At 39.8% G+C, this 72089-nt stretch overlaps 1 protein-coding gene across 1 annotated transcript; it reads right to left on the bottom strand.

The window, feature by feature from the left end:
• Nucleotides 1-36102: 36102 nt before the first annotated feature.
• LOC115432827 (adapter molecule crk-like) lies at nt 36103-69010 on the bottom strand. Its single transcript, XM_030153838.1, has 3 exons — nt 68460-69010; nt 47751-48355; nt 36103-38655 (listed from the first exon to the last, which is right to left on the bottom strand). The coding sequence occupies exons 1-3, from the start codon at nt 68677-68679 to the stop codon at nt 38521-38523; spliced, it is 960 nt and encodes a 319-aa protein (XP_030009698.1). The 5' UTR covers nt 68680-69010; the 3' UTR covers nt 36103-38520.
• Nucleotides 69011-72089: the final 3079 nt, after the last annotated feature.

Raw genomic sequence — 72089 nt, 5'->3', positions numbered from 1 at the left:
GCTTTCTGGTTTGATAAATCTCTTTGCATGTGGTAAATTAAAATACATACATTTTCTTCACCCACCACATGCACAACTGCGTGTAAACGCCCCATATTGCATATTCATTATGGTAAATGTACTAACTGGATACAGACGTGCTATTTTGCACCTTTGAAAGATGCAACCCTTAGTGCGCACTGTCAGTTTGTACATTTTTTTTTGCGTGTGTAATGAGTTTGCACAAGGTTTTAACACACGCAAACCTTTAGTAAAACACCCTTCTTCTGATTGAATGACATAACCTATATACAGCAGTACCATACCTGCCTACTACACGTCCAACTTGGCCTTCGAGGATGGATTGTCCACAACTGTATATTCACCGCTGGCTATCTTTCTCTTTATATCATCCATTTTGATGCTCTGGCTCTGAGCTGCAACCTCTTCAGTGCTTTTATTTTTCACCTCCAGCGCAGGCTACCTGTCTGCGCTGCTCAATGACATCATTAGCCGGATGTAAATAGAGGTGAAGTTCACTTCAAATAAACAAACCAGATCAGATGATTGTCATCATTAAATGTCCTGCACATTTGTTTTCATCCATGAATCTTCTTTTATTTTTTCACTTCTTTCTTCTTTTCACTTTGCTACCCACCCGCATTTCATGTAATTTTACCCGTGCCCATACCCACGAAAATTCTTCCTATTTTTTTCACCCGCCCCCGCATGATTTTGTGGGTTACCCGTCGGGTATTCGCAGGTACCAGACCCAGTGCAGGACTGTGATACATACACACATTTTTTTTTTTTTTTCACGATCAGGCGGCAGAAAAGACCTGGCCTGGGCTCCGGAGTGGAAAATAGCCGGTGAAAATCACCGGCAGCTGGAGGTTATTGAAACCTCTGTGCCAGTCACTATTCAGATGAAACAAATTAGACACGGGTCATGTAATAAATTACATACACACAACCAGAGGTCGCATTAACCAATAATATTCTGTCGTTGGCAATTTTTTTTTTTCTTTCAAGATGAAGGGAAAATTCTCTAGGCCATCCATCATTTTGACAAATTAAAATACTGAGGGGAATCTACTAATAGTTTTCACACAACAGAGTGAACAGAACCTGCTTGCAAGAACACTGGTCCGTCTCCATCTTGACAAGGCATCCAACAGTCCATAACAGTATCCTACTTGTATATAACCCTACAGTGCCTATATATAACCCCCTACAGCACCACTGTTCACAACTAAGCTGACTATAACACTGTTGCTTCTTTCAAATGACTCACCGTTGGTTCACCTGTAGCAGACCCCCTGTCCAGCTGGTGCCAACTGTGCATATTAATCAGTCATTGTCAAGTCTTGTCTCATTGTTTAGCTGACTATAGCCAAAATTATATGCTACTTTCCTAGCGCAAAATGTCAAGAGCTGAGTCTCCTTAGTTGTTTAAAAAAATCCAGTAAATGTGATGGCATTGACAAACACAATGAAAAAAACAGGGACTGATGTGGTGGAGGATGAAGGACAAGCAAGTAATACCCTAGTTCTTATGGCATTTGGCATGCTATACATATGAATTTTCTACTTTTTGTGTGGTCTTCAATGCCATTTGATGGCGTGTCAATTTACACCAACTCTAACCATAACCCTCATTGTGTGGTATTTGACGCAGCATGAACATACATTAAGAAAGCTTATAATGCCCACAGATAACACCAATTGAAAGTGGTGTGCATATTTATGCGAGTCATGATATCATGTTGGTTTATCAGCCAGCTGGCGCCAGATGCATTTGCTGCATCGAGATGTTTCTTGAACATTAAATACTACTAATGATGTCTCATTATCATTACAAAATTTAATTTGAAATTAAAGCTGCAAGCAGCATTGAGCGGGACCTCGCACCGGGCGTTCCGCCTCCCCCGCAATCCGCCTCCCGTGACCATTGACACCTCAGCTCCACTCACACCTCTCCGTAACGATACCAGTTCCCACCCTTTAGTGTCTGTCCTCCTTACATCTCTACAGAACACCAGCGACCCTCTGCTGAAACCACCATCACCTTTAAATGAGACTTTATTTTGGAAACCCTACTGTGTGTATGTGCATTTGTTTTATATGTGAGAGAAAGAATCAGCTTGAAAAACGAATTGAAATTGTATGAATAGTTGAGCATAAAAGTGATGATTTATCATATTTAAGGCTATTATTTTGGAAAAACCCTATTGTGTGAGCATGTGTGTCTGTGAGAAAGAGTACTTTTGAATGAAGAAACATTGTACAAACAGTTGAGCGTTTGGTCATAAAATGAAAGAAGTTATGTAATAGACATTATGTATTACTTTTGATAAGGGTTTTATTTTGAAAAAATGTACTCCATGTAGTTTGTAATGTGTGAAAAATTTCCAGTATCAACAATACAAGGCAGCAAAACGTGTTTTAAAATGTGAGGGGGGGGGGGAGACCAAAAAAAAAAATTCCTTGGAAAGCCTGGGATTTGAACCAGGGTCCTCATGCTCAATAGGCAGCAAGTGTAACCACTGCACTATACAGAAACACTGTCAAACCTGCACCAGTAAGACTTTCATAGGGATTTTGTCATTGTGAAAAGTGAAACTAAACATAGTCTTCAAAAAAAAAATCGCCATTATTCCATAACCGTAGGTCGTATCTGAAAAATTCTTTCACTTTTGGATTCTGCAGACTTGTGGGAATTTAATGAGTTATAACTTTTGTGTCAAAAGCCTGACATGAATAAGCAGTAATTGCAGAAACGTAGAGTAACTTTCAAAGGCAGATTGCTAACTTCCTGTTGGAGTTAGCTCATGAGTGTCAGTGTATAATTTGTCGGGCTCAATCAGACCAACATTTTGGCATTTGTTTCATGTTTCTGTGACATTCCTACTGGCCGCTAGGGCAGATTTTGTGTGTTTTTAGTACATAGGTGGCGTTACAGAGTCCATTGTGGCACCCAAGGGGTAAATTTTGATATTGAATCAAAGTGTTCACCAGCCATGACATACATGGCAAATTTGGTGAGTTTTGGAGCATGTTAAGGGGGTCAAATGGCAGTCTAAAGTGGAAAAAGTATGAAAATAAACAAATTGCTATAAATCAATAACTGTACGTCCAATCTCAAAATTTTTTGCATGTGAGCATTGTGCTGAGTCCCCTGAACACGTAGATATGTCACATGTGGGGAAAAACTCCAAAGTGAAAAATGAGTTCCAAACGTCGCAAGTTTGCGGGCTTCTAAAAAAAAAAACTAAGACAGTTATGGAAAAAGTGCCACGTAACTTTTTTGAGGGGGGTTCACTCTATCTTTTGGTGCTATTTAGAAGTCAATACAACAAACGGTTGTAATCGGAGTTAGTTTTAAAAATTTTATTTTCAAAGGCATATTGCGAACTTCCTATTGGAGATAGCTCATAGGTTGTCAGCATGTGATTTGTTGGGCTCAATTAAACGAAGGTTTTGGCGTTGGTTTCGTGTGTCTACAACATTCCTACTGGAAGTTTGCAATTGAGCATTTTATTTTGAAAGGCAAATTCTGAACTTCCTGTTGGAGTTAGGTCATGAGTGTCAGCACGTGATTTGTCGGGCTCAATAAGACGAAAATTTGGGCGTTTGTTTCATGTTTCTACGACACTCCTACTGGCCGTAGGGCCAATTTTGTGTTTCTAGGGGGCGCTAGAGAGCTCATTTTGGCACCCCTGGGGTAAATTTTTACATTTGATCAAATTTTCGCCAGGCCTGACATGTGTGCCAATTTGGTGAGTTTTCGAGCATGTTTAGGGGGTCAAAATCCAGGTCAAGTGGTGTGTTGAATAATAATATAAAAACGCAACGAAAAACAATAGGGCCTTGCTTGCAGGCAAGGCCTCTCACTGTGTGAGAGGGCCTTACCTTTCGGCTCGGTCCCTAATGACGGATAATAATGCATAATGACGGACTTTCTGCCACCTTGCCTGTCAAAATGACAGACAATAAAAATGTCTAGCGCAACCTCTGCTCACAACAACTAGATTCAACTGACAAAATTCTGTGGCTAGCAGTAAAAATGCACTCCTGAGGCAGACAAAGGGTGATCTAGTAAACTAAACAAACATACAACTACGTGACACAAACACTGATTACTAGTATGTTAACATCTCCACTAGCAAGCAAGCATCCGGGCATCGTTTCATAAAAGGAGTTCATAAACGACTTAACACCGTTACAACCACTAGCAATCATCAAGAGCATGCAAATACACTGAAAGAAATAGAGTATAGAGAATTTATCTAACCAATACTTGCAATAACAACAACACAAGTCTGCATCTGTTTAACATGCTGGTTTTTCTTTCAGCATCTGCAAAAGTTCGACTAAGGCAGACTCTTGTCTTGTTCCTTTCTGGTCACTCACCTCTTTTCTTCTTCCTAGCATCTTCTGACAACAGCCACCTCTTCCTTTTTTCTGCAATGGAAAATGCCTATGAAATGAAGACATGGCTAGCTTGTATTTACAGCTAGCCAGTGGTACCTGGCGTGTTTGTGTCGTAGTGCAATAAACGATGCCGTTTTTCACAACAGACAAGATCTGGGCCACCAGGACAGTGACAGAGAAGTTACAAGTCGGCATTTTCGGCCCTTGAGACCCTAGTGGGAAGGGGGAGGGCTTCCATTCTCCTCTTAACAAGCCATTAACCATCACAATTACTTTGAAGCTGTTTAAGGTAAAAAAAAAAAAAAAGTTACATATACCCCTTTTCCACCAAACTGGTTCCAGGGCTGGTTCAGAGCCAGTGCCTGACTTAGCACCAGTTTTTTGTGTTTTCCACCACCCAAGCACTAGCCAAACCGGTTCCAAAGTAGGTCCAAATAGGTTCCAGGCAGGCACCAACTTTGAGCTGGGCTAACTGGGGCCAGACTAAGTGGGCGGGGATTACAGACCCAAGCGGAAACAGCGAAAGCTAACCAGCATTTTAAAAACTAAAACCAGCTGGTTTTTAGTTTGGTTTTTTAGAGAAAGAGTTTATAGACAACAAAAACAAGCAGCAGTGGACAGAGGAGGAGACCCAGTGCTTTCTGGCACTGCGGGATTCATCCAAAGTCCAAGATAACTTGCAGGGAACCTCTCGAACAAAGCCAGTGTTCGAACAAATATGAAGAGAGATGGCTACGACTGGACCCTGGACCAGCTTCTAAACAAACTAAAGAAGTTAAAGATGGATTACAGGGACCAGAAGAGACAGCTTGGATGCAGCAGCCGGCTGAAAGAATCTGACATTTTGGACCTGCTGGACTCCGTTTTAGGGGACAGGCCAACTACCGGTGCACTGAACTGGATACAGCAGACACGGACTGATGGCTTTTGATTGTGGACTAGTCTGTTGTTCAAACAGCAGTACACAATACTGGTAAGTTTTGTTCTCAAACACATGGTTAACGGCTCACAAAAAGTCAACTTTAGAGATTAAAGTGAGCTACAAACGTTACGGACATTAAAATGCTAGACAATGGTATGCTAACAACAAGCATTTCTGTGTTGCCTCCGAAATGCTGTTCCCTTGGTGGGTTGATAAAAGGCAGAACTGAACCGAGTAGTTAACTGAACTATGTTCCAGTAGACAGCGTTATTGTCCACATTGGGGAGAACATGTCAAATTAAAGCATGTATCTTTGTTTTGTTCTTTACAGTTGTTGCCCATGGACAAGGAGGCAGACTCACACAGCAACAGCGCCTGGATTTTTCGTCCCTTTGAAAAGTTTGTAAAGCATTTTTTTTTTATTTGAGCCTATTTATTTTTTTACTTCGGTGTGAAAAAACCCATCTGAAATGCATTAAGTTCATTTTGTCCGTGTTTTCCTATGCTTCACATAAACTTGGGGAACAATACTGCCCTGCTGACCTCACTAATTATCTGTTTACAGACTATCCTTGCATTACGTTTCCACATATGTCATACAGAACCCCACATATTTATGTTTTGACACATGCCGCAGCGTGAATATTTGTGTTTTTTCACCTGTGGATTGCAAGATAGGCTTGTAAACACAAGAGCACCACTTGCTTCTGGGCGAGTGTCTCCCGCACCAGACTCAGTAATGTGATCATGTTTTACGTTGACGTAATGACACGGCTCTGACTTGGCTCGCTTGGCTCTTAGCCTATGGAGAAGCAAACCAGTTCTTTGGAGGCACCAGGTTGGAACCAGTTACGCACTGGCTCTAGCACCAGCACCAAACTAGCACCAGGTTCTTTTTGGTGGAAAAGGGGTAATAGTTCCATTTTAAGGTGTGTATTCACTGTGCTGCCTCAGTTTAAAGTCTTTAAGGCAGCATGTATTGACCCATCTCTCCTTTACTAGCTGTTGTTGAGTATGTGATGCAAGGTGATGATGTCACTGACCAGGGACGGGTAACTCGATCCTTTTTATTTCAGAGCCAATAGCCATTTCTCAATACACATTCTTGTCTGTTCTTCTGTTCTCACTATCTTGTGAAACATGATCAGTCGGGGCCCAAGTACTGTTCCATTTAAAAGTTCACACAAACCAAGAATGCATGGAATGCATGCACGGGACTGAACGCATGGGGTTCGAGTAGGTCCAGGAAAACTGTGCCTAAAACTGCAATAAATAAAAGATCCAAGAATCATATTCGATGGACGTAAGGAGAGAAAGGTGAATCAAAGCCAAGTCCGCAAAATAAAAACCCTGAGACCACACACTTTGTGAGAAGCGTAAAACAAACAAATTGACCATGCCACCGAAAGCCACCAAAGACAACAAGAGCAAGATGAGGTGAAGGAAAGTGTTCAATTAAATGATATTCAGCAAACATCAGGAAAATACTTTTGATGCTGACTCTAGGGGACCAGAGAATGAAATCTGTTGAAACCAAAGTGAATCAGTTGACAAGAAAATTTAATCCATTATCTCAGACGAATATGATCAAGGTGTGCATATCGACACACAAGAAAAGAGAACCGGCTCTGGAAAAGCAGCTGGAAACTTTGGAGGATGACTTGGATGCTCAAGAAAATAGATTGAGAAGAAATAACATTCGTATCTTCAATCTACCAGAAGAGGAAGAAGGCGATAACTTAATAGATTATCTGGTTAATCTGATGTCAGAGGATTTGGGAGTGGGAATAACATCAGAGGATGTGGAGCGGTGCCACAGGATCGGGATAAAGCAGAAGAAAGCCAAATATCCATGCGTGATAATCATTAAGCTATGGAAACATCAGTGTAAAGTCAACATACTAAAGGCACAAGGTGACAAAGAAATTAAGATCAGAAACCAGATGACTTGCTTCGTTCAAGACCTGCCTGTGAAATTTAGAAGGCGTAAGTATTATCTTCCGATCAGGCAAGAATTGGAAAAAAGTGGTATGAAATCTCAGCTACGCTATCCGGCAATGTTGTGGGTATGGAAAGGGAGACAGAAGTTGCAATTTACAACCACAGAAGAAGCCCGAGATGCGCTGAAAATAAACTCTCCAAGTGAGGCCTCCAGTTCTCGTGTATAAAGGGCAGCGTCATGGTGAATGTGGACAGCAGATCACTGACGAGATGAACTGGTAAGCGCAATGCAGTGAGCACAAGACTTACGGATATGCATACACCATTTGTGCTGAATTTAAGAACTATTTCTCCCCTGGACTGACATAAAAAGAACTTACTGTTATCATGGATGTGTTGGAAGCCACATAACTAATATGGACGGATTAATCCATCACCACAGTCTAAATTTGGCATTAAATTTTGTGAAATTTCATGTTTTCATTTAGTAATTTTATATACATTATACATTAGTGTATAGATAGTGTGTGTGTGTGTGTGTGTGTGTGTGTGTGTGTGTGTGTGTGTGTGAGATAGGAGAGATAAATGCAGATGGGAAGAGAGCAGAATAAAAGAATTTCTAAGCTGGTATGAAAGATGAACGCAAGACTTCTCTGGCATGTTACAAATCAAAATTGGATCCAGGAAAGGAGGTGCCCCCATTGTTGAAAATGACCTGATCCCTTTTTTCCTTTTCTATATTTTATTTATAAACCCTTTTCCATTTTTTTTCCCCCTTATCCCTTTTCTTGTTTTCTACACATGACAATTCTATTTTCGAGGAGAATATAAATATATTTATGTATGAATTTAATTAAAAAGGATTTGTGGCAAAATTTTCTATTATTTTTTAATTTTAGTTTTTGTTTCAATTTTTTTCCCCCATTTCATTATGATGGTAATGTTAATTAGAAATGGTTGCTATTAGTGGTATTGCAATAGCCATCATTACCATTTATTTATTTTCATGTACTTCTTATTAATTACTGGGGAGACGTTGGAAGACAGAAGATAAGAATAGATAGGGATACCGCTTCAATAAAAAGGGTAAATAGAAATAATTTTTTTTTCTTTTAGGATTTGCAGGATAGGGCACAATGGTGAAGTGGTGGAGCTTAAAGACCCTAAAAAGACTGCGCACCTTAAAGTAATTATACTTTGTTTTTTTTGCCTGTCATCTGTTAAATATTCGCTCAACACCTTCATTCTTGTCTGTAAACATGTGTACATAATACATATGGATTATGTTGAGACACCTATGGCACTTAAAGTGCAGTCTATTGCTACTATTAGACTAGCATTAGATTTTTACTTGCTTTAAGATATGGTAATACATTTAGATTCTTTACCTATACTAATAAAATCCAGTGCACAACATGGAATGTCCATAATTTACATAATGGTATAAAAAAAAAAAAACACAAGGTCTTAGCACACTTAAAAAGTCTTTCCTCTGATGTTGTCTTCTTACAAGAATTACATTTTTAAAAGGAGAAATTGAATATTTGAAGAGATTGGGTAGAAGAGGCTTATACTGTCACCTACTGTAGCAATAGTAGAGGAGTAGGAATCTTGGCTAACAAAACATACCCTTTCATTTGATATCACTGCATATAGATCAAGACAGCTGTCTTCTTATTTTAACTTGTACTTTGTATGGTGAAAGGTATACTTTTATATCGCCCATTTCCCTAGGGGCAAATCTACATTTTTTAGATATATTCTAAATATGTTAGCTAATAATCAGACAGGAACTATAGTTTTAGGTGGGGACTTTAATAACACTTTTGCTAAAATTGATAGACACCGTTTAAAAAAGGAAATTTTAAAGACCCTTGAAAAAGTTTAAAAATTTTATTCCAACAAATAATTTAGAGGACACTTGGAGATTATTATACCCAACGACAAAAGACCACACATATTTTCAGAGCAAGAAGAACTATTCAAGGATTGATTACATATTTTTTTCAAAACCTGCCCTTAATTTATTGAGTTCAAAAATTCATGAAATTGTGACATCGGATCACTCACCAGTAACCTGTCAAACTGTACCAACTGAAAAGCGAAGCGATTGAATTTAGAGAATGAATAGAGCACACTTAGAGGATGTAGAGTTTACAAAATATATCAATGACAAAATAGATGACTTTACCATTACAAATGTGGAAGGTAAACAAAAGGATAAACCAACCCCTGAAATAATCTGGGATGCATGAGGCATATATCAGAGGAATATATTAGAGGAAGGATTTATTACTTTTAAAGAAAGCCAACAATTATAGATTTAATTCAAATACAGCATTTTATTTAGGCTAATGGCAAATAAACCAGGCAAACATTCCTCTTTCAAAGTAATCGTTAGTTTGGCTTGTATTCATTTTATTAGTGCTGATAAGGATACAAATGCATTAGTCAGGAATAATAAACTTATTAACAATACACTTAAATCCTTTGATGAAAATTTATATAAATCAGAAAAAAAATCCACTATATAAAAGTTCATTTTTGGACGCGATAAAACTAAAACGGCTCTCCCAGGATAAAAAAGGACAACTAAAATCAGAAATATCTGAAGAGGAAATAGTGCAAACAATTAAAACTTTTGCACTTAAGAAAGCCCCAGGTATGTATGGCTTTCCAGTAGAATTCTATGCAACATTTTGGAGAAAATCGGTTTGATTAATTGTAATAAAATATTATCTAAACTAATAAGCAATAGACTAGTGAAGGTTTTACCTGATTTAATACATATTAACCAAACAGGCTTTGATAAAAATAGACACAAACAAATACAAGAACATGCTTCAGTGTATTTCAACATGCAAAAAAGCACAATTTAGACTTATCAATGATAGCTGTAGATGCCGAAAACGCTTTCGGCTGCCTTGACTGGTTGTTTTTGTTTAAAGTTTTAGAAAAATTTGATTTACCAGATGAAATTATAGACTTTATAAAATTATTATCCCACTGCTAAGATTTACACCAGTAACTTATTGTCAGAGAATTTTACATTAGAAAGCGGTACCAGACAAGATTGCCCACTTTCCCCACTCCTCTTTGTTCTGACAATAGAATTGCTGGTAGAGAATATCAGACCAGACCCAAAAGTTACAGGTATCACAAACAAGTAAACAACAATATAAACTTAATTATTTGCAGATGATATTTGATTTACGTAACTATTATTGAGAAATCTATACCTTCTTTGTTTGAATTTTTTCTGAATATTCAATAGCCTCAGGATATAAAATTAATCTGGAAAAAACATAAATACTGGCAATACGGAAGCACAAAAGTACCACGCAGGGTGTACAACAACCATTTAAGTGGAAACGCAGCATTAAATATTTAGAATGCATAATAAGTGATAACAAGCAACAGATATACAAAGAAAATTTGGGGGTTTTACTTAATATGAATTGTGATTTCAGCAAATGGATTAATCTTCCCATAAACTTTACTGGAAGAAACAATTTATTTAAAACGACATTGCTTCCAAAGCTTTTATTTCTCTTTTCAACAGTACCAATCACGCCACCTAAAATATTTTTTAATAGGGCATATTCCATTATTACGAACTTTATATGGAAAAATAAAAACCACAGAATTAAAAGGAAGATTTTACATCTTCCAAAGGCAGAAGGAGGCTTTGACCATCCAGATTTAGAATTATGTCACCTAGCTATCCAAACATTTTATTTACAACATATAATCAAAAATACAATAGAAGAGCAATGGATCCACATAGAAAATGCCTAAGTCTATCCACAAAACCTTTTCTTTTATACATTTTTTAAGAATAAAAACATTAGTTCCATCAATTTCACAGTAAAAATTTAGCAGCAATTTGGAGAAAAATGAAGAATGTGATGAGTGAGTCATACCCATTCCAAAAAATAACTTTCTATGGAATAACCCCTGGATAGCTCTCCAAATTCATCATTAAATTAGATATCATGGAAGGATAGAGGTCTAGCAGTAAAGTATGTATGTATGTATGTATGTATCTATCCATCTATCTAAATTTGGGCTGCCTAATGGTAAATAAAATCTTCACATACATGCAACTTAAAAGTCTAATTCAGTCATTTGATTCGCAAACATTTGGGCAGCACAGCAAATTAGAGGAAATTATATTTGATTCAGAAACAGGTAAAAAAAAAAAATCACTGAGTAAAGTTTATAGAACCTTACAAAAATCATATGCGGTAGAAGCTCTGTTGCATTCTACAATACATGTGTGGAACCAAGACTTAAATAGAAATGATACTGACTTAAGAAGGAGGTAGAGTTGGAACTTAACAAGAGATATTACAGCTAATGAAAATCTACGTTTAATCAAATTTAAAATAATATATAGAACATACTGTACAAGAAATAAAATTAATAAATATAACAAAAACACATCAGGGAGTTGTTTTAAATGTGGAATTAGAGACTCGTTAATCCATGCATTTTGGGAATGTAGTAAAATTCAAAGGATTTGGATGAATGTAGAACATTGGTTGTCCAAAGTGTCGGGTAGGGATGCAAATTATCGATTAATTCATTAATCGTTAGTTGGTTGCCCTTATCAATCGATTAACAATTAATTGATAAGCGGCAGTTTTCCTGAGAACCCGAATTTCTTTTTCAATACAATACTATAAGAATAAAATAAGATACTATAAGAATAAATGCTAAATATTGTTTATACACTCCATGATAAAACCATGTCATATTCCTTAATGATTGATTTATTGAAACAACTTGGATACAGTCAGTGTTTCCTGTGGAATTCATCTGTTGATGTGGCGGTGTGTAATGTGTGTGTGTGTGTGTGTGTGTGTGGGGGGGGGGGGGGGGGGGGGTGCACGCGCGTGCCTTTCGCCGGTGTGTGTGTGTGGGGTGCTATGGAGTAATATGGAGGTATGGTGCAGTCCATGCCCCTGCAGACGTGAAAGTGAAACTTTTCACTGACTGTAGACTACACCAACCTCCATGGAAAACACTCCGATACTGATACTGACCCCGCATTTGTGCCTCTATTTATTCGGGGGTGTACCGCTCCCACAAACAAACGGGTCGGTCTGTGTTTAGCTCCACCATGTCCATAAAGACATTCTAACTCGTCAACGCCATGATCCGCTTCAATGACCAGCTATTCCAGCCGTGGCGTCGCAGCGCGGACAAACCGGCAGCCTTCGGACAGGTATGGATGGGCGGAAAAGGGCAATTAACCGACAATTAATAATTTAATCAAGCAAATTCTTATCGACAATTAATCGTTAGTCGATTAATTGTTTACATCCCTAGTGTTGGGTGTGAAATTTAATTTTGATTCATCACTTTGTCTATTTCAAGATACATTACAAGATAGAGTGAGGTATCTACATAGGTGGATCATATTTTTTTCATCAATTGTACAGAAAAAACTGATACTTGAGCACTGGAAATCTACCTATGCGCCTTCATTGTCACACTGGAAATGAGAGTTATTATTTTTACATAGAAAAGGCAACAGCCATGGAAAAGAACAAATTAACCCAAATTGAAATTATATGGGGAAAAGTGTTAGAAAAACTGATGATGTGAAAGGAAAACAAGGCCAGGTACAAGGATGTTGAGGTTGAGCATGTTTGCGAGTGGGGATTAATTGGTGCTGTTATTGTGGAGATGTTATTGTGTTATTGTGATCTTGCCAAACAGGTGGATTGGACAGAGGGGTTTCGTTGAATCCCCTCCGTGTTCATCAGACCTCACACCACTAGACTTTTTTTTATGGCGATACCTAAAAGACAAAGTCTATGCTATGAGACCTGCAACAGTTGCTGAATTGAACGTGAATGCACGCAAATACCTAGGGATTTGTTTCATGATGTATGCGATTCCATTGTTTCGCATTGTCAGCAGTGTCTGGACCAGAACGGACGTCAGTTTGAGAACAGGCGGTGACAAAACAATAAAATGATGTTTGTAAATTCTATTACATTTTGAAAGTTAAATGAATTTTAATAAACACCTACTTTACAATTATTTAAAGTGTGTATACATTTTTTGGGACACCGTGTGGTGTGTGTGTGTATGTATGTATATATATATATATATATATATATATACACACACACACACACACACACACACACACACACACAGGGTGGGGAAGCAAAATTTACAATATTTTGAGGCAGGGATTGAAAGACAGTGTATGACCAATTAGTTTATTGAAAGTCATGAGAATTTATTTGCCACAAGAAAATTTACATAATAGAAAATGTTTTTATTCTATGTGTCCTCCTTCTTTCCCAATAACTGCCTTCACACGCTTCCTGAAACCTGCGCAAGTGTTCCTCAAATATTCGGGTGACAACTTCTCCCATTCTTCTTCAACAGTATCTTCCAGACTTTCTTGTAATAGTTTTGCTCATAGTCATTCTCTTCTTTACATTATAAACAGTCTTTATGGACACTCCAACTATTTTTGAAATCTCCTTTGGTGTGACGAGTGCCTTCAGCAAATCACACACTCTTTGACGTTTGCTTTCCTGATTACTCATATGGGCAAAAGTTTCTGAAAAGGTATGGATAATAGTGTTAGGTATGATTATGACATCAATATATGTTTGGTTTCAAAACAACTGACGTAGTGCCTGCTGAGAAAAAACAACTAAATGTTCATTGTAAATTTTGCTTCCCCACCCTGTACATACATACATATATATGTCACAGTAGAGATTGAAATCCAGTAGGATTCGTAATCCTACTAGGACAGATAGGAATTTTAGTTTGTCCTAGGACAAACTGAAATCCTACAAGAAATTAGGATCTGAAGATTGGAATTCCAATCTGTCCTAGGAGAATTTGCAATCCTACTAGGACAGATTGTAATTCTATTTGGAAGTGGGATCTGAAGATTGGAATTTCAGTCTGTCCTACGATTTCGCCATCACTATTCCAGCGGAATTATTTTCATATCTTAGATACAGTATATGGCCCTTAGGTCAATACACATTGTAACCAGGATGCCAGCCGTCCTATCTGGTCCAACCTTATTCAATGGCCGTTTGTAACTGTCATTGGTATGTAAATGAGACACATTTGTATTCAGAAATCGGTAGAATTTGAAAATAATTCAGCTGGAATAGTGATGGCGAAATTGTATGCTTACCTATGCTGAAATTGACTGGAATTTTGGCTGTGAAATGATTCAGTCTATTTTCCATACATTTTGATATAATCTGACATTCTCCTAATAGAATTCGAGATTGTCTTGACAGAATTCTTACATTTTTTGCCGTAGGACAGACTGAAATTCCAATCTTCAGATCCCACTTCCAAATACAATTACAATCTGTCCTAGTAGGATTGCAAATTCTCCTAGGACAGATTGGAATTCCAATCTTCAGATCCTAATTTCTTGTAGGACTGCAGTTTGTCCTAGGACAAACTAAAATTTCAATGTGTCCTAGTAGGATTTGTAATCCTACTAGGACAGATAGGAATTTGAGTTTGTCCTAGGACACACTAAAATTCCTATCTGTCCTAGTAGGATTACAAATCCTACTGGATTTCAATCTCTACTGTGACATATACACATATATATGTATACACATACATATATACATACACACTACTGATCGAAAGTTTTAGAACACCCCCGTTTTTCCAGTTTTGTATTGAAATTCAAGCAGTTCAAGTCCAATAAAGCTTGAAATGGTACAAAGGTAAGCGGTGAACTCCCAGAGGTAAAAAGAAAAAAAAAAAAAAAAACTAAAACACCTATTTAACCTAACTTTTTTTTTTGTTTACCTCTGGTAGTTCACCACATACCTTTGTACCATTTCAAGGTGTTCATTGGACTTGAACTGCTTGAATTTCAATACAAAACTGGAAAATTGGGGTGTTCTAAAAGTTTTGACCGGTAGAGTGTGTGTGTGTGTATATATATATACATATATATATACATATACATATATACATATATACATACATATACATATATACATATATACATACATACATATATATATACATATATACATACATATATATATACATATATACATACATACATATATATATGTATATATATATATATATATATATATGTATATGTATTGTTGTTTTTTTTAATGGGAGGGGGGGTTGTTTTGTCCTTTTTTGTTTGTTTCAAGTTGATTTTGTGATTGTTGTTTTGATTTGTTTGTACTCATTAAGAGTATATGTCTTGGATTTGTGGACTGAAAAAAGTTTAAATAAAATCATATATATTTAAAAAAAAAAAAAAAAAAACGGAATGTTGTTCTTGTCAGCTACCTTAAACCAAGGATGCACTGGTTGGTTACTCGTATAGACTTGGCTGGCAAATATTCCAAGAAGGACTTCGCGCTACTCTTGAATGCAGCACCACCTTCTGTGACAACTTCATTCAGAAATGTTTTAGAGTAGATGACCATCACCAGATGATGTGATACAATGTTGGTACATGCACGAGAAATACATCTTTATTATCATGATATGGGATTTAAAAAAATCTGTTTATCCAGTTTTGGAGAATTTACAAAATGTATAAAAATATTAAAGACATGTAAATAGTAGCATAAATGTATTGAAATCAAATTGAATCACATTTTGGTGGACTGAGGGAAATACAATAGGTAGCCAATGGCAGAAATACAGCAGAGCCAGGGACGTTCACAAGCATGCAGCTGTTCCAATTACAGACAGACTTGTGTTCTTAGAAAGTCTGTTCTCTCGGAACATTCTTACCAAGACCGTAATAGCTAACTTGATATTGAGAAACAGTTACTGGCTTGCTTTACCATCAATCAAAACAACTAGTTAAACAAATGAACCTGTAAGCATGTCAAATCTCATTCACAACCATGTAAAAGATATGCATTTACACCCAGTTGCAACTCAAGTATATATTTATTATTAATTGACGAAACTATGTGGTTTTGGTAAGACTACTTCCAGTCTGCAGCGAAGAAAAGTTGAGAGCCGAGAATGCTGTTAAGCCATCAATCACAAAACAGCAATACTGTGTGCCCCGCCTATCCCAGGAAACCATTGGTGCTGGATTCATCCATCAGTTTTAACGAGATACCACGCAGTCGCACGACGGTATATTGCTAACCGTGTGAATGTAACAGAACCGATGTAAGCCGTGTCATCTCACTCGTGGACAACGGCAACTCGTTGTAAGAGAGTCTAAACTTATTCACGTGTACCGGATAAAATAATAACTTCAGAAACGAAGACAACCGTCGTGATTTTGAAAGTTACGCCCGCTTTATATTTGGTACACACCCAACATAATGAACTTTGAGTTGCCCGTAACTTCTTTGCCTCACCGACCAAAACATTCTAGACGATTAGCATAAAAAATAAAAACCTAAGAATTGGCTGGTACGTCTAATGAGGCTTTTCTCACACGTTGCGGTATTGCTAAGTGACCAATTTAAAGTTAAGTGGTGTGTACATTTTGCTACACCGCTGTTATTTTGAATGGAGTTTGGCGTGACGCGTGCCGAGCTAAAGACGGCGTTGCAAGCTAGCTGTTAGCAGTTTAGTTTAGCTAGCTATCGCTATCTGACGCTGGCAAGGGAGTAGCTTAGCTTTTCAGACACCTGGACATGTTTCCAGCATGAACATCACTGTGGACCACGAGTATTAAGAAGTCTAATCATTCATTTAGCTGGACAATACTCAGCCATTTTGTCTCCTCACTAAGACAGCCGTCTGGGCTGCCTTACCTGCACCTCTTAGCCCCCTGCACTGGGACACAGAGAGGGGAAAGGCGTTCTGCAATGACCGATGTCTGTTTACAGTCTTACCGTCATATCTCTCCGCTTGTTCGGCAAGTTTGGCTTGGTAAACTAAATTCTCTCTGTCCGCCATCATCCGCAGTTGCTGGGACCGTTCGTGCCGTCCCGTAGGGAAGGGAAAATGATTAGCAGCTACTCAGCGATTCCTTCTGGTGGATCAGCAACAGCAGCGCTGCCCCGCTGTAACAGAAAACCCACCGGTAGCACTGGCGTAAAGATGGCGTCAACAGTCCATCCGGGAACCCTGCGCTGTAGTCCTCTGTTCATCCACACTACCCTTACCGAAGACACTGTCCTACATCTCCCATCAACCTCTGCTGTAAAAAATTAACTTAAGTGTTCGTTATTCTTACGTATCAATAAAGTATTTTTGATGAGAGAAAGCTTTTTTCCGGTTTGGTTTATGTTTAAACATACAAATGAGCCCTTAATGGAATGCTACTTTTGTTATTATTTCACACACACACCTCTTGTATTTTGTTGTGTATTTACAGTGGCAGATCCAGATAAAATGGTAGTAGTGGTGGTGGGGCGGGGGGCAGGGGGGTCCGGGGCAGGGTTGGTTCAAGGGGGCAAAGCCAAATTAACATTTTAAATGTTTCAGATCACATAAAACTGATATTTTTAATTATAATGCACTAATAAAATTTATACAATTGAACCTTTCAAATGTGACCACTTTTGGAACTAAAGCAAAGAGTTCACTTTAATGAGGTTGTGCTCAGTGGTCCTATTTCGTGTAATAATCCTTTTGTTAAGAGAATATGAAATTTTTGAGAGTCACTTTCTGATTTTTTATTCCAGGTGTCATTCAACAGAACTCCATCTAGACCAAAATGAGAAACTTGCAGTGTTTGGTGTACTCATGTGATTGCAATTGATGGATATAGTAGCAAAGTAGTGGCCCATGCAACTACGCCTGTGAAGAATAATCTCACTATTTATGAAGACGTCTACAGGTATGCCTTGGTTCCATTGCTCTTTGCATTTGTCAGTGTAATGCAATTATCTCCATGTTTTTCTTGATTTTTTAGGGGTTGTTATTTATCACAAATTAACATGGAAACCACATATTATATAAAAGGAAAGATTGCAAAATCAATGGCAATCTTGTATAAGTCCAGAAATATATTCAACCACAAAGCACTACATATAATTTACTGTTCACTTATACTCCCTTATATGTCATATTGTGTGGGAGTGTGGGGCTCGACATATAAACAACTGTAAATACTATAGTCCTCCTACAAAAACGAGCCATATGTATTATTAATAAGGCCGGTTACTATGAACATACAAATGAATTGTTTATGAAATCCCATATTATGAAATTTAATTATTTGGTTTACTATAAAATAATGCAAATAATGTATAAAGCCAAATTAAAGTTACTCCCTGTCTGTGTACAAAGGTTCTTCTCAACACGAGTCTAAATATGATTTGCGAGATGTTTGTAAATTTATTGTACAAAAAGCTAAAAAAAAAAAAAGACAAAAAGAAGATGTATATCTGGTGTTGGAGTTAAACTATGGAATGAGGTCAGCATGGATTTAAGAATGTGTAGCCCATTTTTGATATTTAAAAAAATGGTACGTAGGGCCATTTTTGAAGGATGCAATTGTTAAGCTCTAACAAGTAATAGGTAAATTATTTATTTTTGAGTCTACATTAAATTACCATTAATTTGGTGGTTAAGTTTTCTATTTTTCTGGTTTATTTTCACCTTTTTATGTTTCGCTTGTTTGTTTGCTTGGATACATTGTTTTTTCTGTTTTTTTCTTTTTCCTATATTGGATGCTGGGTAGCTGAATTTATGTAGGACAGGCATTAATATAAGCATTTTGCTTCTGCCTGTGCCTTTTCAGTCATTAATCTGTTGGTAATGTTTGAAGTGTTGTTGTAGACACTGGTTATTATGTGATGACTGAATAAAGAATTTCATCATCATCATCATGGCAGCCCTAAGTAAAATAATGAATCTGGTTATGTAAACATCACATTTTTATGGAAGCCCATTTCGGCCACTAAAAAAAAGAAAGAAAAAAAAAATCAATGAATGAATCAATCAAATTTTATTTATATAACGCAAAATCAAAGCAAAAGTTATTTTATGACACTTTACATATAGAACAGGATGAAACCAGACTCTCAAGCCAATTTACAGACCCCAACAGAATCCTTCAGAAGCAAACACTTGTGACTGGTGACAGTGGTGAGGAAAAACTTCCTTTTAACGGGCAAAAACCTTGAGCAGACCCTGACTCCTGGAGGATGGTCATCTGCTTTGACCAGTTGGGGTTAAAGAGAGAGGGTAAAGGAAGAGAAAAAGAGAGAGAGAGAGACACTGGGGAGAGGAGAAGGGGAGAAGCAGGGGGAGACACATGGATACACAGCAAACTGAACTTGAACTGCTAAAAAGTAGATCAGCTGGTGCGAGTATAATTACAAATAACTACAACAAATGTCCATAACTGTTAATACTACTACTGCAAGTGCAAGTATTAACAGTGGATATACTACTATTACAACAGTTAGTACAAATAATAGAAACTTCTGCCATCTATGGAACTATATAAGAAACACTATTACAACAGTATGGATAAGTGAGTGATGACAATAAAGGCAGGAGAGAGGCAGGACCACAGCAACAGGTCCAGAGTTGATCCATGGAAAACCTGTGATGATCCTGGGAAAACCTGTGAGGCGGTAAAGCACAGAGACTCTGGGGAAGAACTCAAGTCAGTAACAAGTATTTGCTGGGGCCTAAATAGAACACAAGATAAGGAGAGAGAAGGTCAGAGAAGAGAGGAGGTCAGAGAGAAGGAGGAGCAGAGAGGAGGAGCAGAGAGGAGGTCAGACAGGAGGAGTTGTATAGCTCAGTGTATCATGATGAGTCTCCCAGCAGTGTAAAGCCTATAGCAGTATTACTAATAGCAGCCTGAGCCACCTTAACTATAGGATTCATCAAAAAGGAAAGTTTTTAGCCTACTCTTAAAAAGAGATAGTGTCTGCCTCCCGGACCGAGGCGGGGAGGTAGTTCCACAATCGTGGAGCTTGATAACTGGAGGCTTTAGCCCCCGTTCTACTTTTGAAGATTCTAGGGACCACCAGTAAGCCTGGATGTTGAGAGCATAGTGCTCTAGACGGATTGTACAGAACTAAAAGCTCTTTCAGATAGGTAGGTGCCTGGCCATGAAGGGCTTTGTAAGTGAGGAGTATTTTAGAATCTATCCTAGCTTTTACAGGGAGCCAGTGCAGAGAAGCAAATACAGGTGAAATACGGTCTCTGATACTGGTTCTAGTCAGTACACCGGCAGCAGCATTGTGGATTAGCTGAAGTGGTCTTTAAAGACTTTTTGGGACAGCCTGAGAGAAGTGAGTTACAATAATGTAGTCTGGATGTAATAAAACCATGGACTAATTTTTCTGCAACACTCTGTGTTAAAATATGCCTAATTTTAGCAATATTACGCATATGAAAAAAGGCAGTTCTAGAAATCTGTTTTATGTGTGAGTTAAATGATAGATCCTGATCGAAAATAATGCCTAGATTCCTCACACTGGTTTTGGGATCAAGGGTAACACCATCCATGGTGACTACTTCGCTGGACACTGTATCCCTAACAGTTTTTGGGCCAAACACAATGACTTCAGTTTTGTCTGAGTTTAACAGCAGAAGGTTTTTGGTCATCCAATCTGTAATATACTCATGACTTTTTATCTCATCATTATGACTTACCATGGGCATATTTACATAATTACAAAATTATGAGATAAAATGTCAAAATTATGAGATACAAACTGCATATGGGCTGCAGACGTACACCTTGGCAAAACACCAGCACCACTGCAGCACATGTGCGTTTGCATCTCATAATTTAATTATGACACGTTGGAGAGACTATGTCTCTCGGCTGGCCTGGGAACGCCTCGGGGTTCCCCCGAAAGAGCTGGAGGTGGTGTCTGGGGAGAGGGAAGTCTGGGCATCCCTGATTAGACTGTTACCCCCGCGACCCGGCCCCAGATAAGCGGAAGAAAAAGGATGGATGGATGGAATTTAATTATGACTTTTTAATCTCATAATTTCAACATTTTATCCCACAATTATGACTTTTTATCTAATAATTTCTACTTTATCTCACAATTATGAGATGAGAAACTCATAATTATGACTTTCTTATCTCATAATTATGACTTTCCTATCTCATAATTATGACTTTATCTCATAATTGCGACTTTTTATCTTATAATTATGACTTTTTATGTCATAATTATGACTTTTTATCTCATAATTATGACTTATCATGGTTTTTTTTTTTTTTTTTCAGAGGGAAACAGGCTTCGATACATTTTACCTACATTTCATAATAACGTCAGTGGTTTTAGTGTAAAACAGCTTATAAATCAATCAACTTACGTACATGAAACAAACCTACTGCTCACTGCTATGGTATTTGACATCTTAATAAACACCCTTGTCTCTTTCATGTCTTTCCAATCCAAGGCCTGCTGTGATTAACCATGGAATGTGGGACGAGGTGCATGTTGACCATGGCAAGGAATTTTATTTGACACTCTTCATTCAGGAAATCCTTGCCCCCCATAGACATTGTCAGGACAAACCACATCAACAGAGGTCAGAAATTTCCAGGTGTGCCCTGTTTTACATACATTTAGTTATTGCGCTCATCCAAAGCAATGCACAGGTGCGAAGTAATACCAATATGTAGACAATATAGACATTAGTGTATAAATAAATATTACTTTAGAAAGAATTCTCCTTTCTTACTCTACAGATCTTTAAAATGCTTGCAATTCTTTCTCCCTTTACTATGATACATGTTAATAATAAATATTTGTTGTTGTTTATGTTCTAGAATCATAAAGTTGAGCGGATGTGGCCTGAGGTCAATAGCAGAGTTAACTATCCACTGAAAGAGGCTCTTATTCACCTCACTGACCAAGAATTTTTGGATATGGACTACAACATCACCAAACAACTATCTGCACTAGGCATGAAGAGAATAATTGATGCATGGAATGCACATAGAATCCTAGGTATGTTAAAACCAAGAAAAGCAAAATAAAACTGATTAGTTGTATTATTTTTAGTTTTATTTTAATATGCAATTACAGGAAAAGGAATACCCAATCAACTAGCAAGTGGAGGGTGTCTCAGAGGGCCTACTGCCTCATGGGCCTGAAGCAGCTGACCTTTACACTGAAGAGCTAGGAAACTGCTTAACAAGAGTCCGTTCATTTTGGAACAGACCCATTCTCAACTGAAGAAGAGAGGACCACTGCTGAACATCTTTTTTCTAAAATGTACCCAGATATGGTATATCTGTATAACAATGCAGTGAACAGACATCTTAACCCTTTTCAAGATGCATTAATCCAGCTTGTGAATTTAACAAAAAGACAGCTGACCTATAACAAAGCTTACTCCTAAGGCTGCTAGACTGTATGTCACTGTAAGAAACTTAAAAAAAAAAAAATCCAATCAATGTGTCTAACAGCTACAGTAAGATTCATTCTTAATCCACCTTTAATGTCATCCAAAGCCTGCAATGCTTCTGACAGACCAGATACAAGGGTATTTCCTGCAAAGCTTTCCCCTCTGCATTTTACACACTGGGGGGACATCTGCAGACATTGTCCAATGCAGATTTTGCATCCTACTATGGTTCTGCAGCACGTGGAGAGAACTGGTTCCTTCACTGGCCCTACAAGGCAGGCAAGAGAAGTTAAGAAATACATTTCAGAATAGCACAGCTCACTTTTCTTCCAGTGACATGCTGTGAAGACGCCAAAACGCTAACCACGCCGCTTCTTCAAAAAATCAAGCACAAAGATTGAGTTTCATATCTCCCCTAACTTAGCTCTTTGTGAAGAATTAACAACAGGCTCAGTTCAACGACATCAGAGCACTATTACGCACAGCCAACAGCATTGCTTATCCTGCCAAACTTCTGGTGACATTCAGGGAGAAAACATATTCCTTCACTAGAGAAATGAAGGCAATGGGTTTTTTGAACAGCTTTATTTATTTACAGCTTTATTTCCGGTTCTATTTTTGCCCTGTTTGTGGGTGGCTCAGAGGGTCAGGGTGGGGGGATGTGCAGGATCTTTTCTATATCTTTGTGTAGTATTGTGCTGGCATAAAATCAAGGTATATCATGTTTGTAACTCGGTCTGCTTTTTATATATTGTCTTCCCCTGAACGTTTTGGTTTGAAAACCACATGGGTAGTTTGAATATTTTTAGCTGCAACTTGAAGGGCCTTAACTGTCCTAATAAAAGAGCAGCCTGCTTAGATTTATTAGCAAGAAACAACATTGATTTAGCTATGCATCAGGAGACACATCTGCTAAGAAATTATGTTAATAGATTGGAAAACCACCTCTACAAGGTATCTGCTTCCACCTCTGCTTTAAATAAAAGGGGTCATAACATTAATACGTAAAGCTCTACAAATTACCATCATTGGCAAAGGAGGTGATGAAGATGATAGAGTTGCATTTTTTAAGTATTTATAATGAAAGGAAAGTGCCATTTATCATCATACATGTGCTTAATTCATGTGACAATGTTTTCTTTACTCAGTTGAATACTATATTGCTGAACTTTCTGACTTTGAATTGGTAATCAGCTCTGATAATGCCATATTGGATCATAAATTGGATAAATCAAGTACATCTCATTCTAATGTACAAACAACTAAAGCATTACAGCATTTACTTACTGATTTTAATCTTATGGATGTCTAGCAGCTACATCATCCCACTGCCAAGGAGTATACCTTTCTTTTAAATAGGCATAAAACTTTTACAAGGATAGACTTTATTTTCCATCTCATATCTTTGGTTCAAAACACAGAAATAAAGCATATGACCTTTACAGATCATCATGCATATGTATGTCAATTGATGATTTCTAATTTGCCCAAAAGACCCACTAGGTTGCAGTTTAATCTTACTTTGTTGCAAAATCAAGATTTCTGTGAACAATTTGAACTGGATCTTGCAGAATTTTTAGAGATTAACTGTCACTCTGTCGATGATGCTAGGTATCTCTGGGACTCAGTAAAAGGCTTCATAAGAAATTATGCCAGTTCATATTCTTCTAGACTCAACAAAGTGCAGCTCCAAAGGATTGGTGTGTTAAAAACCTCAATTTCTGAATTAGAAATATCTCATCTAATACATTACTCTGAACAAACAGAAAAGTCCTTAACCAAAACAAAAGTAAGGCTTAATTTATTATTAACACAGAGAGCTGAGTTTTTTATGTATAAAAATAGAATGAATCACTTCTTTCATGGTCATCGTCCCAATTGGCTCTTAGCCAATAAATTAAAAACAAATAAGCAATTTATAAATATAGCAGTCATTGCATCAGAAACTGGGTCTATGACATCTGACCCTGACTTGATTAATAGAAGATTCTCTAACTTCTATAAAGAGCTGTACATGTCAGATAACATTTCATCAGCATTAGAGGACAACTATCTTCAGAATTAAATTTACCATCATTATCAAAAGAAGAAGCTTCAGTATTAGGGGCCCCTTTATCACTTGATGAATTCAAACAGTTTTTAGTAAAAATGAACAAAGGTAGGTCCCCTGGAAATGATGGCATACATCCTGAGGTCTATTTAAAGTTCTGGAGCCTTTTAGGACCATCACTGCTGGAGATGTTTAACACAGCTATTCAGAAAGGATATTTTGGAAGACATGTAAATACGGCATTAATAATACTTCTTTTTAAAAAAGGACATGGACCCGACTAATTGCGCTAACTATCACCCCCTATCTTTACTGAATGCAGATATCACATTTTTTTCAAAGACATTTGCTAGTTGGTTTGAGGTGTACTTGCCTAAGCTAATTAATCAAAACCAAGGAAGATTTGTAAAAAGGCGCCTTTCAGCAGACAATCTGCGCTGGTTATTACATATTCTTGATACTAATGATAATCTATCATCAAAAGCTATATTGTTGGTTGATGCAGAAAAGGCCTTTGATCGCCTTGAGTGGCCTTTTTTATGGTCTGTATTGAATCGTATGGGTGTGAGGATTAATTTCACTGACATGGTCAAAACTATCTATACAAACCCTTCAGCTAGTGTAATCACAGGTAATATACATTCTCATCCCTTTAAATTAAGCCGGAGCAGTCGGCAGGGAGATCCAATTTCATCAATGCTGTTTAAATTATCATTAGAGCCTTTGGCACAGTCTATTAGGTTATCTCCAAATATTACACCAATAAAAATAAAATCCATTCAGCATCATATATCCTTATTTGCTGATGACATTCTTTTTTTTCTGATATTAAGCACTCTCTTCCAAACATCCTTGATATATTTGAACAGTTTGGTTATGTCTCCAGCTATAAGAAAAACTGGTCAAAATCCTCCCTGTGACCATTGAACTCTATAACCAAGAATGAGTGTATGGATTTCAATATCCTGGCAGTGTCTCACTTCAAATATTTGCAGGTAAGTGTATTCACACCTCTAGAGAAAACAATTACTAAGAATTATAATAACACACGTAGCATGATTAAAGAAGACCTGAAAAGATGGCAGAAGCTACCTATATTTTTTTCTGGTAGAATTTCAATAATTAAAATGAATGTCCTTCCTAGAGTTAATTTTTGTAGCTACATGTTACCTCCTCCAAGATACTGGGATAAAATACATAGCATTATCACTAAGTTTTTATGGAGAGGCAGACAACCCAAAACAAAGTTAGCCAATTTACAAAGAAAGAAGGAATTCGGAGGTTTATCAGTCCCAAATTTTAAACTTTATTTCCACGCTCTTACTATTCGTCCTTTGTTAAACTGGTTTAGTGAGAAATTCTCACATCCTTAGGTTAACAGAGAAGAATCTGGTGGAACCTATTTCTTTAAATGATTTTTTTGTTTACAGGTCTGTCTGTCAATAAATGTAAACTGGAGTACGGTTCAGTAATAGCCAGTGCAATTCAAAATTTCAGGAAAATAGATAGAATATATAATTGGACATCTAAATGGCATGCAAGTATTCCAATATTCTATAAAAGTTTTCTTAAGTCTAGTGGAGAGCACTTTATTTCGCCTCAGTTGTATAAATCAGGAATCCACAGTTTAGGAGATATTATGAATGATGATGGCAAGCAACAGACAGCATTACTATTTGTATTCATTTTTATTGAAATTGAAGGACTATTAACAGCTGTTGATTTGTTAAAAGAATACTTACTTTGATCTCCTTTTTCCAGTCTGCATATCAGCAAACTCTTGCTCTGGCACTGCAAGTATTTTCTTGCATTTTGTTTCCAGTAGATAGACCCTGTGGAATGGAAAGGATAAGCATTTTAGATAGATTAATAGACAGAAGGACAAGAAAAAACAGACATCACAACAGAGATTATATACAGTGGTGATATTACCTGTGTAATGGAAATGATTAAACAGTTTCTTAATTTCTTTTATCCTACAATTTCTACCTCTACTGTATATGGAGAATAATTGTCATTTCACGCCCAAGTCAACATACTAGCTCCAGAGCATAAATACACACAAAGTATGGCGAAAACTGACTTGGAGATATGCAAATACCAATTTATCATTGTAGCACTTTATGAGAAAGCATCAGGAGTTACAGGGTCATGTGGGTTCCTGGAGGCCTGAGAAATCGATTCCTGATAATTTTAAATAATTTGTAAATGTTGAGTAGTAATATGTCATATTCAACAACTTGCATCTAATTTCACTGGTGGTTAAAAAAAATCAGATGTGAACTGAGAGCCCAGGTCTGTTTTCAACTGAGAATTTCTTTGGTACCAGCCATTGGTCAAACCAAATCAGAGAATATGTAAAACAGCAATAAATTGAGATTTACATAAAAAGTGAGGTTTTTGCATGATAAATAAAAATGCTTACCTCTTGTTCCTTCAGAGTCCAGTGTTTCATTGCCCTGTCCATTGATGAGAATCAAAGGGTCACAGCTTCCCAACGCATCTTGTACTTGTGTAAGCAGGCCCTGCACATTGGCCTCACTCTCAGTGAAGCGGCTCACCATTCTGCTTGGTTGTAATTTGCCATTCACCAAGTCTGCGATGAACACTGATCTAAAGTACATTCAAAAAGATGGAGAGGTGTAAATAGACGCTCATTACTTTCATAATGATATGAAGCCAACATTATACAATGAAAAGGATATTTTTGGTAGTTTGCTATAGTAAGGTTTAAGCTGGATACTGGGTGGTTGCTGATTGAGCAGTCATGTGGTTGCCACTAGATCAGGGATTAAAGCTGTCACAACGGGGAAAAGAGAGGACTCAAATGCACGGTACTGAAAGGGAAAAAATAAGTTTATTTAACAAAAAAAAGAAAACCAAACAACGGAAAACCTAACAAAAGCTGAGACAGAGTCCATAAAAAAAAAGCACAAAACCTGGGTCAGAGTCCGTGGATGAATATGAATAAATGTCCGGGCTATGGAAAGGAGAGAGGAGTAATGGACCAGCGCTGCATGGCTGCAAACCAAAGCCTTAAATAGGCTGAAGGTAATTGGCTGCAGCCATGCAGCGCCAGCAGGTGAATCTGATGATGAAAATGAAAAGGTGGAGCTGAGGGTCGCACAGGCACAGGTCCATAACCAAAAGGGAGGAGCAAAGAGTCACAAGCACAGATCCTGACAAAAGCAAAAAATTTTCATCTGACTGAAAATTTTCTTCTGGTCAAAACCATTGGCCACTACTAAAAATGATGCAATACAATACTACTATAGCGTACAAGTTTATATAGTCAAATTTGGCAATACTGTAAAACACACTGAATGGGAGAGTGTACAGGTGGAGAAGATTGGTAACATGGATAGAAAAAATGTCATGAGTGGTATAGGTGGGGGGTCTGGGGGTCCTCCCCCAGAAAATTTTTAAAGCTTCAGGTCAATTTTGGTGCTCTCTGGTTAATTTTAAAGGGTATGAAAACCTTTGAAGCAAGTGAAAATAATAACTAGAAGAAAACCTTACTGCAAAAAATGAGTGAAAAACTTTTTATTTAACAATTTAGGAACTCCTAAAACATAACTCCAACTCCAACAGCACATGAATTTTGGGGAAAATGTCTGTGTAAATGTAACCCTAACCAACTAATCTTTTATTTTTTCTGCTTTTATATTTATATATATTTATATATTCCGTTACAGATACTCTCTGAGGGTATTTAAAATACAGTGGCTTTGCAAATACCAAGGGTGTTACTCATTCATTCAGTTTTATCTTCGTACTGTATCACACAGATAGAAATAAGATGCTAAACGGGTCAAAATAAAGCACTTATGCAGTCGGGCGCGTAACCGCATAAGGCCGCGGCGCGCACAGCTGTGCGCACGGGATGGGCACATACACACAAACACAAACACTAGTCATATACCGGCGAGAGGAAACAAGCTATTAACCCAAACATGAAGGTACCTGTAGATCAGTTCTGTCTTCTTCCCTTTTCGCTGTGGTTCTTTCATAATGAAAGCTACTTGTTAGCACTAAACTAAAGTTGGTCTGGAGGCTGAACTTCGGTAAAGCTGAACTTGTCCATGTGTTTCTGAGGCACAGAATGAGCAGCGTTTCCTTCCAAACATAAATAGTCATCAATCTCTCCTCCCGACATAAAAATAAAGAAGTCATCTTATTATCATCGCTGTTAAACCTATCAGCCCCCTGTGCGTGGCGTGCCTGTGTTAAACACCTGCAGACCCAGGACAGCAGACACAGGACAGGACTCCGTGAAACACGTGGGGAAGTTACTTCAATATGACTTTTTTCCCCCCTCAATTTTTCCATTTGACGAAAATCCGTCGTGGTGACGGAGAACTTTAATCCCTGCACTAGATCCACTATAGGTTTGCATGTACTGTTAATGAATTAAAAATAACTGTTGCAAGCCTCTTTTAATACACCTACTCCTTACTACTGCAATGGTTCATTTGTTTTCTTCACTGAAATGTAAATTGAGTCGGCTTGGTGGTACAGAGTGCAATATACAATGCAGCATCTACATGTGCACTATTCAAGCAGTGTGTTCAGAGAGGTACAGTTTGCATAACCTACACCACAGAAATAGATTGTATGGAAAATATCAGAGGTATGTTTATGCATTTGGCAGAAAGTATGGTAGGTTAATTTGAATTTATGATACAAAACAAATGAAACAGCACCTACCTCTGAAACGATTTAGCCATGGACACTCTTGGAGGTAGGCATGTGGCACCTGATGAGGTAGCAGTAGCAGCTGTGCCTGTGTGTGTGTGTGGGGGGGGGATTGGTGTTGAGTAGATGGTGATGGAAGCTGTGCAATGGTTTCAGCAGCACCATGGACTTCATATTGAGCTCTTGGCACTGGATCCATTATATTGAAAATTCCATTTGGTGACAGGAAAACCACCAGTTGAGACATCTTCCAAGTACACGCTTTGTGCTGACACCTGTGATAGACAAATAATAAGATACATGTCTAGCTGGTATATATCATGCACATTGCCTTTAAGACAGAAAAAAAAATCTTTTAAAAAAGTTTAAGGTATTCATGTTGAAGATGTCTATGTTACTTAAATTCCTTTCACGGTCTATAACATGGCTAGCTTGACAAAAATACTAATGATGTTTTTGGTAAAAATAAATAAATAAATAAATTTTAAAAAAGGCGCTAATGGAAATGTTAGCAAGTAGTTGCAAAAACCTTACAGCACTAAAAGAAATGTGTTATTACTTTAAAAACAAAAATCATATTTCAGTCTTTACCTGAAAAATTCTTCCGATATTTTCAGTCATGTCCTCTTCTCGTAAACTGACAGGTTTTTGGCCCTTAAACAAGATGTACTGGTCCATGTTTAGCCCAAAAATTTGCAAAGCTGACTAGCTCACCCATCTGATTGCAAAAGGAGGAACCTGAATGATGCAGGGATGCAGAGACCAGGGTAACTGACTTCCAGGTAAGAACCGTGAAAAAAAAAAAAAAAAAAATTGTAAAATGCTGATAAAATGAAAAAATCGCAAACCTCTCCAATTTTCTCATACTCTTTTTACAATTAAAAAAAAATGTTTCTGAAAGTTTTTTTTCATAGAAAACAGCAAACTGGCTCCCTTTTTTAAATTTGAAATTCTTCCCAAATTAGAATAATGAATAGACAAAAAAGTACACAGACCCAAGAGGAACTCTTCTGTTTTTAATTTTTAAATTTCAAAACACAAATCAGATTGCCATGACATACACGGCCCCACCTGCCCCCAGTCTCTCTCTTTCTTTAACCCTTTTTCTTTAACCCCAGCTGGTCAAGACAAACAACCATTCACCAAGAGCTGGGTTCTGCTTGAGGTTTCTGCCTGTTAAAAGGAAGTTTTTCTTTACCACTGTCACCAAGTGTTTGCTCCTGGAGGATTCTGGTGGGAGTCTGTAAATTGCCTTAAGAGTCTGGTTTAGACCAGCACTAAATGTAGTGACATGAGATAAGTTTTGTTATGGTGTGGCACTATATAAATAACATTTGACACAATCTTTTTTTCTTACATCAAACACATCACTGTGAAGAAGTGTTTTTATATGCACCATATTTTCTGAAGTCCTTAATCCCAAATTTGCAGCACTACTTTTCAGTGTAAATTAAATATTTTCACCAATCACTTTTAATGTACACAGGTTCTCTGTGCTATGGATGAAAAATGTGGGCATAGAATGTGGAGCTTTTGCATTACATGCTCAATGCTGATATTTCTGTTGAGCTTAAAATGCTACCTTGACAAAACAGTATACAGGGTTCCTACACATTTGAAATTTCAAAATTCCATATTTTTTCCAGATGTCTTAGTAAAAAAAAAATCCAACCAGCCAACCAGTCTTTATATTTGGGATTTATGAGCCAGTCATCAGAGAATTTACATCTACCCATTATAAGTTCTGCCAACAATCATACAAGGCATGTTGAATAGCTTGCTCACTCACAAACAGCTGTTTCGATGGACAGGTGATGTCCACACACTGTGAAACTTGATGACACCTGGGCTGTCTTAAAATGGTTTGGAGTAGGATAAGAGCAGAAGGCTCGGCATTCAACTTGTCAATCTGCCCAAATGTTTTCTGGGATGCGTAGTCTACTGTATGTGCTCTCACAGAAGCATTTTAGCTGCGCTAGCAAGTTCTTTAAAAAAAAAAAAACAGATCATGTATTTTTTTTAGATATTCATAACTTTATGTTTTAGAAAATGGAACAGTGGTAACAGTCTTGGAAACATGAATATTTTTCCATACATTTGTTTCCATTTTCTATACTTTTCCAGACCTGGAAATTTATAATATCAAATTCCATACTTTTACATACTTGCGTGGGAACCCTGAGTATATATGGGTCATAAATGGCCCACAAACAGGGATGAAAACATTAATAGCATTGAAGTTGTATAAAAAAAAATCATTCTGGTCCATCAGCCAGTCAACAACACAAGACACAGCATATAAATTTTACAATTTATAAAACACCGTAAACACTTCCAGACCCATAGGACCAGACGTTTCTGTCCTTTCAACAAAGTTTGTACTATATGTACATACAAAGGCACAAATATCCATGTGGGCTCTCATTCTTGTTCTAATGCACCTTTAATAAAATGTTTGCAAATCACTAACTTTACCTGCTGCAGGGTTACGGTTACAATTACAATTGAGACTGGTGAAATCTTAGGTTTCAGGCCAGTATCCTCCTATTCAGAAGTCATCTTTTCCTATAGTATCATCATCATCAGGCTCTACAACCTGCACAGGTACCATCTTTACATCAGGTTTTGTGCAACTAAGTCTGGATATTTGCTAAACTCTGAAATTCTTGGAGAGGTTTTAAGCTGTTTCCACACCTAAAGTCTCTTTGGTCTAGTTTGAACAAGTTGACCAGTTTGTAAACTTGGGTTTTTTACAGTGTGAAAAGAATCAGTTTCTTTTCACAAGTGAACCTCAAAAACCACATTTTGATGTTCATTCTGCTTTATAGCCAGACATAAGAAAGTAAATACAGGAAGATGACCTTGATCCGATGAACTAATTCAGAACACAATGCATCGACTCAAGGTCAGATCACATTCTCACCCAAACAAAACACTTTAGTGTTCATCTGAAACAGTGCCCAAACCACATCTTCCAAGTGCATTTCCACACCTGCCTTGTTTGGTCCAGATGTCAGACCGTTTTAGCTTGATTTGATCCCAATTTGCCAGGGTGGAAACTCCACCAGACCATGGTATATGCTGCATTCCAAAGTGCTAGGAGGTAGACTATATCTCATTTGGAGTTAACTATATCCCACCTCAAAGCATTCCAGACGATACATGTTGAACATAAACAACTAATATAGTGGACCACAGATCTAAGCTCCTATTTGCTTTCTTACTGAAGAAGCATTTTGACTGTTGACAGTACAGTGTTCTCATATACTGTATGCAAACAAGATGGAAGAGGAGAAATGACAAATGAGCCAATTACACATTGTGAAGTGTTTTGTCATTGCAAACTTGCACACTGTGCGCTGCCATTGTTGTGTTGACGTCACGTTGTAGTTTCCAGTGAGGTTGGGGTACTTCGATCTGGCCCCACTTTGCAACTACGACCTCCAGCTTTGACAGGCATTCCAACACATTTTACCTAGCTGGATGTTGGAAACTTCCCACTTCCGAGTACCTTGGAACACACCAATAGACCAAGCAGTCAGGTGTTGGTGGGGAAGATGGTTTGTGCATGGTTTGGACTTGTGGACTAATTACAGGAAAGTATGCAAGACTGTTGCTGCCCATAAACAAAAAAAAAAGAAAGAAAAACAAAGGTGATTTGAACTTTCAGGTGTGAAAATACACTAAGTGGTCTCAGTGCAGTTAATTGATTAAATTTATACAGGGTGTCCCATAAGTCTCCATACATAGGAGACAATACATTCCATGGTTCTAACATGTATTTCTTTACATTTCTTCTTTATAGTTCTTCAGCAGTGGAGGACACGCATTGAAATGTGTTCCCGACAAAATGGCAGTCATATAGAGCATATTATATAAATAAAAATGGTTTATGTCAAGAAACGTTTATTTTTCCTATGTATGGAGACTTATGGGACACCCTGTATAGTGCTTTTCTATTAGCACATACTCAAAGCACTTACAATGGATCCATTATTCATTCTCACTCTGGTGGTGGTAAACTATGTTTGTAGCTATACCTGCCCAGGGGCAGACTGATGGAAACGTGGCTGCCAACCACGCCAATGGTCCCACTTCAATGGCTGAAGTGTCTTGCCCAAGGATGCAATGGCTAAATTACTAGGACAGAACGAGATTCAAACCACCAACCCTTCGATTATTGGACAACCCACTCTACCTCCTGAGCCACGGCCACCCCCAGATGTCATGGTCTGCACTGGATTGGAATTAGTGAGTTCAGACCTTACAAAATAAAACATGAACTAGCATTCAATTTGAATGGATCGGTTCTAACTAATGGGGATGTTGTCGGGCGGTGGAAGGAATACTTCGAGGATCTCCTCAATCCCACTGCCACGTCTTCCATAGAAGAAGCAGAGGCTGAGGTCTCAGAGGTGGACTCGTCCATCACCCAAGCTGAAGTCACCGAGGTGGTTGGCAAGCTCCTCAGTGGCAGGGCACCGGGGGTGGATGAGATTCGCCCTGAGTACCTTAAGTCTCTGGCTGTGCAGGGACTGTCTTGGTTGACACGTCTCTGTAACATCGCGTGGCTGTCGGGGACAGTACCTCTGGATTGGCAGACCGGGGTGGTGGTTCCCCTTTTTAAGAAAGGGGACCGGAGGATATGCTCCAACTATAGGGGGATCACACTCCTCAGCCTCCCGGGGAAAGTCTATTCCAGGGTACTGGAGAGGAGGATCCGACCGATAGTCGAACCTCAGATCCAGGAGGAACAATGCGGTTTTCGTCCTGGTCGTGGAACGCTGGACCAGCTCTATACTCTCCATCGGGTGCTCGAGGGTTCATGGGAGTTCGCCCAACCAGTCCACATGTGTTTTGTGGATCTGGAGAAGGCATTCGACCGTGTCCCTCGTGGTATCTTGTGGGGGGTGCTTCGGGAGTATGGGGTCCGGGGCCCTTTGCTAGGGGCAGTCCGGTCCTTGTATGACCGAAGCAGGAGCCTGGTTCGCATTGCCGGCAGTAAGTCAGACCTGTTCCAGGTGCATGTTGGACTCCGGCAGGGCTGCCCTTTGTCACCGGTTCTGTTCATAATTTTTATGGACAGAATTTCTAGGCGCAGCCAAGGGCCGGAGGGCGTCCGGTTTGGGGACCACAGGATTTCATCTCTGCTTTTTGCAGATGATGTTGTCCTGTTGGCCTCATCGAACCTGGACCTTCAGCGTGCACTGGGGCGGTTTGCAGCCGAGTGTGAAGCGAGCGGGATGAGGATCAGGACCTCCAAATCCGAGGCCATGGATCTCGACCGGAAAAAGGTGGTTTGCCCTCTCCGGGTCGGTGGGGAGTCTTTGCTCCAAGTGGAGGAGTTTAAGTATCTCGGGGTCTTGTTCACGAGTGAGGGAAGGATGGAGCGTGAGATTGACAGATGGATCGGTGCAGCGTCTGCAGTGATGCAGTCGCTGTACCGGTCGGTTGTGGTAAAGAAGGAGCTGAGCCAAGAGGCGAAGCTCTCGATTTACCGGTCAATCTATGTTCCTACCCTCACCTATGGTCATGAGCTTTGGGTCATGACCGAAAGGACAAGATCCCGGATACAAGCGGTCGAAATGAGTTTCCTCCGTCGGGTGGCTGGGTGCACCCTTAGGGATAGGGTGAGGAACTCAGTCACCAGGGAGGAGCTCGGAGTAGAGCCGCTGCTCCTCCGCGTCGAGAGGGGCCAGCCGAGGTGGCTCGGGCATCTGTTTCGGATGCCTCCTGGACGCCTCCCTGGGGAGGTGTTCCAGGCATGTCCCACCGGGAGGAGACCTCGGGGAAGACCCAGGACACATTGGAGAGACTATGTCTCTCGGCTGGCCTGGGAACGCCTCGGGATCCCCCCGGAAGAGTTGGAGGAGGTGTCTGGGGAGAGGGAAGTCTGGGCATCCCTGCTTAGACTGTTACCCCCGCGACCCGGCCCCGGATAAGCGGAAGAGAATGGATGGTTCTAACTAAATCCAAGTTAGGGTTAGCCCTAACCTAGTATTGATGAAAGAGTAAAAAAAAAAAAACATTGAAAATCTTTGATCTGAAGGACTGGTGACTGAGAAAAAAAAATTATGCTGGATGTTTATCTTACCTTATTCCTGCTGTATCATGGGAAAGATTACAGAAGCGTAACAGTTGTCAGTGTAGGCCAGTCATATTTTGCTACAGTAGATAACTAAGGGCAGTAGGCCACATTGCACATTTGCTGCATCTTTGCTTTTTCTGACAAATAAGCACGACTGTGAACTGGTACAGGTGAGGCATAACAATAACTGGCTGATGGTGTATTGCACTGACATAAAGCTGATGATGTGTAATTAATAGGGATGTACCTATCCGATATTGGTATTGGATATCCATCCAATATCGGTAAAAAAAAAAGTGCCGATCCATGCAACCGATCCAGAGTGGTTATTTTATTTATTGCATTACTTAGAGCAGCTGCAGCTGAGGGCTCCTCCATTACTTTGCTGGTCTGTGTCACACACTTTGTGATGCTACCGTCAATGCGACAGGCGAATTATTCCTTGTGGCAGAGATCTTTGGTTGTGGGAAACGTAATTTAGCATGAAGGCAGCTAACAGCAAAGGGTCGGCGGTGTGGCAATATTTTACACTCGTCATGCCCACAGCTTCCACTGCTACTTGCAGTATTTGTTATGCGTGTGTTTCAAGAGGCAGCAGCAGCATTGCAAAGTACAACACAACTAACCTTACAAAGCATTTACAGAAGCATCACATCAGAGTACAAGTACAGTGAAACTAAGGCTAAGTAGCCCAAGCAGTTAACTTTAATGAGTGCAGTTTATTAGGCAGCAAGCCATGTACCCATGATGTGCATGGTTAATTTTTGAAAAGCATGGCCAAACAAAAATGGTGCATGGCTTGCTCAAAGCCTTGCTAATTATCATATATTGTTGTCTTACCTTGTCACGGGTATTACCATGTCGAAATGCAAGTGGTTGGACTATTAAGAGTGTTTCTCAACGGGGGGCGGTACCCTGTGTAAAGACCCCATTTATTTTTATGTTATTTAAAGGGTAAATTAAGCTGGATTTATGATCCTTTTTGCACTAAAAGTTTCTTAACAGTGATAGCCCCTATAGCTGCTTTACCTCTGGTTAACTGAGAAGGTAAATATGTTTTATGATTGACTCTACTCAACCACCAACTCGTCTATGTTTACATTTTCTCATTTGATGTTCTTAAGTACAGGCATTCTGTTTCCTGACCAGTTGGGTGTCTCATTTAAAAGACACATTTTCATTGTCATTTCTTTTTCTCTTGACTGTTTTTGATACAATGACTGGTACACGTTTTTTAAAACGAGTGACAAATTGCTCTTCACAGGTATTTCTTACTTGAGGTTTAAGAGTGAAAAGTGACTGATATTACCTTAATTAATCCCCAGTTTCTTTCTCACTGTTCATAATAAAAATAAATTTAACAATAGTACTGGATCGGTCAGTATCGGTATTGGCAGATATCAGCAGTCCTGGTATCGGGTCCGTATCAGACCCCAAAATATTGGATCAATACATCCCTAGTAATTAATGCAAGTATTCCATACAAAAAATGCAGATTAAGAGAAATTTCAATTCACAGTTCATGATCAGTGGCACTAAATAGGACATTTGAAGCTTTTCTTTTGCTACCTCAACATAAACTGTAGTTTCATTAGTGTTTTAAGATGGACCTGACCTTAAAAGCAGCATCACAACTACAACGATGCTGGAAGACAAAAAATTTAATCTAAAACACTCTTTCATATCTCCGCTCCTATACACAGCCTCATCTGCTGCATTGCAAGTCATCCATGCTAGCTGAAATAAGTTTAAAATAAACAAAAATAAAACTGTGGTACAAAAACGGTTAAGTTGAACACAAGGAACAAAGTGTACAACTGTTGCATGTAAGGTGTGTATAATCAATTCTATAATATTTCCACATTTAGTACAAAAAAAGAAGACTCAGACTGTAGTGTGGGATGTAAAAAGTTGGCGAGGTTGTCTCGCTGAGGAAGAGGGGGAGCATCTTTTTCCTTGGTCAGGACGTTGTTTCACAGTCTGGCCCTCCAAACACGCACTGATTTAATGAAGCAGAGGGTTCTGCTTGTGGTGTGTAATGAGTTGGTTTTTATTCCTTTCCTTTTGGGCATGAATGAAACTTAATGCGCAGGTACAGATACCATAGGAAGGGAAGAGTCGGCCAACTCTACTTTGTACATTTTGATGTATGGCACTGACTACAATACTGGTATGTAAACTAAGGTTAGACTGATATTGGTTACTGATGGCAAACACTGCCACCTCTACCTGCTTCCATTTCTCTCTTTCATCTGGATTCATTGAGTATTTTTAATGACACTATTGTGAACTGAGGAAATACTACTGCATCATATGCAGGTATCACAACCATATACAACATGATGTGTTGTTAGCTATTAGTTCTGTATAGAGGCATATAAAACAGAGACTAACAGCTTTACTTGACATCTGTCATTGTAGCCAACTACTGAGTATTACAAGCATAAGCTAGGTCTGATAAAGACTAAAGTAAGTATCCCATTCTGTCACAATTTGGGAATCAGGCCTCTGAAAATTACCCAAATATTCAATCTCGAAAATGAAAAAAGGGAAAAACCCTTCAGCCAACACCCGAACATGTGGACACTAAAGATTAAGGGAGCTACAACCGTGGCAACCCTAGCATGCAGAAATCATTAATTCACAATCACCAAATCCACACCAGTTTGCATTTACCTCAGAAATTACTGACAATCTATTATCATTTTCTTTAGAGGCTAAATGGACATTCATCTGAACTAATTCTCCCCATATGGCTCTGCACAATACGGTATGTTCCTCTAAAATTATTTATCAGTAAATATAACATCTATAAATGTAGCCATTTACCTAAACAGAAGTATGCTTACTGATTTTAGAAAGTAAATGTTTGTGATCAGGAAGGAAGCCACCAGTAACTTAAATAAAGTGATATCAGTCCAACCTTAGTGTAAATTCTGAGTTTAATTGACGGTCACTATAGGGGGGTCAGCTGACTTATGTTACTCTAGCCAGTTTTGCTGTGACGTCCATTTATAACATGCTTGTAGAATTCTTTTGCGTTCTGGGTATGATGAAGTGATCGAGAAAAGGGTTGCATTAGGAGAGGCTGAGCATGGATGTTCCTCAGCTCTCGTCGTCAAGATGGTGCTGTTCCAACAGTCGTACATGAGTGAAGGGAAAGTGGCCTCGTTTACCCTTGCACTCACCCTCCCATTGGCCGTTCACGTTGATCTTCGTCACTTTGACCATGTCGCCCACCTGCCAGAAATATAATCAATATTTAAATTCAATATGTTGACATATGCCCACATCCTTTCATACAATAAACCTGATGTGAAGAGCTTCATGTAAATTGGCAGAATTGGTTCATGGGATTAACTTGTAAACAGAAGCCCTCTATATGACAGAAATGAAATCGAGCCTTCATCGAGATTAGTACCTAATACAACTGACTGACCCATCTTTAATTTTACAACTACAGAAAAACAAAGCCACATACAGACAGCCTAGTAACAATGACCTATAATTTGTTTAAAAGAGCACTCCACCAATTTTTCACAACTAGATGACTAGTTGATGAGTCAAGAAGAGTAATTATCAGCCTGTGAAAAAATGAATCAGTGCCTGCGTTCAAGTATAAAGTGTCCATTAGATGCTGACTCAAGATGAATGCTATTCAAAAAGGGAAACTTCTCTAAATTTTTTACCCAGGAGTTGTTCTGGTCCTCTCATAAATGATTTGGTGGAAGCCAGTATAGCATTTTGTTTGAGTACAATCCCGCTGAGGGCCACTAGAAACTGCCTAGAAAAAAGCTCTTGCTACTATTTTTCCCAGAGGTCATTCTGGTCTTATACATTTTATTTGGTCTCTGTAATACATGTGTTGATCCATTTTTTTAAAAGGTTCAATGTCGGTCTGCAAAATACAAGCAGAGTAATCACGCTTCGATTGGATCCGATCAGATATCAATTTGATTCAGTATTAATTGATTGATTCAGATTCATTTAGTGATTGAGGATAAAGCAGGCTCAGAAAATGAATGAATGAATGAATGAATCATTTAGTGATACCAAAGTACAATTTTGAGCTTATCATTTGAATACCGCAGCCATGCAACACATCAATACTGGTATCAGCATTGACATTACAAAAAAAAAGACATTTCAGCAGTGAAGAGATGAATCTGCTCTTAAATAATGAACGGGACAGAAACATTGACACATTTCTACAATGGCTCAGACCAGACTTGTTTGTCATCTTCATTCTGTTTTATGGCTGGTGGCTTCCAGCGTTAAGGTGCATTACTGTCACCCTGGGGCACCGCAACCAATTTTGGCACCACTGAAATATAATCATGTTGGGCCCTTGGTACAAGAAAGTCACGGGGGCGGGGGGGGGGGGGGGGTGTAGCGATCTATGACTGTTGCTTTACTGTTCCTCTAACTCCACTGTAACTGATAGTATGACCGATGGCTGAGTGTGGATCCAAGTTAATATTCCTATAAAAACCAGCTTCCATGACCCGCCTCGGAGAGCCTCCACTGACCAGACGGTCCTGTAGGCCAGTTCCTCCACACGGCGGGTTCGAGTTTGAGGCTGGGAGGACCTCCCACAGAGGGGTTCCTCCATATACCTCCCACGCCAGAACTGTCATGAGCAAGATCAAAACACCCTGTCTCCCCCAGGGGCTCACGAGACGGAGCCAGCCGTGCCTCCGCATCGGTGGTGCCCAGGTCAGGTACGCACAGTCCTGCTCTGAAAAATCAATCTCATCCTCTATTAATCAATTACACAAAATTAAAATGAAATCGATCTAAAATCGATCAAATTACTTTTTTTTACCCAGCCCTATCACACAACCCCTCATTATCCAAACAGAGTCAAACAGGCATAAAGAGAAAATACACACCCAGTTGATCAACCAAGTGATGGTGATGCTGTTAATACTGGACTCTTGAGTCTTATTTTCCTTCCTTGTTTCATTTAGCTTTGTCTGGTGGTATTCATCTTGTATTGTTATTCTTGTGTGCACTACTGAACTGTGGTTTATCACTGAGCCTGTTTACATGCAAACTAATACTTCAGTCACCCAATTTCTGGAGTTGTCATGTGAACAGTATAATCTGATATACTTTATCAGATAACACCAGTAATCTGATTATGAGATATCGGATTAACACCACTGGAATTCTCCTCAATACTCAGATGTGTTCTTAGATGTATACAGGTTAATCTGATTTATTTGGTTCTGTGCATGTATAAAAACCATTAAAATCACAGAAACTGAAGTTACACAATCAAATATGAGCGGAAGACAATAATAGGAAGTTTGAGTCTACTATCACTATGTTCGTATGTATTCTGAAAAAAAATCTGATAATGGACCGAGGCATCTAAACCACAGTTTTCGATTATCACATTTCTTGAGTGGATGTAAACGTGTCGGATCAGATTATTAGAAGTATCTGCTCATTCCCAGTTACAAGATTTTTATGGTCATGTAAACATCTTCACCCCCTCACAGCTAAACAGCTTCACCCACTCCGGGGACCCTCTCTTGTGAGAGGGTCCCCGGAGTGTCCCTCAGCAGCTACCACCTGACTGACCTGGAGTACACTGATGACACCATCCTGCTCAGCACATCCTACAGTCAGCTGAGAGATGCCCTGGGCATATACAGTGAAGAGGCAGAGAAACTTGGCCTCCAAGTGAAGTGGACAAAAACCAAGTTCATGCATGTCGGTGATGGGCCAGATCCACCTCCTTTGCAGCTTGGTAATGACATTGTAGAGCCTGTCAAGAGTTTTGTGTATCTGGGGTCCATGGTGCCCTGGCAACATCAGCTCTGCAGTCTCTCTGGAAACCACTCTGGCGGCACCAGACCATCTCACGCAGGACGAAGCTCCAGATCTACAACTCTGCCGTCCTCTCCATCCTGCTCTATGGCTCGGAAACATGGCCCTTAAACAAGACTGGCTGCCAGAATAGACGGCTTTGATAGCTGGGCTCTCAGAACCATTGAAAACATCAGGTGGCCCCAGTGGGTTTCCAATGAGGTGCTTCGAACCCACACATGCCAGCCCAAAGCATCCAGCCTGGCCGCACAACATCACACCCGCTGGTTCGGTCATGTCCTCCGCCTCCCTCCTGACCATCCAACAAGAGCCATCCTTCAGTTTGACCCAAAGGCCGCAGACTGGAAACGACCATGAGGCAAGCCCCGCACCCGATGGCTCGACGTCATTGCGGGCAACTTCCAACAACATGGAGTTACCGTGAAGGATGCACAGAAGCTGGCACAAGACCGCCGGCAATGGAAAACACTGGTTCACCTGCTCGGCTCAACGCACCGGGACGGGACACCAGCTCCATCCCAGGAGCCCTAATAGTAGTAGTAAACAGCTTCACTGTGAGACAGCCAAATGAGGAGATGGAGGAGTCATTCAGAGAAAACAAGCACAACAATATGACTAAGCACCTCTAAACTCTCTGGCATCAGGGGAGTGCTCATTTGGAATATTATAAATGACAGTTAAAAATTCATGAACACTGCAAATTGCATTGAGTATGAAGAGAAAAAAAAACTCCTAATTGTCTTAAGTAACACACAGAAGTATGGCTAGGTGATCAAATGATTCTGAAAGGGAATTGGACAGGAAATTTATGTCAGTAATGAAGATCATCCTACTACAGGGTGTCCGATAAGTCTCCATACATAGGAAAAATAAACGTTTCTTGACATAAACCATTTTTATTTATACAATATACTCTATATGACTGCCATTTTGTCGGGAACACATTTCAATGCGTGTCCTCCACTGCTGAAGAACTATAAAGAAGAAATATAAAGAAATACATGTTAGAAGCATATGTATTATGTCTCCTATGTATGGAGACTTATGGGACGCCCTGTATTGTTGACCTAACACCCCATCAAGGAGCAGAAATAAATGCACAAATGGATATGAAGTCATTTATGGACAAGATGTGTCTCTCTTGATACATTACAGACTCTAAATTCAATGTTGCTTTGTAGGACAAAGTATGGACGCCAAAGAAAATTCATAGCGCAGGGCTGATGGCCTGATGCAGTTTTTACAGCAGACAGGCCAGTATGGGCCACAAGAACTCAAAATTAACTAACCTGTTTGGGCCACCACCAATACGGAGAAATTATACCATATCTTGCCAGTGCCACATACAATTACCCCTGTATTTTTTTTTTACCCCCTAAAAATGCTGAACATGCTTCAAACCATCGGGTATGCGAAACCTCATTCTTTTCAATGTAAACATCCAGCAGTCATTCCGTAGGAAAACCTGTTGTACTGAATTTACCCCTGTGCAGATCGTTAATTTCCATAGGTACAGCAGCCGCTTAAGGACCAAAATACATTCAAAATCTTAAGATTTTAAAATGAACATCCCACAAAGCTTCACAGTGGCAGTTTTGGGAGTAATACCTGAAGGTCTGGATAGAAAAGCAGATAAATACCTTTTGAATATATTATTCACCGCTGCCTTAAAGTCTATAACCATCAGCTGGATGAAACCAGAACCTCCCTCATATAATACATGGATTCAAAAAGTTTGGGATATTTACCAGATGGAGCAGATCACACACCTGCTCCGGCTTCAGAAAACCATATTTACTAAAAGATGGGAACCTATGTTACCTTTACTACTGCAATAATATTTACTGGTGTTGCAAGAACACTCCATGTTATCAAAGTGCTGTCAATCTACCTCTGTCGAAGATCTATATCTACAGCCTTTTTTATTTTTATTTATTTATTTATTTATATTTTTTTTGTTTTTTGAAGTAATCATTGCTTGCTATAATTATTATTGCTTTCTTAAATTTCATTATATGTGTCTGTGGAGGTGTATGAGAATATATTTGCAGCTGTGTAGGGGGAAAAGAAATTAATTGAACTGTGTAATTGAATGTGTAATTGTACTGTACTGAAAAAAAAGAGAAAATTTAATAAAAATTAAGTTTAAAAAAAAAAAAAATCTTAAGATGAACTTTTTGTAGAACATGAGGGTCCAGCAGAACTTTTGAAATGAACACTGTCAGGGTGTTACTAGTCTGTCAGACAATGACACAGATGATGATGTGTATTGTACATACTTGTAAATGGTTGTAATGAATACACTATGGGTCGGATCTACTAAGATCCCAATTTACGCGTACTAATTTCCATGCGCAATCTACAATTTTGAGTGTGGGGCTGAACCATGGTTTGTGGGTGATTTACTATGATTGCTTGCACAAATGACAACTGGTGGAAAGTCTTCAAGACCGCTCTATTTAAATTAGGATTTTGCGTGTGCAACTGGTTGTTGTCATGGTGACAATACGCCTGGAAAACTGCTCTGGGATACGCCAGCACTAATGGCAACAGTACGGTGAATGATCTAGATGCATGGAAATGTAACTTTGGAAGAGTTTTGTCAGAGAAGATATTGTATGACTCTTCCTCGTGACTGGCTCCAAATCATCCCCTAAAAGTTCTAAAGTGGCTTTGCTGGGCAGCAGTGTCGGATTTATTTTAGAGGTGGGGGGGCTGTGGGAGTTGCTGAATTGAATGACTGTCAGGTGCACATAATTTTGTCACACTGTAGCCTAATGTCGGTGCGTATTTTTAATCACAATCATCAGATCAACTGGAAAAGTCTCTATTTTTTCTTCCATCATTACAAAAATGTTCACGAGGGTGAAAAATGCATTCTCTGCATCTTGTTTCATCATCTCAATGCCTCCTTGCGACAACAACCACAGCCATGTGTGCGCAATTACGCATTCAAACCGTTTGCGCCTCCCTTTGAGACGTGGTAAATATAGACACAGTTTCTATGAGCAAAATTGATATCAGGTTTGATAAATCACTTTGCTTGTGCTAAATTAATACATTTACATTTTCTCCTCCCAGCACACGCACAATTGCAGGTAAATGCCCCATATTGCATATTTATTGCGTACTAACTAGATGCAGATGCGCTATTTTGCACTTTTGAAACACACAACCCCTAGTGTGCACTGTTAGTAAATCAGTCTGTACATTTTTTTGTATGTGCAATGAGTTTGCACACATTTTTATACACACAAACCTTTCGTAGATCCGGCCTATATGTATAATATGGTTGGCTTGACAAAAACAGGGACATATTTATTTTGTGCCAAGAATTTCATTTGTTAATTTCAGTTGCAGTCAAGGCAAGTCTTTGTGAATCTCTCAGTAAATTGCATTCTTGTATTTAATAGCATGTTAGCAGTTTTCAGTTGTAGTCATTTCTTTGTAATTATGTGCCAAGCAAGCATTGTCAATGGTTATAATCTGCTGAATAATGTTAATGTGATCTCCAATCTTGTTATTTAGCATTGTTACATATTGCAATTGCACAGAAAAAAGGTACACAGACACAATACTACACACAGTGTGGGTTAAGGCAAAACGAGATGTCTATACTAAAGTCACTGTGCAAAAATGTGGTACAAGGTGCATTCCAAGCAGGCACATGCAACCTGAAATTAGAAAAAAGCAGGTTATGAATCATGCATGATATTTATTTAACATAAAAGTGTATAAAAACAACCCATTCACCATGCGAATTACATTCTTTTTTTCATGGTTAATGATGCCGAAATTCACATATACGCACCATCGATGCCGCATCCCCTGTATATGTCCAAACCAAAAATAGTAGGCTTGATATGTGAGCCAATAGCTCATGGATCAGGGCCAGTGACTTTAAAAGTTACTTGCCCTGTTTGGCCAGTGGGTTGAACGGTTAATGTCAATCCCTGTAGCACATTCAAATGCACCTTGTACACCCTGATACCTATTGCTGAACAGCTCCAAAGGTGGTTTCAAATGGGGAGTCTGTATACATTTTTTTTGTTTCCTTTGTTAAACATATTCATGTTAATCCTTTTGGTGCCTGAGTTTGTTTTTTGTTTTTTAACAATTCAATTTTTATATCAAGATTTCAAACAGGTGTCTGTTTCATTCAGTTATGAAGCTTGTCGCAATATTGCGACTTTGGCGCTTAAAGGGTTAATATTCTCAAATTTGACAAATAAATCCTTTTTTAATGTCTTCATTGGAGATACTCTTCAAACTGATTATTGAGTATTATCACATTATTGTGAAAAAATATATATATCAGCAGAGTAGAAATACTGCGATCCAAAAATATGAAGGAAGAAAATAAGCAAATTTGATAAGTTAAGGATGGATATTTTAAACCATTTCACAGAGCAATGACCTAATTATAATATATACTAGCTAGGGAAGCAACAACAAGTCAACTAGTTGACAAATGGTCAACAGCAAAGTTAGTCACTGACTTATTTATCGTCGACAGGTTGTTAGTGGCATCATGCACTTTAGTTTAAGGACAATGTTATTGCTGATTGTAACTGAGTTGTTTGTTGAACAAACTTTGTTAGGCACTGGAATTGTTATACAAAATACACTTTTGTTTAAAGGAAAAAAGTATTTTATTGCTGCTTCCAATATTTGTTGAATATTGACTTTGTTTTACAAACGCTGTTATACATTCTAATTATTCAGCATCAAATGTACTTGTTAAAGGAAAGAGAATGTATTTTATTGCTGCAATAAAAATAAAAAAAGAGCCATTGCTTTTTTTTGCAGTTCATATTCTGACTAGTCCTTACAGTAAACTATGACTAGTCAACTACTGAAATAGTCATTAGTTGCAGCCCTACTCCTAGCATTATGATATAAAATGACAAGCATTTGCAGATACCTATATTTTGTCCATATCACCCATTGACATATAAATATAATGGGATAGTGTGACTTTCTTGCCCTTTGCCCCTGTTGCCATTTCATGTAGTGTTCTCTATAAACACAGTGTACTTATGTCCAGGAAAACAGTTTGCCCTGTATCACTGGGCTGTGGTGTTAATGAATGCTGAATTCACATGAATGTGAAGTCATGATGCATACAGGGGCCATTGTGTAGGATCTGTGCCAGTCTTTCTCTACAGAACCATCTCCACTGTGTCTTTATGTGTGTGGGCAGCTTGCATTTGTTAAGACATATTGTGTGGATGCTCACATGCAAGAGTAAGCCATTAACAATGAGGACAATCTACTGAGCCTCAGCTGAGATCCAAAAAGGAAGCAGCAGAGCTAAAGAGGTTAACAGTGAATGCATGTTCAGCCTGAGGAAAAATAAATGAGATGAATGAGGAGTGAATGCATCACCCTTAGACATAATTAATTGCAAGTATTTGAGCTGAGTGCATTTTTTTTAGCAAAATGATAATGTTTATAGGCCCTAATCATTTCATCGTATGCCCTTCACCACTGGTTAATGTCACCCAGGTGACGAATGAGCATCACCTGTTTATCTTGACTGGACCTAATTTCTATTGTCATCTCTCCTTTTCAATGCATCAGTAATATGCTTGACAGAATTGCATCAAATCTGGTCTTGGAAAATTCTGTTCGGAATGACTTGGAGACAAACTGAAATGTAGTTTGAATTTATGTTATCCATTGTAGAAAGCTAATAAACGACTATTATTGGGTTTACAGTATACTAGTAACATAAAATGAACAGAAAAAAACCCAGGGAATTGGCAATCATTTGTAGAGCTGAGGAAAAAATTACATCACTTTATAAAGATTTTGGTGGTTCCATTGTATCCTATATTATAAAAGGGAAGTGGACTCTGTGTGTCTCGGGCCTCACACAAAATCAGGGAAGAGCTGACTGCTGCAGTTTGCCGTACTTATGTATTTTTGGTTAGAGACTAGCGAAAACGGCAAGTTGAGAAAACCAATCTTTTGGGAGATATTTGTAATTTTGGAATACAATGGCCTCCCAATGGCCAATCGCATTGCTATGCCCAGAATCACCGAATCATCATTTTAAGTGGGTTACCTAACAACAGAGTAATAGGGCCACATTGTCACAATGTCAAATTTCATGTGCAGAAAGAGACATGCCAGCTGAGAGGTTATTCAACTGAAAATACCAGTGGAATTTACCAAGAAAGTAAAGGAATGAATTGTATCAGAGGATCTGGAAACTGTGGTTCCCCACGGATCAACGCACTAGTATGAACATATTTTTCTATTGACTGAGTCTACAGATTTGTGGCTTATTATATCGTCAGCAACATTCAAATTTCACCAAAATGTGTGTTTTACGGTTAGATTTGATCTAATTCTGGCGGTTGCCCACTAATTATATCAAGATAATTTCTGTCTCTGCTATGGTTCAGGGAACTATGAAAATTTCAGCAATCTGTCATCTAATCTAGTATGACTACAAATCATCTAACTCTTCATTATGGTGACAGTCCTACCTCTAGAGCGAGCGCGGTCTTGTCATAGGCATTGGGCACCCTCTTCTGAATGGCCCGGGCATACACAGGCCCGTTTTGGAGGTTTGGAAGCTGTGTGTTGACCACAGGCTGAGCATACTGCCCTGGGTCTCCCAGAGGATTGGGTTGGGGGGCCCCTGTTACATCTGTGCTGCCCGCTACACCTCCAACAGCCACACCCTGCCCACTCGCCACAGGGGTGGTGTCCACACCTGCAATGGTAGGCGATGCAGGCCGGTACTTCTCCACATAGGGCACTGGGATCATCCCAGCCCGACCCTCCTGGTTTGCAGCATTCCACCACTGCTCCTCTGGTTTCTCCAGCACTCGTAGGATATCTCCCTTTCGGAAGGGGAGGTCCTCCTCATCGTTGCCAGGGAAGTCAAAGAGTGCCCTGACAAACTCTGCCTCCTCGGGCTGCTGAGGTATACCGGCTACAGAGCAGCTGACAAATCCTGTGTGTTTGGCCTTACTTATAGGTTCTATCAGTGTTGTGGTGTCTAGGTAGTGGATCTTATAGAACTCCAGTAGAGCTGGCAGTGCCTCAAACTCCTGATCCCCAATTCGAAACCAAGGAGATGCTAAACCTGCAAAACAAAGGCAAGAATGAGTTTAGCAAACAGAAACGGGCAAAAAAAATCTCAAATGCAAGAGCAGACACATTGAGACATGTCACAGATCTGGCAGCAAACACCAACTTCAGACACACAAAGGTTGTCTCAGAACAAGATGCAAATCCCTGGTAGGATTTGGCAGTGCAAAAAATGAAGCAGTAACATTCTCACAGTGGAAAACTGACACTCATCCCTGTCAACCTCTGCACAAAATTCTACACATGCTTCACATCTGGAACTAGGGATGTACCAATCCATATTTTGAGCTCCGGTACTAATCCAATACCAGGACTGCTGATATCTGCCAATTCCGATACTGACAGATCTGATACTTTTGTTAAATTTACTTTTATTACACATAATGTGAAAGAAACTGGGGATTAATTAAAGCCTCAGTCACAAATGCCGTTAAGAATGGCTGCAAACACCATGCAAATGATTTATGGACCATTTCGTACAACCTTCTGAAGGTGGCCTTATACGAATGGAGCATTCATAGACTGTTCCTAAGTTAGTAGCCAGGTGAGTGATCTTGTCCAAGATTTTCCACGAACATACTATGAAACCCCCTTTCACAGGGCGCCCTAACGAATGCCTTATGAACAACCGAAGAACGCACAATGTTCGTGGATCAGGAGGCCTATCCAGGCCCACATGTTCCTGCACTGGCTGCAAGTAGATCATAAGAACACATTACATTGTTATTAGGGGTTCCTTACGACATTCACACAAACGAATGTACAGAGATTCGCACGGCTTTCTTAAGGTGGACATAAGGTGTTTCTATAGGTGGTAGTGCGTCATTCATGTGGCGCTGGTGCCGATTTTAGAGGGGATTGAATACAAACTGTTAAGACAGAGTGAATGACTGGACTCAAACGCACAGTGCTGAAGGGAATAAAGTGTTTTATTAACAGAAAAATAATCTTAAAGAAACAACACCTGCCAAGAGATAATGCACAGTCCACAGGAATGAGGATCAGGGTGAGAGAATGTGCATGATGGGCAGTTAGTGTTTCTAAAATTCACTTCCCTCTATTATTCTTGTGTATCTTTGTTTTATTCTTATACCTTCCACTTCAAACTTCTTCATTTGATGTGTAATTATGACTCCTAATTTCTAACAGTACAGGTCAGTTTTCCTGCATTTTAAAGGATATCATCAGATTATCGTTATCGGAAAATAAAAATTAAAAAAAAAATAATCTAAATATTTTTTTTGCCCATATCGCCCACCCCAAGAAGGCGCAGTACCACACTGAATGACAGGAAATGAAGTCAAAAACAGGAACGCTGCATTTACGATTCTGACAACTTGAGATGTTTTTACCTGGCCAATTTGGTACCTACAGTTGAGGAAGAGTCCCATCTCCACATTAAATATCTTAGTAAGTTGATAGGACCAATATTTTCAGAGATATTAGTCATTTTGGAATACAATTGCCTTATAATCATGGAAGCGCAGCACCACATTGCATGACAGGAAATGAAATTAAAAACAGGAATGCTGCATTTACAATTCTGACAAATTCAGACATTTTTACCTGGCCAATCTGGTACCTACAGTTGAGGAATAGTCCCATTTCCATATTAAATATCTCAGCAAGTTGATAAGACCAATATTTTCGGAGATATTACCGTTCTTTCCGGGCTATAAGCCACACCTGACTATAAGCCGCTCCTGACAATAAGCCACAGGTGTTCACGTTGTAACATGAGATATTTGCACAGAAAGATGGTAAACAGAAAGATTTTTATTTAAATATTTATTTCCATACCTTAACTGCTTTTTTTCAAACAGTGCCTGTAACACGGCAGTAAAATGGCAGTAACACGGCTGGTTAAAAAACCCAGAAAAGTCATTGATCACTGTCTTCATCTTCCTTCTGTGCATTGAAACCACTGAAGTCGTCTTCTTCAGTGTCGGAGTTGAACAGCCTCAGAAATGCTCCATCACACACCTTCTCAGTCTCTCTTCCGTTGCTGCTCTCAATGGCACTTAAATGCTGCAGTTCTATTTCCTTCTTGGACAGCCAAATTGATTGCTTTTAAGTTAAAAGCTGCATCATATGCGTTTCTTCGTGTGTTTTCCATGATGAGGGTTTGTGCATGACACACAAAATGATTGTTACGTTAAGCTTAAAACTTCTCCTCTTTGCATCACCTCTTCCACCTGTCTGTCTTGCTTTTGCGCTTCCTGCTAGAGTGCCCCCTGGAGGCCGGTAGCCTGTAAAAATCTATACTCGAGCCGCATCATTGTATAAGCAGCAGGGTTCAAAGTGTGAGAAAAAAGTAGCGGCTTATATTTCGGAAAGTATGGTATTCATTTTGGAATACAATTGCCTTACAATCACAGAAGCGCAGTAGTACGCTGCATGATGGGAAGTTAAGTTAAAAACAGGAACGCTGCACTCCCGTAGTCCCGACACATCGGTATTACATTGGTGCCTGCAGCCTGGGCCACCATTAAGGGAGGATAAACATGACAAATTCACATGCGTATATTCCAGAACCGGCTGTGTGATGACGTCAGGACGTCCCACGTACAAAACAGAGGCAGACTCCCAGTGAAGTTGTTTTATTTTTTAAAATCGATTTTGGGACATTTTAAATGGATTCTGAATCATAGTAAATAAGAATCGCGATTTTGATATGAATCCATTTTTTGTCACACCCCTAACGTTTACCCTAGTGGATGTGAATCATCACCCATAACACACATCAGCGGATGTCAGTCATTTGGTTTTAAGCAAAACCAAAAATACAAAGCAGCTCTCAGCCACTTCCGTTACATAAAGGTAGCTCATGGGGTACATAAATTTGGAGACCACTGATGTAGGTATTATCAAAGGTGCACTGTATGCCAAATTTGTAAGTATATGTAGCATGTACACTTACGCAACAACAACAATAATGGAAAGCTGGGTTGCCTTAACCTGTCATATTTTTAGGTTTATTGCCCCAGGCTCTGCAGGCTTTCTGACTGGATAATTGTTGGTGGGTGGGCCTACTGAACCAAAACAAAAAATGTAAACATAAACAACTTCAAAAATACGCCTGACCCAAAAGCATGCATGGCCGATATACAAATTATATAAATATTAATATATAATAATTATAATATAATATAATTATAATATATAAATATATTTACTTATGTTGGTAAAGCCCATGACTTACTCTTAACATAGCTGGGAATATTTGAATATGCCAGGTAAAATAGGACTTACAAAAGGGAAATGAATCATTGTTAGATAGACAGGTATATATTCTAAAATGTTTGTGTAGTTATTTTGAACATTTGATGTCTTAAAAATTATAGTGTAAACTGTGTCTCTTATTACATGTTTAAGGGCCCCCATTTATAAGCTGAGGACTGCTTCTGGGGTGTTCTATTACAAAATGTATTTTGTCGATCAATTATTGATTTTAATAACTGTAATAATTTGTAATAAATTCGTAAAACAAAATAAATAAACAAATATTGCAGAAGCAATAAAATACTTTTTTCCCTTTAACAAGACTGCATTTTGAGTATAACAATTCCAGTGCCTAACAAAGTTTGTTAAACAAACAACTAAATACTCAAGACTTGCAATCAGCAATAAAATCAACATTTTTCCACAGACAAAAGTGCATGACGTCACTAACAGCCTCTCGACTACTAAATTAGTAGTCGAGAGGCCGTTAGTGATGTCATTTTGCCTTTGACTAATTGTCAACTAATTGTTACTGCCCTACTCTTGTTGTATGGCCAAGTCATAAAGTAAGTATGTCATTTATCATAAAAACACCAAAAGTCTCAATATCAACAGTTGAGATAAAGTAGACTGTAGTGCTGCCACGAACAACTAATTTTCTAAAGAGTAATCTTTCGACTATTTTTTCGATTAGTCTACTAATCTATAGGACTTTTTTTTTTTAATCAAGTGTTTGTTATTTTATTGTGTCCATTTTATTTTGAATACAGCTCAAGGGCCAAAACATAAAATCTCACCTGTACCATGGCAAATGTAAACAATATAAATAACTTAAATATTACCAAACAAAAAATTACAAAGTGAGATGTTTTCCATACTAAAAAAAAAATACAGTAAATTGAGCAAAGTTGTTCAAGCAAAGGACTAGCTATATCAAATAAAACAAAATCTTAATACAATAGGCCCTTAAACTTTCCAGTGAGTATTTGCTTAACAGCGCAAATACAGTGTTTCCTGTGGAATTGATCTCTTGGTGTGGCGGTGTGTGTGTGGGGGGGTTTGTACTATGCTGTTGCTGTTGCCTTTAGCATCGGATAGCTTGTAAGTTCAAAATGGTGCAGCCTCCCAGATATCTCACGATATGACATATGTCCTCATTCCTAATTTGTACTCACAGCACGGACCGCGGAAGTAAAAGTGAAAGTGAAACTTAACACTCATTTACCTGTCCCCTACCTCCTGAATCTTCGCAAACTTTCATTTGAGGGGGCAGGATGTTTGAATGATGTAGGCACGGACCGGGGGTGGGGCTGAAACTTATAAGAAGGGGTCTCTCTCTCTCTCCTCTTTTTGGTGCAGCCATACAGCTGCAGGCGCCAATTGCAGCATTGATTCCCCAAGGTGCCGCAGCCAAAAATACATTGGCAGTCAATAGTAACATGATGTGATGACTAAAGAAATTTTCGTGGTCGATTACGTCAACTACGTTGACTAATCGCAGCAGCACTAGTAGACTCTGATCTACACTGATTTTAAAGACTAAGTTAAGTCTACTGTGCTGAAATCTGGCTCATGATGTTTCCAGTGAACTAAGTCAAATTTATAAAACTATATTTCACAAAAAAAAAAAAATCCTGTTTAGATTGTGCCACCAAATACATGTTTGATTCTTTTACAATAGTAAAAGAATCTTTCAAGTCAAGAAAGTCACAGTTTGTGGTAAAGTCTGCGGAGTAACATCTAATTTTAATACTTTAGGGGCTGGCCAAGAGAAGGTTACCATCTAGATCTGTATTTATATATACATATTTATATATATATATATATATATATATATATATATATATATATATATATATATATATATATATATACATACTGATCTCAGAAGTTGTGATACTGGTAAAACTAGAACACTATATTAATAAAAGGACTCATATTTTCCTGCAGAAATGGAGGAAGCCACTGAAACTTTTAGGAGTGCAGTATAATTTGGACTTAAATACATAACATGATGGATATCACGTTTTGTTTTGCTTTCTCTGCTTGTCTTCCTTTTCACTTTAATTGTAAATAAATAACATTCTTGATTCACACGTTTTGTTTTACTATATGATATGAGCTATTGTGCAAACATTATGTACTACCTCAGTGTGCTAGTGATGTTACACAAGCATATATTACATAAACCAGTCTTGTAGCATCGTTGTAATTTTAATTTTACCAACTTTTTTTGTTTGTTTAGTGTATGTGGTAAAACTTGGACAAACAAATGTTTTGCTTTTTTTTTTTTTTTTTTTTTTTAAATACTTAGATGGCATTTTATTCATCATAAATTTGTGTTTGCATTCTTTGTCCGTCAGTGCAATTCAAAGCATAACTTTGATCCTCTTCTATTGGACCTATATTGTATTTATGATAAGTTGTAAGGTCAATTTAAAAACATTTTGCTACTTGTTTTACAGTGGTTACAAATATCTAATAAACTGAAATAAATATAGGTTAAAATGTATTAAATTAGTTTATTAAGGTATTTGACTTTGTAGATATTATAATACGCCATGTATATACTAATAAATATGCTGAATAAAAAATTGAAACTTGTAATTATTCTCCCTTGTCCATGCATTACCATAATGGCTGTGTCCATCCTTTACCAAAACACTTAGCAAACCTCTTGCTATATTATACCTTTATATATTGAAAAAATACAAACTGTTTATTGTTTTGCAAAATGGACACCCTAGAGGACCAACAGTAAAGATTTTAAAGATTTATGAAAATTGGAACTGCACTTTACGGCAGGTTTTATGAAGTAGTCAAAAACAGATGTTAATTTTCTGTCCATCCGTTACCAAGGTTTAGGGTAAATGTCCCTATTAAGCCCACGTACCATATAAGCAGTGACGTGCAGTCAGAGGAGGCAGGGGAGGCAGAGCCTCCCTTGTCAATCTTGAAAAGAAAAAAAACTTGACTATAAAATATAATAAATGTTGATAGTTGTCAGCTAGTATGTCCTATAAACTCATTTTCCGTTCGAATCCAATATTGTTATTATTATTTTTTTTTTTTTTTGTCAATTAGAATAGCAGAATTTCCGCATGCTCCGTTCAAATACAGGGAGGAGGCAGCGCTGTGCTCTGCCTCCAGGAGAACTGTCTCCTCCCCTCATGAACTCTGCTGGTACGCTATGAAAATATTGTGTCGCTGTCCCTCTGTGTATCACAGTTAAAATGCTTTCAAACACTCTGATTATATGCTCTATCCTTCCATAATCTGCATAACGTATGGAATGTATTTCTGTAATGTGTTTAGGCTCGCAGATTAATCATAAAACCGCTTTGAAAAAGTCGCTAGGGGAGGCAAACAGTACCCCTGCCTCATGATAGATGGCGCCAGTGAGTCCACAGATTCATGCGCTTATAATCTTCTTCGTTCTTTTTTATACACTTTAATACACCACATCAAAAATGGAGGATTACATTTCTGAGCTGAGAAAATTCTCAAATCTGGATTTTCATTCAAAGCAAGAAGTGATAAGAAAAGGAAGACCAATGCCGGAGCTGAAAGGTTTGCTTCAGACTTCTACACGTAGCATTACCCGGTCTTTTCAAACGGAGTGGTACACCCGAAAAAACTGGCTATGTGGGTGTCCGAGGAGAAATCGCCTTTTCTGCTTTCCATGTCTCCTGTTTTCATCGAGTGACAATGTCTGGACTCAAAATGGATATGGTGACATGAAGAATTTGCCTCGAAGCCTCGGCAGACACGAACTATCATCCTGTGAAGACGGTTACCGGACGTTAGTCTGGGGTTGTCTGTCTTCTATGTTTGTCTGTCACTTCCTGTTTTATTTTGTTAAGTTTTCCTCATGTGTCTTGTCTGTTGTCTTTACTTCCCTTCCTGTTTGGTGTTCACCTTTACCCTGATTTCCTGACTCCGCCCTAATTTGTTCCACCTGTGTCTCGTTGTCTTCCCTCCCTTTTGTGTATTTATACCCTGCCTTTTCCCCTGATCAGACGCCAGTTCGTTTTCTCTTGTAGATTACTTACCAGCGTTCTGATCCTGTTTGTCCGTTTGCCTTACCGTGTTCGACCTGTTTTTTGTCATCCTGTTTGCCTGTCTTTTGCCTGCTCCCTGTCGGTTTTTGTCAGCCTCCATCTGCCTTCCTGGTTTTTTGACGCCTTCGCCTGATTATTCGGTACGTGAGTTTGCCTTTTCCCTATGTCCTGTCGCCTGTCTGTTTGCCTCCCTGTGCATGACCTGTTTCCGTCCCTGACCTCCCTCTGCTTTCCCCTAGTCGGTGATCCGGCATTAAATCCGGTGCCGAACCGTGGGTTCGCGTCCGAAACCCGGAGGACGGTTCAGACGAGGACTTCCTTGCCCACTGTCCTCAAGATCCTGTTCATTATCATTATCATCCTAATTGTATTCAATAAACCCTGTAAACTTTTACATCCGTCTCTGCGTTCTGCATTTGGGTTCTGGGTCTGTGCTGAAAGCATTACAGTACGAACTGGCCAGAAAATGAACCCAGCAGAACTTAATCAGGTCCGGGAAGCAATACAATCCCAGGGACAGAGACTAGGGGGACATGATCAAGCCCTCCATACCCTGCTGGATAAGATGAATCAGCTGACAACTCAGGTCTCGCTGCTCACCAGTACCCAGGCTGCGGCCACGGCCGCCTCAGGCGAATCCAGGGTTACCAATCCCCCGACGAGAGGTTCGGATGAGCCTAACATCCCTCCTCCCTCTAAGTACACAGGTAACCCTGACACTTGTCGTAATTTTTTCACTCAGCTTCAACTCATTTTTGACTCTCAACCCACTCGTTTTTCTAAAGACTCTGTCAAGATTGCTTACGTAGCTAGTCTGTTGGAAGGCCCTCCCCTGAGCTACTTTAATGCTCTATTTGAACAAAGCTCCCCGGCCGTTCAGTCTTTTTCTGGTCTGATGGCTGAGCTAAAAAGGGTTTATGATCACCCAGTTAGAAACCAACTAGCCAGTCACGAGCTATTGAGGCTGAGACAGGGAGACAGGCCTATCAGGCAGTATGTTAGTGATTTTCGGTCCCTAGAGGTAGAATCTGGCTGGAACAATCAGGCCTTGATTGCTGCCTTCCTAGGCGGCTTATGCCGCGTAGTGGGCCGAGAGATGGCGCTCCGTCAACAGCTCCATTCTCTGGATGACGTCATCGCCGAGGCGATCCGGGTCGCTGACCAGGAGTCAGTTTGGCGGGAAGACGGATCTGAGAATCACCCATCCGCTTCGTCTGGTACTGTGGTCGCTCGAGAGACTTTTCATTTCCCGGTTAAAGAGACTGGTAGACCGCCTAAGGAGGAACCCATGCAGCTGGGGCGTACCCATTTATCCTCTGAAGAACGACGACGACGCCTGACCGAGGGTCTCTGTTTATACTGTGGTAAGGAGGGCCACAGAGTCGCCAACTGCCCTACGAAGCCTGAGGGCAAGTCAGGTGAGGGGTCCCTGTTAAGCAGGACTGTATGTTTATCCTCTTCATCTCGTCAGTTTCCACTGGTTCTTCTCTGTTCTGATTCTGTGTCTCTGCAGCTTCCCGTTCTGATCGATTCCGGGTCAGACGCGAATTTAATGGACAGTAGCCTGGCCAAGAGGCTGAACCTGGAACTGGTCCCAGTACAGCGTCCGTTGGAGGCCCGGGCCCTGGATGACCATGTTATCTGTCGTGTGACTCATCGTACCCAACCTGTCAACATACAGTTTCCGGATGGGCACACAGAGAATCTCAGTTTTCATGTGTATAAGTCTGATTCACAGCCCCTTATTTTGGGGTTTCCCTGGCTTCAACTACATGACCCTCATATTGACTGGACCACGGGGGAGGTCCAGTCTTGGGGTAAGGGATGTGAGACCCATTGTTTGAGTGTGAATTCTTTTGTGACTTTATCTGAGGCTCCACAGATTGCTGTGGCACCGGTCTACCTCCCTAAGAATAGTGAAGAGGAGTTTCCAGCCTTAGAGAAAGTTCCTCCTTGTTACCATGATCTTAAGGAGGTTTTCAGTAAATCTAAGGCCACGTCCCTTCCTCCACATCGGCCGTATGACTGTGCCATTGAACTGCGCCCTGGCACTTCTCCCCCTAAGGGGAGATTGTATTCCCTATCGGGACCTGAAACTACGGCTATGAGGAAGTATATAGACGAGTCGCTGGCGGCCGGCCTTATTAGACCCTCCTCGTCCCCTGCGGGGGCTGGTTTCTTTTTTGTCGACAAGAAAGATAAGTCACTCAGACCATGTATTGATTATCGAGGATTAAATGACATTACTGTGCGTAACAGATATCCTTTACCTCTAATGTCTTCTGCTTTTGAACTGCTGCATGGGGCTAAGATTTTCACTAAATTGGATCTCCGTAATGCCTATCATTTGGTGAGGATTAGAGAGGGGGATGAGTGGAAGACAGCCTTTAACACCCCTAGCGGCCACTACGAGTATCTCGTAATGCCTTTTGGTCTTACTAATGCCCCTGCTGTGTTTCAAGCTCTGGTGAATGACGTGCTCAGAGACATGTTGAACGTTTTTGTTTTTGTGTATCTGGACGACATTCTAATTTTCTCCCCAGACAAAGAGTCTCATGTGCAGCACGTTCGTCAGGTCCTACAGAGGCTCCTCGAGAATCAGCTGTTTGTCAAAGCGGAGAAGTGTGAGTTTCACCGTCCGACTGTTTCGTTCCTGGGTTTCATCGTCTCCGAGGGAAGGGTTCAAATGGACCCTGAGAAGGTTAGTGCTGTCAAGGATTGGCCCACGCCTTCGTCTCGGAAGGACGTTCAGCGATTTTTAGGGTTTGCTAACTTCTACAGAAAGTTTATCCGGGGGTTCAGCAGAGTGGCTGCCCCCCTGCATAGTCTCACTTCTCCCAAGTCTGTGTTTAGATGGAGCGTGGAGGCGAATAGGGCTTTTAACGCCCTTAAAGGAGCCTTCTCCTCGGCTCCCATCCTGTCTGTGCCGGATCCGTCCCTGCAGTTCGTGGTGGAGGTCGATGCATCTGATCTGGGGCTGGGGGCGGTAATCTCCCAGCGTTCTCTGAAGGACAATAAGCTCCACCCGTGCGCCTTTCTGTCCAGAAGACTCTCTCAGGCAGAGAGGAACTATGACATCGGCAATCGAGAACTGTTAGCCATCAAGGTGGCCTTGGAGGAGTGGCGACACTGGTTGGAGGGGACGGAGGTTCCGTTCCTGATCTGGACCGACCACAAGAACCTCGAATACCTAAGGTCAGCTAAACGTCTCAATTCCCGTCAGGCTAGATGGGCCCTATTCTTTACTCGTTTCAACTTCACCCTGTCCTACCATCCCGGATCTAAGAATGGCAAACCGGATGCTCTGTCTAGGGTTTTTCACACCGATAACTCTGTTGATGTCCCTGAAACCATTTTACCGGGCTCATGTTTTGTGGGGGCTTTTCTGTGGGACATAGAAAGAACTGTTGCTAATGAACTGGTTAATTATGCTGTCCCGGATGGTGTTCCGCCAGACCGGCTGTTTGTTCCCCCTAACCTTCGTTCCCAGGTGATTAGTTGGGCCCATACCACCAAGATGGCCTGTCACCCCGGGGTGAAGAGGACCCTGTTCATCATTAAACAGCGGTTTTGGTGGAGAGGAATGGATAAGGAGGTGACAGAGTATGTGGCTGCCTGTCCCGTTTGCGCCTCCTGTAAGTCGTCAAGCAGATCTCCGTCCGGACTCTTGCGCCCGCTTCCGACCCCTAAGAGGCCCTGGTCGGATATTGCCCTGGATTTTGTGACTGGCCTTCCCCCTTCTGACGGTAACACTGCTGTATTGACTGTGGTGGATAGGTTTTCTAAGATGGTTCACTTCATCCCTATGCCTAAGTTGCCTTCTGCGAAAGAGACTGCTGAGGCGCTGTTGAAACATGTGTGTCGGTTACATGGTTTTCCTAAAGACATTGTCTCGGACAGAGGTCCGCAGTTTATTGCTAGATTTTGGCGTGCCTTCTGCTCCCTGATTGGGGCCTCTGTCAGTCTCTCTTCTGGTTTCCACCCACAGACTAATGGACAGACGGAGCGTTTGAACCAGGTGTTGGAGGTGGGGCTTCGGGTTTTGGCTTCGCAGAACCCCGCCTCTTGGTGTCGTCAGCTGTTGTGGGTGGAGTATGCTCACAACTCACTACCCTGTGCTTCGTCTGGGCTGTCCCCGTTTCATGTGGTGTACGGCTATCAACCACCTCTGTTCCCTTCCTTGGAAAGGGAGGTTAGTGTCCCTTCAGCGCTGGCGCTGATCCGGAGATGTAAGAGGACGTGGTTCCGGGCCAGGCAGGCCCTGTTAAAGGCTTCTGCATGGTACAAGTCGGCTGCTGATCGTCATAGGACTCCAGCTCCAATCTACCATCCTGACCAGCGGGTGTGGTTGTCCACGAAGCACCTCCCCCTGAGAGTGGAGAGCCGCAAGCTGGCACCCAGGTTCGTTGGTCCTTTCCCTATTTCTAAAGTGATTAATCCTGTCTCTGTTCGTTTGAAACTACCAAGGTCTATGAGAATTCACCCTACCTTTCATGTGAGCCAAGTGAAGCCGGCCAAGGAGAGCCGTTTGGTTCCACCCGCCCAACCTCCGCCGCCCCCCCGCCTCATCGATGGAGACCCGGCCTACTCTGTCCGTCGCCTTATGGCAGCTCGTCGCCGTGGGAGTGGTTTTCAATACCTCGTGGACTGGGAGGGGTATGGACCTGAGGAACGATCCTGGGTGCCGGCCTCCTTCATCTTGGATCCAGACCTGATTCGGGACTTCCATAGACGTCATCCTGATGCCCCTGGTCCGTCTGGTGCCGTCCCTAGAGGGGGGGGTACTGTGAAGCCGGTTACCGGACGTTAGTCTGGGGTTGTCTGTCTTCTATGTTTGTCTGTCACTTCCTGTTTTATTTTGTTAAGTTTTCCTCATGTGTCTTGTCTGTTGTCTTTACTTCCCTTCCTGTTTGGTGTTCACCTTTACCCTGATTTCCTGACTCCGCCCTAATTTGTTCCACCTGTGTCTCGTTGTCTTCCCTCCCTTTTGTGTATTTATACCCTGCCTTTTCCCCTGATCAGACGCCAGTTCGTTTTCTCTTGTAGATTACTTACCAGCGTTCTGATCCTGTTTGTCCGTTTGCCTTACCGTGTTCGACCTGTTTTTTGTCATCCTGTTAGCCTGTCTTTTGCCTGCTCCCTGTCGGTTTTTGTCAGCCTCCATCTGCCTTCCTGGTTTTTTGACGCCTTCGCCTGATTATTCGGTACGTGAGTTTGCCTTTTCCCTATGTCCTGTCGCCTGTCTGTTTGCCTCCCTGTGCATGACCTGTTTCCGTCCCTGACCTCCCTCTGCTTTCCCCTAGTCGGTGATCCGGCATTAAATCCGGTGCCGAACCGTGGGTTCGCGTCCGAAACCCGGAGGACGGTTCAGACGAGGACTTCCTTGCCCGCTGTCCTCAAGATCCTGTTCATTATCATTATCATCCTAATTGTATTCAATAAACCCTGTAAACTTTTACATCCGTCTCTGCGTTCTGCATTTGGGTTCTGGGTCTGTGCTGAAAGCATTACACATCCACTCACATTCAAAGCCAGATAGCTTTGAAAACTTTTGGGGTTTCCAGGATAGACTTGGCCTGGATGAACAGCGGAGACTCAACATTAGCGTACACAATGCAAAGGTAAAAGAAAATAGAGAGATTTTAAAAGACCTCATCAATGCAACCTGTTTCCTTGCTAAACAACAGCTGTCATTTCGTGGTAATGATGAGAGTGCAGGCTCTGCTAATCGTGGCAACTACGTTGAACTATTGTATGCTTTTGCTGAGAAAGACGAAAGGCTAGCTAGACATTTAGAGACATCCACTGTGTTTTCTGGCTTGTCAAATAGAATACAAAACGATCTAATTGAAGCAGTCGGTGATGTCATCAGAAATGATATTAAAAAAGAGGTTAACGCAGCCTCGTTTGTTGCAGTAGAAGTAGACGAGACAACCGATGTCACAAACAAGGCTCAGATCTCTGTCATTTTGCGCTATGTAGCCAAAACAGAAGCGGCTTGTGAAGTGAAGGAGGCGTTTTTTGGGTTTTGATGATGTTAGTGCAGACAGACGAGCCCCTGCTATTTCGAGTTATGTTATAGGTGTGTTGGAGAAATACACCTGTGTTGAAAAGCTTGTAGCTAAGACGTATGATGGGGCTTCTGTAATGGCATCAGACCTTAATGGGGTGCAGGCTAAAATTAAAGAAAAGGTGCCCAAGGCCATGTTCACCCACTGTTACGCGCACAAATTGAACCTTGTACTAATACAATCGGCAAAGTGCATACCTGCATGTCGAGTCTTTTTCAAAACAGCTGAGGGATTAGGGGCGTTTTTTAGCAAGTCCACAAAGCGCACCCACTTAATGGATGAGGTGGTAAAGCGGCGTTTACCCAGAGCAGCACCCACACGTTGGAGCTCTAACTCCAGGCTGGTTCAGACAATAAGCATGTACCAAAATGATCTTCGTGCTTTATTCCACATTATGTTGGGAAATCCTGACAACTGGGATAATGAAACTCTGATGATGGCAACAGGATATGATCGGTGGCTGTCAAAAGCATCAACATGCTTTTTACTTATGACATATGAGGACATTTTTAGTGAAACAGATGCACTTTTTAGAGTGCTACAAAACAAAGTGTTGGATATCCAATACTGTTGTGCGCGCATTGGCGACACACTTCAAGTTCTAGAACGCAAAAGACTGGAGTTTAACAGTTTTTATGACCGATTTGCGCAGAAATGCAGCGTCCTTGGCCTGGCAGACACAGGGCATACAGAGTCAGTCAGAGATGAAAGGAAGCAAGAGTTTTTTAACATTCTTGATAACATCAGTGATCAGATGAAGGCTAGGTTTAATCATTTTGGTGAGCTAGCTTTCCTTGGTTTAGTGGATTGCACAAAATTTAGTGAAATGTCACAACATTTTGATGACACGAAACTGCAGAGCCTGTCAAAATATGCAAGGTTTTTTGACTTTGTGAGACTAAAGGCAGATCTCATCAGACTGTATAGCTCACAAACAGTGAGAAATAAATGCAAGTCCCCTGGACAGCTTCTCAGCTTTTTGGCCCAGAACGACCTCATCCAGACTGTTCCCGAGGCCACTAAGTTACTTCAGTTAGTGCTCACAGTACCAGTGACAACAGCATCTGTAGAGAGGTCATTCTCAGCATTGAAAAAATCAAATCATACAGTCGGAACAGGACTGATCAAGGACGACTTTCATCCCTTGCGATGATCTCCATTGAGTCGGAGAGACTTTTAAAACTGAAGAACAACAAGGAGGACTTCTACAAAAAAGTCACAGACATTTTTGTCCAGAAGGATCGGCGCATGGATTTCATGTACAAATAAAGGTAAGACCATAAACTTTTTTTATTTTTAGTTTGAAATGGCTCTTTTTGAAGGTTTCCTGTTGAGTTCCTGCCAGTCTACCTATGCTGACTTGATGCAGAGCCCATATACCCAGGCCATTCCTTTTGCCCACTCTCTCTATTCCAGTTTCTCAGGCCACCATGTATTTGTAGATCTGACCCTGAAAGAGTAAGTGCCTCCCCAGCCATGAACCCCACTGCACGTCACTGCATATAAGCCCACTTGTGGCTTCTAAGTCAAATTTAAAAAAAGCTACATCACCATTTTTGCTGGTTTACGTTTCTTCTAATGAAGCTGCTTGTTACATAAATCGTACTTTTTACTGTATGCCAATCCGATTTGTCAATATTGAGTTATCAAAGCATATGTGTGACATGTGCCTGCTACTCTCAGGAGAAGTTGGAAAAAAACTTCAGTGGTTTAGGTGCCCTCAGAAAAAAACATTTTTTCACCATTTCTACTCCAGTTTTGGTAAGTACTCAATTGCTATCAAAATTTAAGAGATTAGTGCTTTGAATAAAACATATGTTAGAATACTAGTTGAATTACAAATACTTTTTCTACTGAAGTTAAAATATGCATATTAGTATGACAGCAAACAGCCCACATGAGGCATCAATACAGAGGCTCCATAACAATGTTCATTGCAATGACATAAAGCATGATAACCATGTGTAATTTATATTTTTGCATGCAGAATATAATATTATACTGTTAAATATACATAATTATCATCTATTTATCTTTATTATTAATAAATTAACATTTTTATCAAGTCAGTTTAAAGGGGACATGAGCAAAAAACTCTGACCATTTAGGATGGATGTAAATGAGTATAACTAATTACTTTGGTGTGTGATCAGCTGATACGTTTCATGTTATGTTACTGCAGCCTACACAGATTTATTTCATGTAGTTGTTTTTTTAATTTTATATGTGCAGAATAAAATATTCTGACTTCTAACCAGAAATTCACCGATGCTCCCTTTAAGCCCACCTGCTCCCATTAAACCCACTTTAAAGTGTTTCAAAAGAGATTTTCTCCCTTTTGACTTTTGAACCATTTTCCTCTCTCACTTTGACCTCACCTAATCAATCAGCTCTATAATTCAGATAATTAATACCCATATTTAAATATCAGTGATGTTGCATTGATCCATTCATTCTGGATAGGCCTACATTCTATCCTAACTTTGGCAAAAATTGAAAATCTGCACAAAAAAGGATGAAAAGTCGAGCCGATACCACTCGACTACGTGGTATCGGCTCGACTTGACTTGACTCGACTCGACTCGACTCGACCTTTTTGCGTTTCCATTACGAAAAAGGGCCTGGAATCTCGTACCCGACACTAGTTTTTTGGTATCATCTCCGCCGAGGTTCCAGGACTGGGGACCAGATACTAAAACGTGATGTGTAAACACTGCAGACCACCGATTGGTCTGAGAGTCATCTCTGTGACCCGCCGTTTTACAAAAAACAGATGCGGAAGTTTACAGTAAATATAGCGGTAGGTTAATCCACATGATGACAGCCCGCAAAACTACACCATGGTTTGTCGAGGAGGTTCAGACGTAAAAATTCAGCATGAGCTTGATGAGACAACACGCAACGAGCAAGTTTATCAGCAACTCTCTGAGCACACGATGCGGAAGTAACGCGCCACATCACTATGATGTCCAGGTACTCTAAAGTCAGTAGTATCCTGTAATGGAAACGGTCTCCAGGAATAGGACCTGGTACCTGAGTCAAGTAGAGCTGAGCAGAGTCAAGCTGGTTCTGCGCAGTGGAAATGCGGCAAAAGACTCGTTACTGTAAGGGGTAATATTTGATTTAATATTTCTTTAATGTTGCTCCACAATGATTTTGTTTGTTTTTAACTGCTTTTCATTCATTCATTCATCTTCTGACCCTGATTTATCATGGGGGGGTACAGGAGCCTGTCCCAGCTACTGTGTTCTTATAACATTTTAAAAATTAATTAAAGCAGTTTGGTTAATTGGAAATACTAAAATTGACTCTTATTATTTTTAAAACATTAATACTGAACATGGAAACTGTTTTTCTTCCAGTCCTTAGGTCTTCAGAAATCTGTATAAAAACATCTGCACTTTCAACCAGCGGGCTGGACCAGAAATTTAGGCCAGTTGTAAAAGCCAACAGTACAATGTAGGATAGAGATACAGACAAAATGACAACACATATTGAACAATGAAGTATTAAAGAATCATTTCCAATATGATTTTGATTTTGGTCATGAATAGTTTTCTTTCTACATTCCAAAGAAGACATGTTGTAAGTTTACCTTTTTCTGTGTTGATACCATAGTAAAATGGTTGATCAGGCCTGTTTCAAAGGCCATTTACAGGCCAGAGGAGAGGAGTATAGAGAAAATGAAAATACCTACTGAGAGCTGCGAGATTAAATATTTTAATAGAACAAGTTTAGATTGTTAGGATTTTAAAATACATATATTTATTTATCAACAAATCATGAAGTGGGCTTATTTGGAACAACCATAGGCTTAATGGGTACATTAAGTACCCATTAAGCCCATGCCAGACTTTCGACATATTTTGATAAACAATAAAAACATAAAAAATTGGTATAAATTAATTATTGATACTTCAAATGAGAGGTTAAACTATTATTTCACCTCAAATGTTCTCACTTAAATTGGGGTGGTATATATTAAAAATGTCTGAAAAGCAGATTGGGTGGGCTTAATAGGGACATTTACCCTAACTATTTTTTAGCCAGAAAATTAGGTCAAAACATACTTTTCAACCACACATCTAAAAGTGCTCATTATTCCCTGCAAAATGAGGTATCATTCATCTTTCTGCCATAAATAGACAAAATAGACAAAAAACAAAAATGTAGTAAGGCTGTCCATCCGTTACCACTTGGCCAGCCCCTTTCAGTATTTCATCGCATTCTTAGAGTGAGGCAAAAAAGTAATAAAAGACAGGATAATCACAAGTCTGGTCATGTTGAAGCTGCAGAGACACCTTCAGCAACTCTGAATAGAATGCAGAAAGAGAGTCTTGTCTCTTGCCATTGACTATAACATATTTTTTCTGAAATAAGGTCCCATGGAGCACAACTGGAAGAGCTGGGACTTCACCTCTCTATTTCAGGTTAACATGTTTTCTGAGCTGTATACGGAATCATACAACTCATTTGTGATGAAAGGCATCAAGGCTTGTTACTATGCAAAATCAAAATATATGTTAAAAAAAAATCTGCATTCTGTGGGTAATAACAGCTGATCTCCCCACTTCCTGGCTGATAATCTTTTGGAGCTTTACCACCCATTTCATGATGTGGAGTTGTACGACTAGTATTGTCTTGGTAGGACCCCTCAAATCAGAGGTGTGGAGCCCACCTTCCCCTCAGTCAGATTCTAACAAACCTCATTCATTTTCAAAGGGGTCGAACTGCGGCCGTTATATCAGTCTATTTGGAAACAGTTGACTCAAAGGACGAAGGTGATTTTGCCTCGTAAGACTGCTGGGTTAATTTGTTTGTTTATTGTAATCTGACATAACATTAAAACACCACATTGTCGCAACAGCATGGGCTGCAGATTTACTCTTTTGGTCTGTGCAATCTGGTGGGTTGTAGAGCACATCAGGGCATCAGTTCCCAGTGGGACAGGTTTGTAGGATGGCAAGAAAACGTGTTCATGTAAACAGATATTAAAGGAGTGATATTTTGCTTTTTTTTTTTAAATGGAATTATGCATTTTAAAACATTTCCCTGTGGTCTACATAAACTGTAAATTCTAAGCTTGGGTCTGAATTCTTCATTTATTAAATTCCACAGGCCCATCTTCAACCCTATTTCTGAGTAATGACACCAGAAAGGCCGTTTTGAGCGTTGGCCCTTTAAATGCACATGAGCCACTTCATGCCCCATAATTTTCCTGAATCAAAGTTTCATTTCCATTATTTTGCTGCCGCTAAACATCGGTTCCACTGTTGTGTTTCACACAGACATTTTTTGTGATGCACATGATGCCAGGATCAACATAAACAACATGGAGCAAACCCCAGAAGAGACAAGGGACAAAAAGGCAGAAAATGTCTATACACTCACTTTTCTTTATTGAAACCATCACTTACTCCTTTAAACTTTTAAGCTTTCAAACATTCAAAATATTTGTTTTTTTTTTTTTTCCAGTTCTTTGTTAGTTCCATCTTAAGTTGTTAAGTTCATTGGATACAACCATGTTGAAGACTGCAGTGCACATATTGTCTGTAGATGTAATTTGATTGGGTTTTTTTGTTTGTTTGTTTGTTTTATTTTTACATACACTTTAATACTGTTTTTATTGTTTTTATTTCTATATAGAAATTTTTATATATTTTTTTAACTTTTATACTTTTTGTGGTTGTTGTTTCAACTGGCTCTGGAATAAAGGACAAGTCCTTAGACATTTTCACATGTGTCTTTTTCACATTTTTACTATTTTTCGCCAATTAAAATAATCTTTAGACCGATTTGAATCGAAATAAATAATCGATGGATCAATCAAATACAAAAAAATCGATAGCTGCAGCTCTAATTCCTATAGTAAAGTAAACCCAGAAAGTAGAGGAATTGTGCAAGAGCCACAGAAAGGCAAATTGGTGGGGCAGGCCTGTGTATGTGCAACGGAGCAGGATCACAGACATTCCGCAAACGCCAATATGACCAGTCATCCAGAGGTTGTGACAGCCTAGATTTCCCCGACTCCATTCAGCGCCTGTAGCAGCCCAGCCGACCCCCTACCGCTGGGTGCCGAGGCCCCCTCACGATATTGCCCAGACATGTGAAAACCACCACCTCCACCCGTAACAGAACTCTAAGACGGTTTAAGAAGTTTCCTCTGACGGGTTGTTGCTGTTAGCTTCCAACAAGGTCCGTGAAGTTAACATCATATACAAAATATTAATTTTATCTGTACCGTACAGACCAACAAAACCAAGCTACAACTCTGTTCTATATAGCTTTAAGAGGCACGTATAGATTAACCAACAAAGAATAAAGCATATCTTTCGGTCAAGAACCTGTAAACTGTTCTGAGGTTAGCTCGGCAGTTAGCTAAGCTTAGCCAGCTTAGCGTTACACTTCCAGAAAACATTGTGGTGGGCTGTAAAGGGTAAACGTTTTCATTAATATTCACGTTGTCTAATAAAGCCTATTACATTCCTTCCCATGACACAGACAACAACAAGCCATATAATAAAACCTGGTAACTTTTCTCAAGAACACGTCAAGTTTGACTGCATAGTTTGAGTTTCATGTTAACATTCCGTTCAGTGAAGTGAAGAGGGTTTAAGGGCAAAATTCAAGCGATGAAAAACAGTAATAACCATAAGTAGTCTAGCAGTTATATGACTGTTTTGCTGAAAAACTAGATTCCCACCTACGCTAACTGCGTGATCAAGGGTGGGTAAGTGTACGTTACCTGAGCCAGTTTGCCGGTTGTTACTGATGCTGTTGATTATGTAATGGGACACTTTGGAGTTCTCTGAAACGGACAGCACGTAGTCACCAGGGCTGGTAATAGAGTCTCTGACCAGGAAAACACCATGTCTCTGTCCCTGTAGGAGAGAAACGGCTTCATGACGGCTTAGCCTTCCCCAGTACCAGCTAGCTCGGTCTTCGGCATCAAAATTACCGGCCATGGCTGTAAAATCCTGCCCGAGGCTTGAGGCCTTTCCCCGTCGCCTCTCCCTATCCGCAACTCATACAAAAAAACTTTGTCTCACTACCTCTGTCCGTACGGTGTAATAACACGATTTAAGAAAATTCCTGCAGTGAAATTAAGACGTTTAGAATGACGGAATCACTGTTCCACCACAGAAGCATATCAAACTGCTTTAACGTTAAATGATACAACAAAAATGAATATATATATAATAATCATAATAATAATAATAACAATATAAATAAAGCAATGTGCAACAAGAACCTCCTGGACTGAAATGGCGGATGTAGGGAAAAGTTGACCTCATCTACCGGAAGGGATCCCTGGTCAGTGGGAAGAGCTGCATTCATGTCCCTTCAAAATATTGTTGATACAAGGGTTTTGACTCTGCTTTCTCATACTACTCCATTATTTTATACTATGTTACGGCGGTGTATTAGAGTCACATAATGAAATTAAAACACTTGTCACTACGAGAATAAAGTCGTAATATTTATAGAGTAAAGCCATAATATTCTGAGAATAAAGTCGTAGTTAAAAAAAATATGTAATTTAACGACAATAATATCATATTTTTATGAGATTAATGCTGCGTTCCAGGCAATCCTTAACTCGTGTTTTTCCAACCTTCTACCCGTGAAAATGCACTGGAATGGCAGTCAAATCCGCGACTTCCCACCTGTGAACTCGTGCTAGATAGCTGTCATACAACCATCTTTATGAAGCAGCTGAGACCCCAAAGATACTTCAAATAATTGATTTTTTTTTTTCTCGAAAGCCTCTGGATTAAAACTGAACTGAAATAAATGCCTATTCATCAGTGTGTCTTAACCGAGGCATATAACATTCCTTTAAAAACAACTATCAAATATTTGGGTATTTATATTTTCAAAGTACGGAGCCGGGGAAGGGACATGCAAAAATTAAAAAAAATATTGCGTTACAACGCAAAACTATTGCGTTATAACGCAATAGTTTTCGCGTTATAACGCAATCATATATGCGCTCTGTTGCTTGAGGTCCGTACATAATACGTCGTGGTCCGGTTTGGATCCGACCGTGCCGGGTCTGACATGCCCCCCTGTCCTGTGTAGTATGACCGTAACTCTTTCATTATTTGTCCCATCGGAAAAATTCCAATGGTTTCTGAATGGAATTCATATTTGCCCAGCTTCACGGTTGTGGGCAGCTTCATGGATATGGGTGGATGTACGCCAAGAGTGAATGGTCTATGAGAAAGGAGGATTTGCGCATTGTATTAAAATCCTTTATACTCCTGAGCCTAAAATGGTCCACCTGGCCTTGTTTTCTTATTTTGACCATAAAAAGGTCAGAAAATATGCTTTGAGTCCTTTTGTCAATTTTTGCAGAATACTTAGAACGTTCAATATAGCAGTCACTGTTTGTTTTAATACTGTAATAACGGTTTAAAATGATGAAAAACACAAAAATTGATTTTTTTTTTTAGCAGAGAAAACACTGAAATTACACATGGATACAAGATTTGAATGTTAAATATTAACTTTGAAAGTATAAAAAGTATTTACAACAAACTGTGTGAGTATTTGGCTTTTATTGTGCAAAAACAGGGTAAAAGTGCAAACTATACAGGTGTTTTTCACCCACACAGGGCATTTGTCCCTTCTGTGGCTGCAGAGTGCCTTCATGTTCATGGCTCTGCAGAAACAGTTCTGTCAGTTAACAGGTCTCACACATCCAGGCAGTGCTCCTATGGCAGAGTTTGAACATGGAAAATAGTCTCTTCACACTAAAAGTCAGTCATCCTGTGGATGTGTTGAATGTCTGTGGTATTTGGACTGATCATCGTCAGGCTCTGCCTCCGTCCTGCATCTGTGATGTGGAGCGTCTTCAGTATCTGCTCGCATCACCAGAGCCTTGCGCATCACTGTGGCTTCTCCCTCTTCATCCTTGAATGTAACTTCGGGTGGACACATGGAAAAATAACACACATAGAACAATGTATTACACAAACAAGACGAGGTAAAATTGCACTATTAAGGAAAAAAGTCGCCGAACATCAGCGTATGCACTCTTATTTTGTAGAGCGTCATGAGCACTTTTACACACAGAAAGTACAACATACTACAAACTTACACATATTCTACAAGGTTCGTACTTTATTCTATAAAATCACCAGGCAGTATAAGCATCAATTTACACATACAATAAAGTAAAACAAGTAAAAACTACATAGAAAAAGCAGGGAGTGCTTCAGTCATGTAGAAAGTCCACTAGGAAATGGAACTGGGTTAACTTTACCTTTCTTCTTCAGATGTTGCTCCATCAGTCGCTCCTTCAGTCACAAATCCATCCGTAAACCTCCAGGGTGGTCTTGTAACTTGGGATGACTGTCTTGTCAACATTTTCCAACACTAGATCTAATCCGTTATCCACTTCGTTATGTGCTCCGTTTCTCTGCTCCGTGAATCTGGTCTGCTGTGTGTGTCCCCTGTCTCAGAATGGCTTATTTTGCAGCTTCTAGGACGGGTGCCCGTGAAATTTTCGCATTGACTCAAGAATGTCCATAAAGCATAGTGTCTCAGGTTTCAGAAACTGTTGGAATTTTTCCAATCAGACAAATACTGAAAGAGTTATGGTCATCTGAACTACACATGCACAGGGCATAGGGCAGGGCGGTGTGCCAGACCTGACACGGTCAGATCCAGAATGCAGATCCCAATGCAAAAACTATTGCGTTATAACGCAATACTTTTGCGTTATAACGCAAAAACTATTGCATTATAACGCAATACTTTTGAACTATTGCGTTATATCCATCCATCCATTATCTTCCGCTTATCCGGGGCCAGGTCGTGGGGGTAACAGTCTAAGCAGGGATGCCCAGACTTCCCTCTCCCCAGACACTTCTTCCAGCTCTTCCGGGGGGACCCTGAGGCGTTCCCAGCCCAGCCGAGAGACATAGTCTCTCCAACGTGTCCTGGGTCTTCCCCGAGGTCTCCTCTTTAATATTATTGCGTTATAACGCAATAATTTTTTTTCTCTTCACGTCTCTTCCCGGGCTCCGTACCAAAGACACTACAGAAAGAGAAAATAAAAATGTATGGAGGATGATCGATGAAAGTCAATTGAAACTAAACTCCTGGTAATCTAGAGACATTAGTCTATTAGGTACAATTTTTCTGACAAAATTAGAAAGCATCTGTAGATGTATCTACCCAGCATACACACTGGCTATCCCCAATATAGCTGTCAAAAAGAATAACCAAATGAATTTTCACTGTATTTAGAGGCAAAAAATGTCACTATATTAAAAGAGCAGAGATGATCAAGAAATATAAAGATGACGGCCTATAAGCCACAGACTCTGATTCAGTTAATGGCACCTTGAAAATTATTTGGTTAAAA

The sequence above is a fragment of the Sphaeramia orbicularis genome, chromosome 14, assembly GCF_902148855.1.
Source record: "Sphaeramia orbicularis chromosome 14, fSphaOr1.1, whole genome shotgun sequence".
NCBI classification, from domain to species: Eukaryota; Metazoa; Chordata; class Actinopteri; order Kurtiformes; family Apogonidae; genus Sphaeramia; species Sphaeramia orbicularis.
The sequence above is the reverse complement of the archived record's forward strand: the minus strand, read 5'-3'. Positions and strand labels throughout refer to the sequence as shown.

Coding starts and splice junctions, on each gene's coding strand:
- LOC115432827 (XM_030153838.1), bottom strand. CDS start 68,679: ATGGCCGGTAATTTTGATGCCGAAGACCGAGCTAGCTGGTACTGGGGA. Junction 48,356..68,459: donor CAACCGGCAAACTGGCTCAG/GTAACGTACACT, acceptor TTTGTTTTGCAG/GTTTAGCATCTCCTTGGTTT. Junction 38,656..47,750: donor AGACCGCGCTCGCTCTAGAG/GTAGGACTGTCA, acceptor TATTTCTGGCAG/GTGGGCGACATGGTCAAAGT.